This window comes from Phaseolus vulgaris, chromosome 8 (genome assembly GCF_051622355.1).
Source record: "Phaseolus vulgaris cultivar YP4 chromosome 8, ASM5162235v1, whole genome shotgun sequence".
Classification (NCBI taxonomy): domain Eukaryota; kingdom Viridiplantae; phylum Streptophyta; class Magnoliopsida; order Fabales; family Fabaceae; genus Phaseolus; species Phaseolus vulgaris.
This window is the reverse complement of record NC_143505.1, coordinates 19,067,783-19,139,871: the sequence shown is the minus strand read 5'-3', so window position 1 is coordinate 19,139,871 and position 72,089 is coordinate 19,067,783. Positions and strand designations below refer to the sequence as shown.

The window sequence follows — 72,089 nt, the reverse complement described above, 5'->3', positions numbered from 1 at the left end:
GCCCGAAAGCCTCGTGGAATTCGCACCAAGAGTCTTTACGAGGCCCTAACACCTTGTCGGTCTTCGTCAGTCGCCTCAGCCTCTCAGCTATGTTAGGCACGGCGATCAAATCCTTCAACTCAACCACGAAGTTGTACCTCGCCGGTCTCGCTCTTTCTCTGGCGGGGCGATCGCCTCCTCCTGGACCCCGGGGCTGGGGCTTTCTGGCCTCGTAGGGGCGTCTCGCCTCTGGCTTCTTTCTCCCCGTCGTGGTCTCATTGACCATGACGGGTTGAGCTCGCGCCGGTCCCCTCGGGCATGAGGGCACGGCGCTGGTGCGCTTCACACACACCTCCCCTTCAGAAGCAATATGCTCTACCGCCCTACGCCGTAGTTCAGCAAAAGTCCTAGGGCGGTTGCGGATAATAGATTCTCCAAAGGGGTCGGGGCATACGCCTTTCACAAATGCGTACACGATCATAGGCTCCTCTGTTGTACCAACCTTCACGACCTGGGCCCCGAAGCGATTGATATACTCCTTCAGGGTCTCCCCCTGATACTGCTTCACATCAAACAGATCGTAGGAGACCGGCGACGGGGCCTTGTTGGCTAAGTACTGTTCCCTGAACAATCTCGACAATTGGCGGAAAGACGTGATATGACCCTCTGGGAGGCTAATGAACCAATCCATAGCCATCCCGGTCAGGGTGCTCATGAAGAGCTTGCACTTGGCAGCATCAGAACCACCTATCAGGACCATCTGTGTGTGAAATGCAGCAAGGTGCGTCTCTGGGTCCTCCATCCCGGTGAAGATCGCCTTGGGTCCCACGAACGTGTTCGGGATCGCTGCGTCTAGGATCTCCTGTGAGAAAGGAGTGGAAAACTCCCTTGGTGGGGAATGATTCTCCATCTCGTCATGTCCAGGCCGCCTCCGATCATTTCTCAGGCCCTGGCGCAACTCCTCATTCACACGGTGGAGCTCTTCGTTCCGCTCACGCGAGGCATCGAGATCTGCCTGCATGCGTTCCTGTTCCAGTTTCGAATCCGCCATGTCCTGCTGCAGCCCCCTCATTATCTCCAAAACTTGCTGCATGGATAGTTCTGCTGGGGCTGCGCGTGCTGTGCTTCGTCTGGTGGGGGCCATTGTCACTCCAACCTCCTTCAACGTTACTGCAACTTGGTAGATTTTCTCGAACATGTGATGGGACTGATGTTTTATATCGGCCCCACGGTGGGCGCCAAATGTTCCGTCCAGTTGACCGGGACGTCTTCGTGCGCGACCTCAACCGTCAGCTAGGGACTCCTTCCCACTGGTTGCCTGTGGATTCCTGCAAAAAAGAGGACACAGTGGCGCCCTAGCGGCCGTGTGCACTCCGACGCTCAAGTCAGCCAGCAAGAAACACCAAAATTGTCCACCCACGTCTCTGAGCACCGCGTATGGCACTCTGAAGGTGGTAAAAAGAACTGTGTATGTGTGTGTGTTGTCTCCTTCAGGCAAAAATATTCCCCAGTCACTTGTACGTAACCTTGAAGCACGAGCAAGCAACTAGAGAGTTCTCTGGTAAATTTGCCGAAAGTTCCAACCCTTTTTCCAACATTCTCCGCGCTATTTAAACTACCCGAGCATTTAAAGCGCCTTAAAGCGCTTTTAATCACAAACGTAACACACTCATTAAAGCGTTTAATTAGAAAACGTAGCGCATTTAAGACGTTGAAACGCTTGGGAGCCATTATAGTACCTGAATGCTCGAAAGGGAAATTGTATTGAATGACTTTTAATTACCTGGCACCTGACTAAAGGGTGTTTCCATTCTGACATGGCTGTCGTACACGTGGAGGGCCTCACGACGCCGTGACCCCATCTGGGGGCGTTTCTGCCCATCTGGGGACGTTTCTACGTGTGAGTCCTCCTGCTTGGGAGTGCTACTGCGCTAGGGGTGACTTTTTGGGTGCCAACTCATGCCCCCAAGTATCTAGTCACTTACTTTGAGAGCGTATCTGCCTTCCTTTTGTACCCTGCACCCGGTTGCCCTGGGTGTGACTTTCCTCCTGAGTCGTATCTGCCCACAGGCGTCTCTGGGGCGGGAGGAGCACTTCACGAGTCAGGCTGCCCTACACTGGTACTATTACTATGGCCTTGAAGCCACCTTTTCCTTCTCTTCATCACTGCCCCGGGTTATCAGGACCTGAGGCCTTCCCACGGCGTCGCTCCCTTCATGGTCTTTCCTACCCATGGGTATCGGGGAACCACACCGTGATTGCCTTGCTTTAGCACTGTTTGATCTGGCGACGCCCTGGTTGGGCGACGCCTTTACCTAGGCGACGCCTTGCCTTGGCGACGCTTCCTCTTGGCGTCTCTCCACCTAGGCGACGCCTTGCGTTGACTTTGACTCTCCATCCGTTGACTTTGACTTTGACTTAGTCAACGCCCGGATATGGGACGGTACAGGTAGTCTATCAGCCATTTTAAAAGATTTTAGGATCAACTTGAATGACTTACAAGAACCAAGCTCTGAATGCCAATTGTTACAAAAGATGGCTTTAAAAAAGAGGGGGGATGAATTGTTTAAAAGGGTTTTCGCAAACTTTTCAAAGCTAGAATGAATTTATTTCAGAAACCAATTGATTCAGCAATTCAGTTAGTCAAAACAGCAAGCAAAAACTATAATACTAGAAAAAAAACAATCGGTTGTTTATACCAGCAAACAACAAACAAACTGAAATTAAAGAGTTAGGGATAGAGAGATTGTACACAGTTGTTTATACTGGTTCACTCCAAACTAGAGCTACATCCAGTCTTCTCAGAAACCCTGAGGATATCCACTGAGCAACCATACCTTGATCACTTACACAACAACCAAGAGAATGACCTTCAAAACCTCAAGAAACACACTCTCCTTGGCCAACACTAAGATTGTTGATCTTGAACACCTCAAGAACACACAACCAATCTCAGCAAAACACACAAACGAATTGTTCAGCAGTTTACAAAGGTTACACTTGTTACAGATGAATATCTGAAATCAATACAAGTAGAATCCTATTCCAGCACCTTGATCAATTTTTCAACTCTTAAGCAATCTCAGAACTCTTTGAAAAACTCTTAGTTAAAAACTTTGTCTCAAGATTCTTAATCCTTAAAAACAGTTTTTCAGAATATATTCAAGGATGTAGTTTGTTATCAAATCTTAACAAACTCTTAATTGCATTTAAAATAGATTGGTCAAAGCATTTAATGACTGGAGCATATTCAGTTAAAGCATTTAAGGCTTAGTCAAAGAAAACAGTTTTTCTGTTATGGTTTCAAAACAAACAATCGATTGTTTCCTCGAATCAATCGGTTGTTTTGTTACTTAACAGATTTCACCATTCAAAAACAGTTTTCAAACTTTCTCAAAACACCTAAGTATAAACAATCGGTTGTTTCGACAAAACAATCGGTTGTTTCAACTTAGTTTGAAAAACAGTTTACTTTGATAAAGATTGAGATGTTAATTGCTTGAGATTTAATCTAAGGGTGGATTACAATATTAAACTACCCCAGAACAAAGCTTAAACCAGCACAGCAACACCAAGCAAAGCAGAGACTTCAACATCCTTCAAAGGATTTGGATTCTTCAAAATATTGAACACCACTTGGTTCAACACTGTCAAGGGCCAGGTATATGTGATTTTGTGGTAGAGCTATCCTCAGAAGCCACCCAAGTAGACGACAGTGATTTTCAGAGTGTCCTCCCGGTAAATGGATCTTTCAACCAGCAAGGTAGCGGTGTTGTGATCATTCTAGAGGGACCTAACAGATATTGATCGAGCAAGCCCTGAGAATTGCCTTCAAGGCCAACAATGACCAGGCTGAGTACGAAGCCTTGGTAGCTTGAATGTTGTTGGCCAAAGAAATGGTCGTTTGAAGCCTATTGGTTAAAAATGACTCGTTGTTGGTGGCCGGGCAAGTCACAGGTGAGTACCAGGCCAAAGATCCGTAAATGGCCTCGTACTTGAGGTATGTTACACTTTTGAGGGAAGCTTTCCCCACGTTCGAGTTGGTGCATATCCCAACCTAGACCTACTTGATGAGGTGTGAGAACAAGCATGTATCAAAGCTTAGGGTGAAGCTGAAGCAAAAGTCCAAGCTCAAACCTTGGTTGTTTCGGGTTGCCGACTTAGTAATGCGAAAGGCTCATCCTTACCAGCTGGAGAATAAGTTGTCTCCCAAGTGGAATGGCTCATTCCGCATGGTGGAGGTGCTTGGGAATGGAGCCTACAGGCTCGAAACTCTGCAGGGTGGAGCTATACCTCGGACGTGGAATGGGGCAAACCTCAAGTTTTGTTTCAGTTGAAATATTTTGTCAATGTTTTATAAACAATTCGAATAAGTAAGGGGACACTATTTTTTCCTCGCAAGGGTTTTTTAATGGGGTCGTCCAATGAAAAACTGTTCTTGAAAGATGAATCATCAGAATTATTTGTTGGCACACGATAAGGCGACTTGGCCGGTGAATTATCCGAGTAAGCGCCATGTGTGTATAATTAGTCATGAAATTGTTAAACGAGGCAACAAATCTCCCTGGTAAGATTCCAGGCTCGGGTGTCTCGAAGTTCGTACAATTCAGATGGGGAAACCTCTTCTTAGTAAGACTCTGAGTCTAGGCACCCAGAATTGGCTTAAGACTGTTTGACGGCTGAGGGTAGGTAAGTCGACCTACCTCAGCATCGAAGAGTTGACTTGGTGATGTGATTCCAATAGCCATATAGAGAAAGGTTCTTGACCTTCTTAGGAATCACCTTGAGTTGGACATTATAGAGGCACTTTTCTTAGAGTTGGATCATTGTTCTAAGACAAGAACTCACCAAAAACTAGTACCAAATCCCAAACTCATTTGGATGAACCAATTTTAGTCAAATTGAACCGAACAAAAGAGTAAGAAAAGCAAAGGAACAAGATGAATGGACTGAAATATAAAACTGCCGAACCAAAACTCATAAAAAACAGCAAGAACACCAAACCAAAACTCAAGAACACAAGCTAACAAAAACAATAGAAAGAGAAGAAATGAAGGAGAAGAGAGTGCTCATGAAGATGGAAGAATGTTGGATGATCTCGCCACTAGAAGTGTGGAATGCTCCTAGATGAGAGTGATGCCGCCACTTGAGGACTCCAATGATCCATCAAGATAAGACTAGAGAAGAAGGCTCAAAGCTCTCCAAAGTTCACTCAAAATTTGAGTAGAGTTTTCTTAGATTAATTCCAATCTGAATTTTACAAAGGAAGCACCTCTATTTATAGCCTAAGGTGCTGAAAAATAGGTGGGAAATTTCAAATAAACTCATTTGAAATTCCCACCAAAAACAAGTCACATGGGAGGTGTGACCTTTTTCTACTATGACACCTCCCAAAAACTACACCTACACCACTCTCCTAAGTCACATGGGTAATGTGACTTTATTTTACATTTTCACACTCCTTTATTTAATAACCACACCTCCTAAAACTATACAAGAGTATTTCAAAGCTTGGCCTTGCCCCTCATGGGATTGACTTGGGCTCTTTGGGCTTTGGCCTTCTTGGGCTTGGGCTTGGGCTTTGGGCTAGGGCCTCATCTTTATTTTATGTCTTCTTTTAATTTTGAGAAGACTAGAAGGAAGAACTTCAAATGTGAGGGTGGATGTCCTCTTCCTCCATTAATAAAAGCCTCCTTTATTTGATTCTCATCACTTGGTGTGTAAGCCAAACCCAAGTCAGATACTCTAAGGGGAGGGGTTGACTTGGTAAGATTCCAAATCTAGGCGCCCTGAAGTTGTGATTGTTTGAGGTCAAGTAAAGCGACCTGTCTTAGTGGGATACCCGAGCAGGCATTATGTACAGTGTGTTCTTTAATAAAGCGACCTTTTCTTGGTAAGATTCCAAGTCTAGGTGTTCAGAAGTTTATGGTGACTCATAGGGGACGAGTCTTTCTTGGTAAGATTCCGAGTTCAGGTGCCCTGAACCATGTTTAGGTGTAGCTAAGATTGTTTGGCTAAAGACAAATAAGACAACCCACCTCGGTGTCGATGAAACCACCTGAGCTCGGGCGCTTTGCAAATGAATGTTGAGATTAGCCCTGTGGAGTTGTAAGCCAACACCCAGGTTAAATATTCTAAGTACAAGAAATTGTTGAAGAGTTGACCTGATGTGTAAGCCAACACCCAAGTCAGATACTCTAAGCAAAAGAAGATTAGAGAATAGTAGACTTGATGTGGGAACCAATACCAAAGTCAGATACTCAAGCTATCCATGATGGTAGGAAATACCAATATTGGAAAGCAAGTGATCTGCTAAGCGTGTTGTCCTTGCTTAGCAAGGTCACAAGACTTGATACCTGCTTGAGTAATCAGGTAGCGCTCAAGCGAGTTAAGGCACCTCATGTGGCTAGGGGGTATGAGTCATCCACATGTTAGCTCTACCAGAGCATTATGATTTCCCATACTTGGTTGGCGCATTGCTTGTATTGTTATTTTAGAAATTGGTTATATTATTGATCGGTGGTGAGTCTTTACTAGTTAAATTTCTTCAAAAACAAGCAATGAGATATGCATTGTTAACATACTAGTCGAAGTTTGGCAAAGCTAAAGGAGTTAAATAAGTAAATCAACATGCTAATACATATGATTCATTAAAATGTTTAAGATTGTTCAAAGTGTCGCGAAGGGCGGCGGGTTACAAAGGAACGCTACTCATCCATGAGTTGCCCGCCCACCACCGTCTTGCCTAAGCCAAGTTGAGAGAAGTCCACCCCAGGATAGATTCGTGAGGCCTAGGCAACAGGTTCTTCAAAGCCCGCCATGTACGAGTTAGCAGCGTCGTCGGTGAGGGCTTCCCTTTCCTTAACCAACTCCTCATTCTTTTGAGCCAGCTCCTCCTTAAGCCTTTCCACCTCAACTTGGAGCCTCAAATTCTTTTCAGATAATTCTAAGGCTTCCTTGAACTTCTCAGTCAGAAGAGTCTTAACTTCTTGTTGCGATTGTTGGAGTTCCTCATGAAGCTTTGTCGTTTCTTTTTTTAGGCTTCCAACCTGCTGCAGGAGCTTGGTGACCCCGTGGGACTTTTTCTCAATCGACCCCTTCCACTCTCTCAACTTGGAGATAGCTAGGCAACTTGTTGCTAGAGCCTACCCTAGCTGCCTCATAGCTTGCCCCACCAAGCGATCCTCCTCGATGTCGGTCATCTTCTCCTTGGTCTTGGTGGGCAAAAGGACTTTCTCGAGGAAGGAAGGAGCATCCAAGTTAGGATCCCACAGTCCCTCTTCTTGGAAGATTGTGCCCTTACCTTCTTGCACCACTACCATGTCACGAGGTAGGGGTGGGCTTGGTGGAGGGGCTTGTTGCGAAGGAGCACCCCCGTCTGAGAGAGAAAGCTTAGAGTGTTCAGTGGTGTTCTTTTGTCTCCTTTGAAGACTAGTCTAGAGTGTTGAATCAAGTGGTGTTCAAGCTTTGAAGAATCCAAATCCTTTGAAGGATGTTGAAGCCTAGGTTGTGCTTGTTGTAGCTGAGTTGTCTTAGTTAGGATCTGGGGTAGATTGGTTATGTAATCCACTCTTGATTGAATCCAAAGCATAGGCATTCTCAATCTTTTAAAAGAAAATTTTTCTTCAAACTTAGTGAAAAACAACCGATTGTTTTGTCGAAACAATTGATTGTTTTATACTTAGGTGTTTTTAGAAAAGGTTGAAAACTATTTTTCAAATGGTTGAGTTGTTAAAACTAAAACAACCGATTGATTCGTGGAAACAACCGATTGTTTGTTTTGGTACCATAACAGAAAAACTGTTTTAGCTTTGACTGAGCTTTAAATGTTTTAACTGCTTACGCTCTAGTCTTTAATGCTTTGACCAATCTTTTAAATGCAATGAATAAGTTTGTTAAGGTTTGATAACAAACAATATCTTTGAATATATTCAGAAAAACAGATTTGAGTAATAAGATTTTAACACAAGTTTTTGAGTTTTTCAAAGAGTTGAGATTGCTTAGAGATTGAGATTGATCAAAGAGTGTGAGATAGGATTTCTGCTTGTATTGATTTCAGATTTTCTTCTGTAACAAGTGTAATCCTTGTATTCTGTTGAACAAGTTTATTTGTGTGTTTTGCTGAGAAGTGTTGTGTGTTCTTGAGGGGATCAAGATCAGCATTCTTAGTGTTCGTGTGTTGGCCAAGAGAAGTGTGTGTCTTGAGGGGATCAAGGTCACTTTCTTGGTTGTGTTGTAAGTGATCTAGGTTTGATTGCTTAGTGGAATTCCTCAGTGGTTTCTGATAAGACTGGATGTAGCTTTGGGTTTAGAGTGAACCAGTATAAACATTTGTGTGCATTCTCTCTATCCCTAACTCTTTAAATTCAGTTTTGATTTTGTAAACTTGTATAAACAACCGATTGTTTTACTGGTGATGTGCTTTTAGCTTTGTGTTTTGAAAAACTGATTTCTCAATCAAGGTATTCTCGAAGTAATTTCATTCAAGGCTTAAAAGTTTGCGAAAACCCTCTTTAAACAATTCACCCCCCCCCCCCCCTCTAGTTTAAAGCCATATATTCTAACAATTGGCATCAAGAGCTTGGTTATTGAAAGTTATTCAAGTTGATCCAAAAAATATTCTATGGCTGGAAAACAATCTTTTGAGGAAGGTGCTTCAATCTACAAACCTCCTTTATTCTGTGGATTGAATTACAAATATTGGGAAGCTAGAATGAAAATATTTGTGGAATCTATTGATCAAGGAATTTGGAATTCAATTGAGAATGGTCCTTACATTCCAAAGTTTAAAAAGAATGGTTCTTTAATTGCAAAACATTGGTCTCAATGGACCAATGATGAATGTAAAATGGCTAAGCTTGATTGTACTACTCAAAACATAATAGCTTCTGCACTAGATACTAATGAGTTTTTCAGGATATCAAAGTGCAAAACTGCTAAAGATATGTGGGACACACTCAAGGCTGCTCATGGAAACAATGAACCAAAGGAGGCAATGTCAAAGAGTCAAGCAAGAAGGAAAATAAGGCAAAATAAGAAGAGCCTCAACCTTTGCTTCATGGCCAGAAAGGAGGATGACTCAAGTAGTGTAAGTTCATCAAACTCCTCAAACTCTGAAAATTATGGTCAATTACTTCAAGCCTTTCAAGAAACACATGAAGAAGCCAACCGATTGGCCCTCTTGAACAATCGGTTAAAGGAAAAGAATAGCTGGCTTGAAAACAGAGTAAAAACACTGGAAGAGGAATTAGAAAATTCAAAAACAGATTTTGAAAACCTTGAAATCATCTACAAAAACTCCTCTTGCAAGTGTGTTACTCTTGTTTGTGAAAATTGCTAAAATCTTGAAAATAAGGTCCACTATCTTGTTAAAACTGTGGATAAGTTGTCTAAAGGTCAATCCAACTTTGAGAATGTCTTGGCATCTCAAAACTGTGTTTTTGAAAAAGCTGGATTACGTTTTAATCCACAAAACAAGCAAGATAGATTTTCAAAATCATTTTCAAAAATGCCAGAAAAACAATCGATTGGACCATCGAAACAACCGATTGTTACATGCTTTTACTGCATGAAAAGAGGTCGTTCAGTGAGGTTCTGTAAAATCAGAAAATATGTTGTTCCTAAGGGTTTTATGAAGTGGATACCTAAGTGTAATAAAGATTTAATTGATGAATGTAAACCAAATGGAACCACATTCATAAGGGGACCAAATCTTTGTACTTGAAAATTTTCTTTGTAGGAAATCTTGGAGGAGAGCAAGCAACAATGGTACTTGGACAGTGGATGTTCCAAGCACATGACAGGAGATAAATCAAAGTTCCTGAGCATCTCCTTTAAGCAAGAAGAACATGTCACCTATGGGGACAACAACAAAGGAAGGATTCTTGGGAGAGGATCCATAGGAGACAAAGACATCTTGGTCATCCATGATGTGCTTTATGTAGAAGGCCTAAAGCATAATCTGTTGAGCATTAGCCAACTATGTGACAAGGGATATCAAGTGATGTTCAAGTCAAACACATGTGAAATCTGTCTACCCAACACCAAAGAAGTAATGTTGGTAGGTAAGAGAGTCAATAATGTGTATCTTCTAGATATCTCTCCACCATGTTCAATTGGATGTCTTCTATCCAAGCAAGATGAATCTTGGCTTTGGCACAGAAGAATTGCTCATATTCACATGAATCACTTGAACAAGTTAATTTCAAGGGATCTTGTGATTGGGCTACCAAAGCTCAAGTTTGAGAGGGATCACATTTGTGAAGCATGCCAAAAAGGGAAACAATTGAAAAGTTCTTTCAAAATAAAAAACGTTGTTTCTTCTTTAAAACCTCTTGAACTTCTTCACATGGATCTCTTTGGACCCTCAAGAACTATGAGTCTTGGTGGAAATTATTATGCTCTTGTTATTGTTGATGATTTTTCTTGGTACACTTGGACTATTTTCTTGAAATCAAAGAGTGATGCCTTTTCTGCATTCAAGAAGCTAGCAAGAAGGTTGCAAAATACAAAGAACAGCAACATAGGCTCTATTAGAAGTGATCATGGAGGAGAATTCTAAAATGAGAAGTTCAACAAATTCTATGAGAAGATGGGGATTCTGCACAACTTCTCTACTCCAAGAACTCCACAACAGAATGGTGTGGTAGAGAGGAATAACAGGTCTCTTGAAGAGCTAGCAAGAACAATGCTTAGTGAATCATCTCTTCCTAAGTACTTTTGGGCGGATGCAGTAAGCACTTCCTGTTATGTGATGAATAGAGTGCTTATAAGACCTATTATGAAGAAGACTCCTTATGAACTCTTCAATGGAAGGAAGCCTAACATCAGTCATATCAGAGTTTTTGGCTGCAGCTGTTTTGTTCTCAACAATGGAAAGGAAAATCTAGGGAAGTTTGATGAGAACGCGGATCTTGGCATCTTCATAGGCTATTCTCTCACAATCATGCATACAGAATCTACAACAAGAGGTTGATGACTGTAGAAGAATCAGTTCAGGTTGTCTTTGATGAGGTAGATTGTAGAAACAATCAAATCCCAAAGACCAGTGCTGAAGAAGATGAAAAGAGCATCAGTTTGGAGAAGCTGGAAATCTGTGCAGAAAAACAACCGGTTGATTCGCAGAAACAACCGATTGAAATTTTGCAACAGAGTAAGCTACCCAAAGAGTGGAGGATTCCTAGAGATCTGTCAGTGGAAAACATCATAGGGCAAATAAAGGAAGGTGTCTCCACATGTAGCTCCATCTCAAACTTCTGCAGGCACACAACTTTCGTCTCTCAAATTGAGCCAAAGTCAATTGATGAAGCTCTCAAGGATGAGAAATGGGTTGAAGCTATGCATGAGGAGTTGAATCAGTTTGCAAGGAATGAGGTACGGTTTCTTGTCCCTAGAACTGATGAAATGAACATTATTGGTTCGAAATGGGTTTTCAGAAACAAGTTAGATGAAGATGGTGTGATCACAAGGAACAAAGCAAGGCTAGTTGCCAAGGGCTACAATCAAGAGGAGGGCATAGATTATGGTGAAACCTTTGCTCCTGTTGCTAGATTGGAGGCTGTAAGGCTGCTGCTGGCATTTGCTTGTATGAGTGGTTTCAAACTCTTCCAAATGGATGTCAAGAGTGCCTTCTTGAATGGCTACATCAATGAGGAAGTTTATGTAGATCAACCACTAGGCTTTGAAGATTATAAATATCCCAACCATGTCTTCAAGTTGAAGAAAGCTTTGTATGGAATAAAGCAAGCTCCAAGACAGTGGTATGAGAGGCTTAGCAACTTTCTGCTATCTCATGGTTAAGAAAGGGGAATGGTAGACAAGACTCTCTTCATCAAAAAGTTAAATGCAGAAATAATTCTTGTGCAAATCTATGTTGATGACATCATCTTTGGTGCTACACAAGATAGTTTGTGTGAAGAATTTGTGGCTGCAATGAAAGGTGAGTTTGAAATGTCTATGATGGAAGAACTGTCTTTCTTTCTTGGATTGCAAGTTAAGCAAACAAAGGATGGGATCTTTCTATGTCAATCAAAGTATTGCAAGGAGATTCTCAAGAAATTTGAAAAGAAGAGTTGCAAAGAAGCAAGCACTCCAATGCCATCAAGCTGTTACATGGATGCTGATGCTGCTGGAAATAATGTAGATCAAACAAAATACAGAGGATTGATTGGCTCTTTGCTTTATCTAATAGCTAGTAGGTCGGACATCATGTTTGCGGTATGTCTATGTGCAAGATATCAAGCAAATCCTAAAGAGTCACACTTCAAAGATGCAAAAAGAATTCTGAAATATCTCAAAGGAACATCATCTGTTGGGTTATGGTATCCTTTTCACTCTCCAATTTATTTAATTGGTTATTCAGATTCTGACTTTGCAGGTTGCAAGCTAGATAGAAAGAGCACAAGTGGCACTTGCCACCTTCTTGGCTCAAGCCTAATCTCATGGCATAGCAAGAAGCAAGCATGTGTTGCTCTCTCTACTGCTGAGGCTGAGTATATTGCTGCTGGAAGCTGTTGTGCACAGATTTTGTGGCTCAAACAACAACTTGCAGACTTTGGATTAAAAATCAGCAAGGTTCCTTTGATGTGTGATAACACAAGTGCCATCAATCTTACCAAAAATCAGATTCAGCACTCAAGGACCAAACATATTGAGATAAGGCATTATTTCATCAGGGATCATGTAAACAATGGGAACTGTGAAGTGAAGTTTGTGGAGACCAAACTGCAGTTAGCTGACATCTTCACGAAACCTTTACCAAAAGAGAAGTTTTTCTTCCTAAGAAATGAGTTAGGTATCCTTGATCTTAATAATCTCTCCTAAATCTGTTTTGATACATGCTAAAAGTCTGTTCCTGAAGACAAATAGGGGGAGAATTAATTGGTTCTTGTATATCTTTATCTGAAACTGTGTAACCTGTTAAAATCTCTAATATAAAACTGTTTTCTACTGCTGCTGATAGAAACAACCGATTATTTCAAGTAAACAACCGATTGTTTTTCAGGTTTTATACTTTAATTGTGTGAAAATCTAACCTGTTGTTGTAAGAAGCATTAGACTGTATATATGCTAGTTTTGCAGGTACTGCTTCAGATTTAATCAGATCAAACACAAGCACCAGGGATTTGTCTTCATCAAATAGGGGAGATTGTTTAACCAAGTGGTGTTCAAGCTTTGAAGAATCCAAATCCTTTGAAGGATGTTGAAGGCTAGGTTGTGCTTGTTGTTGCTGAGTTGTCTTAGTTAGGATTTGGGGTAGATTGGTTATGTAATCCACTCTTGATTGAATCCAAAGCATAGGCATTCTCTATCTTTTAAAAGAAAAGTGTTTTTCAAACTAAGTGAAAAACAACCGATTGTTTTGTCGAAACAACCGATTGTTTTATACTTAGGTGTTTTTAGAAAAGGTTGAAAACTGTTTTTCAAATGGTTGAGCTGTTAAAACTAAAACAACCGATTGATTCGTGGAAACAACCGATTGTTTGTTTTGGTACCATAACAGAAAAATTGTTTTAGCTTTGACTGAGCTTTAAATGTTTTAACTGTTTACGCTCCAGTCTTTAATGCTTTGACCAATCTTTTAAATGCAATGAATAAGTTTGTTAAGATTTGATAACAAACAATATCTTTGAATATATTCAGAAAAACAGATTTGAGTAATAAGATTTTAACACAAGTTTTTGAGTTTTTCAAAGACTTGAGATTGCTTAGAGATTGAGATTGATCAAAGAGTGTTAGATAGGATTTCTGCTTGTATTGATTTCAGATTTGCTTCTGTAACAAGTGTAATCCTTGTATTCTGTTGAACAAGTTTATTTGTGTGTTTTGTTGAGAAGTGTTGTGTGTTCTTGAGGGGATCAAGATCAGCATTCTTAGTGTTGGTGTGATGGCCAAGAGAAGTGTGTGTCTTGAGGGGATCAAGGTCACTTTCTTGGTTGTGTTGTAAGTGATCTAGGTTTGATTGCATAGTGGAATTCCTCAGTGGTTTCTGCGAAGACTGGATGTAGCTCTAGGTATAGAGTGAACCAATATAAACATTTGTGTGCATTCTCTCTATCCCTAACTCTTTAAATTCAGTTTTGATTTTGTAAACTGGTATAAACAACCGATTGTTTTACTTGTGCTGTGCTTTTAACTTTGTGTTTTGAAAAACTGATTTCTCAATCAAGGTATTCTCGAAGTAATTTCATTCAAGGCTTAAAAGTTTGCGAAAACCCTCTTTAAACAATTCACCCCCCCCCCTTTAGTTTAAAGCCATATATTCTAACATAGAGTAGGTCTCCTCCTCGTCAGTAGGGGCGGGGGCTGTGTCGACAAAGACTTTAAGCTTAAGGTCCTGAGTGGGTAACACTTGGGCAATCGCCTTCATCTTCTTGGCCCTTGCTGCCAAATCCTTCTTGTTAAGCCGACCCAACATACTATCTGTAAGAAAAGAAAAGGAAGTTCAACAATAATAAAGCAAGTCAGCATCAGTAAGAGTAAAAGAAGAAAAGATACCAATGTACACTTTTAGTCCCCCTGGGAGAACTCTTGGCTTATGAGGGAGGCCGTATCAAAAATCACCTTCAGGCTGGAGAAGGAATGGCACACTTCTTAGTCCCGCTGCGACATGCTCTCCAGGAACCAAGCACCCTAGAAGGTTGGTTTTTAGGTCCAGTATAAGGGAAACCCATCTAGAAGAGTTAGGTCTCTTTTGTTGCAGCGTACCTTCAGAAACTTGCCTTTGAAACCTTTATAAGATTGCTAGAAGAGTGGTAGCAATGCTCTCCCAGCCACTCCATTAAATGAAACCCACAATTGGCGGCCTAAATGCTTGGCCTCAAAGAAATACAAGAACACTTCCACATATGACAAAATGCCAAAATGTGTACAAAGGATGGAGAAACCTCGAACAAATGCCCAGCTATTGGGATGTAGCTAGGCTAGGGCGACATTGATTTCGGTAAGAAGCTCTTTTTCAAAGTTAAACAAAGGTAAGCGAAGGAGAACTTTTTTAAATAAAGTAGTATAGAAATAACAAAAGGGACCATTAGGGTTCGAGGACTCATACAACAAACTGGCTTGTCCTCTCTACATGGAACTAACTTAAGGGCTCTATCGTTTTTCCTACCAAAAATACACTTCTTGGGGCGTTCGTTTTTCCTATAAATCACTATTTGTTCATGAGAGGTATATATAGAGGTTTCCTCTAAAAGGTTCTCGGGTGCCTAGGGGTACATAGCTTGGTAATCCATCAAACTAAGTATCTATAACAGAAAATAACAAGCAAATGCAGACACACATTCAAGCATACATCCAGGAAAAGAAAATCACACTTAAAGTTGCATTTCAGATTCAAGCATAGCTATTAGTAAAGTTAACGACGAGCATATGCAGAGAAAGATAAATCCAAAAAACATGTTGAGACCTTTTTGAAATTATATGTTTTTCCAACTAAGTGAAAAACAACATGCTGTTTTGTCGAATCAACCAGTTGTTTTGCTCCTAGAGGTTTTGATAAAGGTTGAAAGTTGTTTGACTTGGTTGACTTAATTGTCAAACCAAATCAATCGGTTGTTTCGTGGTTTCAATCGATTGTTTCTTTGAAAATCCTAACAAAATTCAGTTATTAATGGTGAATTTGTTTTAAATGATTTCTAACTAATACGCTCTTTCACTAAATGTTTTAACCAATCTTTGGAAAATATAAAAAGTTTGTTATATGTTTCTGAAGTGTAAGAAACAGTTTTGAGAAATTCAGTTTGACATATTTGATCTCAAATTTTCAAGATTCACATCAAGCTTTGGATTTTCAAGTGAGAGTGGAATAGGGTTGCAATTGTATTCTTTTCAGTTGTACTTTGATCAAGTGTAATCCTTTCTCAATCTTTTGTATTTCTGTTGTTGTATTTTCAAGGAGTGTTGTGTGTTCTTGAGGTGTTCAAGGTCACTACTTTGGTGTGTGGTGTTTGTAATCTGGTTTGATTGCTTAGTGGATTACCAGTGGTTTTTGGAAACTGGATGTAACTCTTGTTGTAAGAGTGAACCAGTATAAACTGCTTGTGTGCATTTCTCTTTCTCTGAAATCCTTTAAATTCTATTTTTAAGTTGTTTAAGTTTTAGCTGGTATAAACAACCGATTGTTTCGAAGAAACAACCGATTGTTTTTCTATGTTTCACTTTAAAAAAGATTGTGTTCTTGACTAACTTGATTCCTCTTCTGGATTTCTTCACTAAGTTTCATTAAACCTTCAAAAGTTTTTGAAAATCTCTTATAAACAATTCAGCCCCCTCTTGTTTAAGGTCATATATTCTAACAAAACAGACCCAACTCAGGCAGTAAGATCACAACAGGTATTCCAAGTAGGTTATCATGCGAACAACAAGGTAATGGTTCGGGTAAGAAAAAATACCTGGGTTCGGGGAGCAATTGAGGGTGAGGAGGTTTCCCAGGTTGAGGAATGAGGTGGAAAGAGTTTGAGAGGAGAGTGAAAGCTTCCTGAGAGTGAAAGAAATGAAACAGTAAGAGGCAAGGGTTTTTGAACGATAACTTATGCAAATGAAGGAAAAGCAAACGACAACGCCATTCCACCATCGATGAAAAGGCCACGTGTACGCTCCCAGTTAAGTATGGTGAAATGTCATCTCAGAAACGCTTCGTGCGTTGTGCCACGTCTGCCCATTGTGAGATTGACACGTAAGCCACCAATGCATACGAATAGCCTTTTCGCTGAAGCAAGCTCAACTTGAACCTGGAGGGCTTGTATGCTGAACCAGAACACTCAAAACTCAACATTCAGTGGTCAGATCTCGGTGCATGGCAGAGGCAGGTTAGCTCAGATTACGTTTAAAAAAATATATATAATCAATTATATATATAATCAATTTTATGTTAAGTTTAAAAACATCAATTATATATATATATATATATATATATATATATATATCGATTATATACAGTATTGTAATATATAATTAATTATATAATATAATATAATAAAATAATATTAATAATTAATAATATAAAAATATAATATAACAATTTTATTTTATAAATATATTTATATATTAAATTAATTTTAATAATTTCTTTATAATATTATTATTATATATAATATAATTTATTATATAATATAATATAATTACAATAAATAATATTATTTAAAGAATAATAATAAAAATATAAAATATTACATACATTTATTTTAAAAAACTATTTTATAATATTATTAATAAAAATAAATAATAATAATCAAACAAAATTATAATATAAAAAATGTATAGTTATTTATAATAAAAATTATATAATAATAATAATTATAATAATAATAATACTATTTAAATTAACTACAAAATTATTTTCTAATTATATTTTATAGGTATAATTACCTTATTCGTCCCTACTTTATGGGCCAATAGTCAATTTAGTATAGTGATTTTTAAAAAAATCAATTTTGTCCCTATGTTTGTTTAAATGTATGCAAAATAATCCTTTCTGTTAAGTCGCAGCAAACGACATCAACTTGAGCTTAGGATGTAGAGAGAAGAGGTTATGGGTTTAGGGTGAGATGTGAGTTGTCAAGTGACGTGGATGGTTGGATTAATTTAGTTAAAATTGAATTCGGGGTTAGGGTTTGTCTTTCTATTTCAACCCTGCCTTCAAGCCACTATATCTCTCCCCAATACTCGTGCGGTCGCGCCACCACCACAGCCTCCACCATTGTCGGGTGCCTGTACAAAATCGATTCCACCTCCACACTGCTCAGGTTCTCACCGTTGTCGTCAATCTCCATCATGCCCACCGTCCTCACTCTCTGCCTCGCCTTCAGCCGCTCCCGCTCCGCCACCGGCCGCCGGTTCCACTTCTCCTTCCACGTGCATGAAACCATTGTACAATGTGTTAGAATATATGGCCTTAAACGAGAGGGGTTGAATTGTTTAAGAGGGGTTTTTGAAAACTTTTTCAGCTAGAACAAAATCCTTTGTATGAAACTCAATCAAAAATTCAGTTAGCCAAGATATTGAGCACAAAACAGAAAAGCACCAGAAAACACAATCGGTTGTTTCTTCGAAACAATCGGTTGTTTATACCAGCAAAGTAATAACAACTGAATTTAAAGGAGTTTAAGAGAAGAAAGAGATACACAAACAGTTTATACTGGTTCACTCTTAAACCAAGAGCTACATCCACTCCCCAAAAGCCATTGGGCAATCCACTAAGCAATCAATACAGATTACACACAAACCACCAAAGAAGTGACCTTGAACCCTTCAAGAAACACACTCTCTTTTGGCACAACACACACCAAGAATGTTGATCTTGACAACCTCAAGAGCACAAAACACTCCTTGGCAACAACACCAAAATTTACAAAATATTCAGAACGAATTACACTTGTTTACAGAACAATCTGAAATCAATACAGATGTAATCCTATTCCACTCTCTCTTGAGAAAACTCGAAGCTTGATGTGAATGTTCAAAACTTGAAAGCAATCTTTCACAACTGAAAAACTCAAATCTGTTTTTCTTGTTTATTATAAAACATAAACAAACTATTTATATCTTTTAAAGATTGGTCAAAGCATTTAATAGAGGAGCGTATTCAATTGGAAGTCATTTAAATCACACTCAACTAACAAAACATAATTTTGTTAGGATTTTGAAAGAAACAATCGATTGTTTTGATTTGACAACAAGTCAACCAACCAAAACAGTTTTCAACATTTTCCAAAAACTCCTAAGAGTAAAACAATCGGCTGTTTCGACAAAACAACAGGTTGTTTTTCACTTAGTTTGAAAAACACTTTAAACTCAAAAAGGTTTTAAAACACATTAGCTTTAGATTCAACAAAGAGTGGATTGCACATTTAAACTACCTAGATCCTATCTTAAACACAGCAGCAACTCCAGCCTTGCATCAAACATTTGGATTTGAATTCTTCAAAGCCTTTGATCACTCTTGATCAACACAATGTCCATCGACTATTCCCCGCCCTCACTGCCCTCCCTCCAATCCATTCGTCGCTCCCTCTCCAATATCTCCTCCTTGTAGCCCGACCACCACCCCTTTGACATCCCCGTTGCTTCGCCGCTTTTGCCCACTGCCTCTCCCAACAATGATATGTTGAACTTGTAATATTAGCATTTGATGATATTTACTCCACTGGAAAACCATTATTGTTAGGCCTAACTTTTCAGGAATTTCCCCTCTCTTTTTGTTGGTGGAAATTCATCCATAGTGTCTTGGGTGCTAAATTTTTTATTGGTTTTCTCGGCATCGAAAGCAGAGGTGGATGAAGGAGAAGAAGAAGCAAAAGTAGACATGAAGGAATTGGAGGTTGTGATTGTGGTTGTGGCAGCAGTGGAACGCGAGTGCCAGCGTCCCCAAACTTTCGTCGAACGGCTCCTCATCGTCGTCGTCACCGCTGAAGAAACTAGATGCATCCAAAAACAGAACCCAAGTAGTATTAATTGATAAATGTATTTTGCATTTAAAACTCATTTTTAATTTAAATTGCTTTAGTTTTCCTTATTCCTGTATGCATCCTTATACCTAATATTAATTATATTCCTTACTTCATTGCAAACCCTAAGCATCCAATCTGACGTGTCGTTTAACTCAAAATCCACATAACCTCTTCTCTCTACCACATAAGTAGCAGTTGACACCGTTTGGTGCGATTTAACAAAAATGACCATTTTGCATACATTCAAAAAAATAATGGGACTAAATTGATTTTTTTTAAACACACTATACTGAATTGACTATTGACCCAAAATGTAGGGACGAATAAGGTAATTATACATATTTTATGACATTATAAATATTTAAATTTTTTATTTATATATGATAATATTTAAATTTTACACATATTAATTCAACCATTCCAGAAATAATTTACAAAATTTTCATTAACTCAAATCTACACAAAAATACCTCATATTTTACTATTTAATTTTATTTTTAAAGACAAGGGTGTGTGTTTGAATTAAGGATAGGATTTGATAGAGTGGATTTGAGAGGAAATTGTGAAGAAGATAAGGTTGTTTGGATTAAGGCACGTGGAGTGGATTTCAGAAGAGGACTGATTAAAGTTTGTGAGTGATGTGATGGTTGTGATAGAATTTTAATTTCTTTACAAAATATTTAAAATGTAAGTTTACAAATTTACCCCTACCTTTGAAAATTTTGAATAATAAAATATGAGGTATTTTTTGTGTAGATTTGAGTTAATTAAAATTTTATAAATTATTTTCAACATAGTTGAATAATTATTTTAAAAAAAATATAAACAACTTATCATTGTTGAAATATATAATAATTTTCACTATAAATTAAACAATAATATTAAAAATTATAAAAATTATTTAAAAAATAATTTTATTTAATAAATATAATTAATTAGTTTTTTAATTAATGAAAATATAATAATATAATAAATTAAAAAAATTACTTAGTTACATATAAAATCTATTTTAAAATATTATTAATCAAATATTTCATTTAAAAAAATATAAATTATTTAATTATAAAATTATTAAAAATTATTAAATTTTATATTTATTTTTTAATAATTAATACTATTATTATATAAATTATCTTTTATTTTGAATAATTATATTTATTATTATTATTTTACCATTATAATTTTATTATTATAATTAATTATTATTATTAATGTTATTAAATATTTTTATAATATAATTTATTTAATATTTTATTTTTTAATGTTATTTTTATTTTTATTATTATATATAATTATATATTATATTATAAATCGATTATATTATATATAACCGATTTTACGTTATTATGTTATATATATAATTGATTATACGTTTATAATATAACGCATAACGATTATATTATATATATAATCAATTATGTGTTATAATATAATATATAATTGATTATATATATAATATAATTAATTATGTTATTTTTTTAGTTTTGATTTTCTTATGTGAATTATTTAAAAAAAAGAAAGAATAATATGGTTAATTAGTATAATTTATGTATTTTTTTCGAAAATCTTTGAATAGATATGAAGATGGAGAAAATTTATTTTAATGCATTTTCATATTTATAAATTCATAAATATTAGTGGATACAAACAATCATAATTTGTGCTTTTCATTTTTCGTGTACGATAACTAATAAGAAATAAACACAACATAATTGTAAAAGAAGTATTAAAATTAACATAAACATTTTTTTATACTTGTTTACTCTTATTTTGAAAATTAGGTTTAGTTTTTTACAATCAATTATTGATAGAATGATTCAACTAATTGTATTACATGTAAATTTTGATAAACTCGATATCAATGACACTCTCAAACGTTATTAGAGATATATAGATACAAACGTTATTAAACTTTTTTACATATTTTGTGATTATAATATGAATAAAAATGAGTTATTTCTAAATTTGTGTTAATTTCAAGATTTTAGAGGAAAATGGAGATGACAGGACTAAATGAGAATAAATAAGATGAAAAGGGAAAGTTGGAACACTCAAAACTCAACCAAGCAAGATCACTCTATAGAAGTTGAGTTTTTTTTACGTCCAACTCGCCCAAGCAAGTTATAGCTTGCTTAGGCGAGAAGTCATTTAGCTGAAGCCCAATTAGGTTAAATATGAGGCGTAAGGCATAACCCTAAACATCATTGAGAGAATAAAAGGTGATAGAAAATCCTAGAGGAGGCAACCGTCAAGGAGAAACATCCTTGATCTACTTTTCTTGTTTTCCATACTTGTAATGTCGAACATGAGTGACAAATTTTACCCTTTGAGATTGAGAATAATATGTTCAAACTCTTATGTATTGAGATGATATTTAAATATAATTGTACTGGTATGGTCGACCGACACATATGACGTGGCTCGGTCTCCCTGACCGAGTTGACCAAGACACGCTGACGTGGCTCGGTCTACCTGGACAAGTTGGTCGACCGACACACATAACCATTAATGCTCAAACTAATGTCAATGAAGCTAAACTACCATTAAGAATCCAGTAATGCAACCATAAGTGTGATCCATTCCACTAATCAGACACAATGAGGTAATATGCCATTAAAATAATATAAATAGCACACATTCCAAGGAGCAAGGTACATCATTATTACTGTGCACCTACCCGAATACCGAACACCCTTTACTAACTTGAGCGTCGGAGTGTCTTCTGCAGGTACCTCCCCCATTTGGCATTCACCCGAGACCGAGAGCCGAAGGAGTAGCACGAAGGCGAGAAGGATCCCAGTGAAGCCCTAGCAACCTGCCCGACCGAAGGAAGAAGAGAAGACTTCAATAGTTCTCTAGGTCCCATCTTCCTAGCAGGAACAATTGGCGCCCACCGTGGGGTCGAGAGAAACTAGCTGAAGAGAGAAAGTAGATGGTCTCAACCAGAAGCATGGAAATGATGACTGATGTCGACCAGGTAACACTACTACTGTCTCTGCAGAGAGATATGGCTGAGATGAAGAGGAGGACAGAGGAAGTTGTCCAGAAAAATGAGAGACCTAGAGCCGAAGGAGTAGCACGAAGGCGAGAAGGATCCCAGTGAAGCCCTAGCAACCTGCCCGACCGAAGGAAGAAGAGAAGACTTCAATAGTTCTCTAGGTCCCATCTTCCTAGCAGGAACAATTGGCGCCCACCGTGGGGTCGAGAGAAACTAGCTGAAGAGAGAAAGTAGATGGTCTCAACCAGAAGCATGGAAATGATGACTGATGTCGACCAGGTAACACTACTACTGTCTCTGCAGAGAGATATGGCTGAGATGAAGAGGAGGACAGAGGAAGTTGTCCAGAAAAATGAGCAAGAGATGCAGGCTCTCCGAAGGGAGAATGACGAGATGAAGAAGAAGCAGATGGAGGGAGGACCGTCCACTAGACCAACCAATGTGGTCGGCAGGTCCTTCGCCTCTCCTCCCAACCCGAGACCGGTGGAGGAGACAAGAGACAAGATTCTCACCCACGAGATGGAGGGAGAATCCTTTCTGAACAGGTCGACCAAGACGACCATCACCACGGACTCAACCCCCCGACACCCGTTCACCAACACTATCATCGAAGTCCCACTACCAGACAAGTGGAAGGGTTTCAACTGAGACCGATATGACGGGTCTACTGACCCGGACGAGCATATTGATGCATACACCACCCATATGAGTCTCACCTCGGACGACGCAGTGTTGTGTCGAGTGTTTCCTACATTACTGAAGGGGGTAGCCCTCAACTGGTTTACCAAGTTGTCACCCAACTCCATTGATAGCTTTGCCACACTCGTGACAAAGTTCGAGACTAATTTGCCACCAGCAGGCCACATCACATGACCTCCATCGCCTTGGTAGGCATCTGCCAAGAAAAGGGAGAGTCGTTTTTCGGCAAAGTGGCAACGAGCATCCGGAACCTCAGCCTGGACGTTGCCATGCATCACATGCTGATGGCCCTACGCCTAGGACTTTTTGCCGATAACTTGTGCATGCAGCCGGCCGACAGCCTGGACGAGCTGAGGAAGAGAGCTGCTAAGTATATGCAGCTGGAGGAACTCCTGTAACCAAGCCCGAGCCGAGGCTACTAAAGAGAAGAACAAGGAAGAGAAGGACCGCCAAGGCTGGTCAGTCCAGCGGGGCGACGGGCACTGAGATAATAGAGATCGACCAATTCGATTCTCGAGATACACACCCCTGACGGCAGAGAAGGGAAGAATTCTGGACGAGGCACTCAACGCCGAGTTGATCCCTCCTCCCAGAAAGGTGGCCAACCCAAACAATGTCGATCGAAGGAAGAAGTGTCGATATCACCAATACAGCGGACACTCCACTGAGGAATGGCAGACTTTGAAGGACAAGTTTCTCACATCCAGGGCAAACACTTGCACCGATTCGTTAAGAATGATTGAGACACAAGACGCTCACCTCACAGAGAAAAGCCCTCCAAGAGAACAAGATCACCTCCACGAGGTCGAGAGGACCGAGACCGTAGGGACGATCGCCAGTTTAGGAGAGACGACCCCCCCCCCCCCCCTCGCAGGAACGATTTTCCTAGGAAGGCCGAAAGAGGAGGTAACCGAGAGGTTATCAACACCATATCCGGCGGCTTCGCCGGAGGAGGGAGCACCAACACCACCCGAAAGAAACACCTTCGGGTGGTGCACCAGGTGAATGCAGTGACATTTCGATCGAGGATGCCACCCATCACCTTCACAGATGAAGACTTCAAGGGTGTGGATTACCGCCAGGACGACCCCATGGTGATATCGGTCGATATAAACCGATTCACCATCAGGAAGACCCTTGGGACCAAGGGAGTTCAGTAGACATCCTATACTGGAAAACTTTTAAAGCCATGAGGATACCCGATGTCGAGATGGTGCCTTACGACGACCATGTAGTCGGGTTCTCAGGTGAGAGTGTGGGTACCAAGGGCTACATTGAGCTCTACACCACCTTCGCCCAGAAGAAGAACAACAAGACCATAAGGATCTGGTATCTGGTCATCGATGCCAACACATCCTACAACATCCTCCTCGGCCGACCATCCATCAACCGGTTGATGGGACTTCTCACCTGGCAATGAAGTTCCCTTCGAAGACGCGGGATATTCTTACGGTCCACGTGGACCAGAAGGAGGCATGAGAGTGCTATGACGAAAGCCTTCGGGTGGAGCCTTTAAGGAACGACATCACTCTCAAGAGAAAATCCTCCCGGAAGGACCGCTCACCCCGGGAAGCCCGACCGATGTCAGTCGAGCCAATAGTTGCGTTGGTAGACCTAGATCCCCGGGCGACTAAGGACATACTAGAAGCGTGAGAATAGCTAAGGCGAGTACCGCTCCTGGATGAAGAACACAATATTGCAATGGGGACGACCATGGCAGTGGCCGAGGTCGAGATAATGCACGTCGCGCTAAAGAAGAACGTCGACATGCCAAGAGTGAACCCGGACATCATCACTCATAAGTTGTCAATATTTAAAGAAGTCCGACCGATCTCTCAGAAGAAGAGGGATCTAGCCGACAAAAAACGCCTAGCGGAAGGTAAAGACCGAGAAGCTTCTGTCGGTCGGGTTCATACGGGAGGCCTGGTACACGACTTGGCTGGCCAACGTCGTCATGGTCACCAAGTCGAACGACAACTGGAGGAAGTGCGTCGACTACAGAAACCTCAACAGCGCATGTCTGAAAGACTCCTACCCCCTACCCAACATCGACCGCCTGGTGGAGGGGGCGGCCGACCATAAAATCTTGAGCTTCCTGGACATTTATTCTGGCTATAACCAGATAAGTATGCACCCCAAAGATAAGGAGAAGACGGTCTTCATTACAGCCGACACCAACTACTACTATGAGGTCATGCTGTTCAGCCTCAAGAACACAAGGGCGACCTACCAGCGCCTCGTGGACAAGTTCTTTAGAGGGTTGATCGGCCGGTGTGTAGAGGTATATGTGGACGACATAGTGGTGAAGTCTGACTTTTTCGAATAGCACGTGAAGGACCTCCATGAGGTGTTCAAGGCCCTTAGAGGGGCCAACACGAAGCTCAATCCCAAGAAGTGCGTATTCGAGATCGAGGGAGGGAAGTTCCCAGGCTTCATGCTCACTCATATGGGGATAGAGGCCAACCTCGAAAAATGTCAGACCATAGTCGACATGAGAAGTCCCCAAAACATGAAGGAGGTACAACAACTCCTAGGGCGCCTGACCGCCCTCTCAAGATTCGTCTCCCGACTGGCCGAGAGGACAAGACCGATGGTCCAGATACTTCGGAAGGCCTCCAAGTTCAGCTGGGACGACAGATGCGAGGAAATCTTCAAGCAGTTGAAGGATTTCCTAACTTGTCCATCAATCATACAGAAGTCGAGACCCGACCAACCCATCCTGGTCTACCTAGCGGTCTTAGAGGAAGCCATCAGCGTTGCATTAGTGCAGGAGGACGAGGGTGAGGAACGACCAATATACTTCGTCAGCTGGACGCTCCACGCGGCCAAGACGAGATACCAGATGATCGAGAAGGTGGCGCTCTCCCTGGTCTTCACGGCGAGGTGGATGCGCCCCTATTTCCAAAACCACTCAATCATTGTAAGGATCGACTACCCAATCTTTAAAATTTTGTGTAAATAGGACCTTGTAGGGAGGATGATAGGATGATTGGTCGAGTTGTCCGAGTTCGACATTCGTTATCAGCCACGGGGGGCTATCAAGTCCCAGTGCCTGACCGACTTCTCAGCCGAGCTGACACCACTACCCACCATGTCGCTCGGGACTCTATGTGGATGGCTCATCCAACAAAACAACCTATGGAGCAGGAGTCGTCCTGGAAGGGTCGGGCGACCTCCTCCTAGAGCAAGCACTCCAGTTCGGATTTAGGGCGACCAACAACTAGGCCGAGTACAAGGCCTTGCTCACTAGGCTAAACCTAGCCTATGACATGGGAGCACGCGAGGTCGTGTGCAAAATCGACTCCCAGGTTATGGTCAGCCAAGTCAAGGGAGACTTCGAGGTGAAGGAGCCTTTACTACAACATTTCTATCATGTTGCCCGAAACAACATTGCCCAATTCAACAAAGCACCATTGGAGCACATACCGAGGGAGGAAACCAAAAAGGGCCAACGCCTTGTCCAGGCTGTCGGTCACCAAGAAGAAGAGCCACTAGAGATGAGTCATACAGATATGGTTGAGGCACCCTAGTGTGTCCGAGACCGAATGCCTTGCAATAGTCGAGGCCGAAACTGATAAATGGATGACACCCATCATCCAGTACCTAGAGGATGGCACATGCAAGCCAGAACGAGAAAAAACCATGAAGAAACAATGTGCCCCGTACACCATGATCAACGATGATTTATACTGAAGAGGATACTCGGCCCTCCTGCTGAAGTGTATCACCAACAAGCAAGCTGAGTACATCCTGACCGAGATCCATGAAGGTGTCTGCGGAAACCACTCAGTGGCACGGACGATGGCCTCAAAGGTCCTGAGGGCAGGCTACTACTGGTCGACCGTCCAGGGTGACTGTGCCGAGTATGTGAAGAAATGTGCCAAGTGCCAAGAGTTCGACCCTCTCCACCATGCTAAGCCAGAAGAGCTGCATAGCCTCATCTCCCCATGGTCGTTCGCCATCTGAGGGATGGACATTATAGGTCCTTTCGCACCGGGAAAAGGGCAAACCGAATTCCTCTTAGTCCCAGTCGACTACTTTACCAAATGGATCGAGGCCGAGCCACTTGCATCCATCTCGGCCAAAAATGTTCAGAATTTTGTCTGGAGAAGCATTGTTTGTCGATTCGGCGTGCCGAATACAATCATAACTGACAATGGTCGACAATTCATTGACCGAGGTCTCCAGTCTTTTTATGACGACCTGGGCAAGCCAAAAGGTCGATGGACCGAGGAACTAATAGAAGTACTTTGGCGTACAGGTGCACCCCCAGACAACCATGTAGGAAACGTCATACAACCTAACGTACGGGACCGAGGCAATGATCCCGGTTGAAGTAGGCGAGCCACCATACGATGGCAAATGTTCGACCTCACCCTAAATGAGGAAAGCCTAGTGGTTAACCTCGATTTGGTAAGTGAGCTTCGAGACAAGAGCAAGATTTGGGAGACCGCGTGCAAGCTTCGGCGTCAAGACGGTACAACACAAAAGTTCGACCGAGGAGCTTCCAGAAGGGAGACCTCGTATAGAGAATGCGCAACGACGCGAGAAAAAGTGAAGGGAAGTTCTCGTCCAACTGGGAGAGACCTTTCCGAGTCCGAGAAGTCGCAAAGGGGCCAACTTATCACTTATAATGGCTTTCAGACAAAAATGTACCAAGGACGTGGAATGCCACGCACCTTAAATTTTATTACAGCTGAATAAATAAAGTCACATACTCTTTCCTCACCGCACCAGGGAAGTTTTGACGAGGCGTTCTTCTCAAAGTACTAGCATCGTTCTCCTGCAAATACTCGGCTCAGTCTGGATGAAGCCTTAACCGGCATACCCTGCCGAGGCCGGTCAACTAGGTTTGGTCTGGATGAAGCCTTAAATGGCATACCCTGCCAACACCTCTCACTCGGCTCGTTCTGGATGTAGCCTTAACCGACATACTCTGCCGAGACCAATCAATTAGGTTTGGTCTAGATGAAGCCTTAACCGGCATACCCTGCCAACACCTCTCACTTGGCTTGGTCTGGATGTAGCCTTAACCGTCATACCCTGCCGAGACCGATCAACTAGGTTTGGTCTGGATGAAGCCTTAACTGACATACCCTGCCAACACCTCTCACTCGACTCGGTCTGGATGCTAGGAATAAATTTGAAATGTTAATTGCTATCAACTTCTGCTTGTAACAATAAGGAGTTTTTATAAATATGCAAGAAATCGATATTTAGGAGACTATCTTAATAATTTTATATATTAGGAATCAATATAAGTGAATTTTATATGGGCATCAATGTCAATCAAAGATAGAATATTATTATGCTTTTCAAAAATACAAAAGAGTAAGAAGGGTGAACCCCTATCCCAATTTTTTTTTCCAATTAAATCAACAACTCTTTACTTTGCTTTCTTTATATTCTTTCAATCTCATACACAACAAACATCCAACAAACTTTAACTTATTTTTTTCTATTTAATGAATCTTATAATTGAGATTTCAATTGTTTCTTGTGATTCAATATTCGTCCTTAAAAACAAATTATTACTTTCGTCCTTAGAGACAAATTATTACTTTTAACATGTTATATTTATCATAAAATAGTCATCAATAAATTTAACTTAAAAGAGAAATAATTATGTCTAATCTCTTGACATTGACTCATGAAATGACCAAGGTGTTCCATCGTTGATTTGTCATTTTTGCTTGAAGCAAAGTATGGAATTTATAACCTCATAACGAATGAACGACTTGTTTACTCATTCAGGATATGACTTCTAATAGATTTACTTGTCTATTAGTTTATTTGGAACTCAATTTTTTTTATATAGCTTATAGTATCATATAATATATATATATATACCACAATTGACAATAATCTACTAGAGTTGTATATGACAAGCTGAATCCCTCCAATTGTTATTTGCTCATATTCATATGCCAGTCTTATATCAACTTCATGATTTAAGTTTTGGTCCCCATAATTAACAAAAAGTTAGTTTGATAACTATGTAGCAGTTGGTGGTCATATATATAATATATATATATATATATATATATATTGTGCCATATTAGAATTAAAAGGATTTGGTAGCCTCCCTTATGCTTTGGGCAATGGTTGCTATGCTTGCTTAACGATTCCCTTACATAGAAGAAGATAATTTTTTTGGGGTTGCATTTGTTGGTACTCTTCTGTTATTGCTCTTTGAACATCATTATTTACTATGAGCTTCTTAATGTCCTAAAGTTATTTGGAAATCTAAGTACATGACATCATGCACTCTTCATTTTGCTTATAAATGTACAAGGGAGTCATTATGGCATCATACTCCCTTTCACCACCAAGCTCATTGATGAGGATAAAGTTTGGTGAAGGTGGAGAAACCAATGTTTTAATGGGAGTGCCAAAAGTAAAATTGTTAATATGCTTTAATCACTTGTCAAAGTTGGGATGAGTTGAAAAAACAATAACTTCTTTGTACTATAGGTCAAATTTGATGTATCATCCGGGTGGAACCATGAATTGGGTAGCTAGTATTTTTTTTTTTAAAGAAAATTAAGACTTCTTTTATGAACTCATGAAAAATTAAGATAAGTAGCATGTAAATCTAGGTAGAAGATGTTAATCTCTTTTATTATGTATCTAAAGATATAAAATTTACTTATCTGAATATTTTCTTTTAATTGTAAATGTTAGAAATTAATTCAATATTGAGAAAATCACAATTGTACTAAGATTTTTTAACCCATCTCAGTAATTGAACTTGATCTTTGACCTTATCATTAAGTAACACTATTATTCAATGAAGTAATATGCGTATAAATTGTTGTAAACTCTAACGCATATTCAAAGCTTCTCCATAAATGCAAGCTGGTGAAATAATAATATAAAGAATATAACATGTTTACGTTTTACAGTAATATTTGACAGCAGAGTAAAAAGTCAGATTATGAGCAAAATTAGTATATCCGTTGTAAGAAAAAAACTGAAAAAGTTTAGAGAAAAAAAAGGAAAATAAGAAACGAGTAAGAAAAGGGAAGAAATAGAGGAGAAATAGCAATGAATGAGGGTGACATGTGATGGTAGAAACCAAAAAAATAGGAATGGGGTAAGGAAAGTTAGAGAAAAAAACAATTGTAACCGCTAGAGTGGCCACTGGAAGTATTAAGTGTGCAGTGCAAAGTGCCAATTCTTATTCAGAAAACAACAATACTAGACAATAGCTGCTTCGCTTGTTCCAATTAACCCCACCATCACGACCCATGGTGGAATCCTCCCAACCACCGTCCAAGCAACGGTCGCTACCCGGCGGGGACGACAGAATTAGTCAGCTCCCCGACGTCCTCCTTCTCCAAATCCTCTCCCTCCTTTCAACCAAACAGGCAGTGGTCACTGGCATTCTCGCGAAGCGGTGGCGCCCACTGTGGCCTGCCGTGTCGGTCCTCGACCTCGACGACGAGTCCTCTCCGGATTCCCGCCACGGTTCCGCGGGCTTTGCGGAGTTCGTGTACTCGGTGCTCCTCCTGCACGACGCGCCGGCAATCGAGCGGTTCCGGCTCCGGTGTGCGAACCCGAACTCCTCCGCGTGCGACATCGCCACGTGGCTATGTCACGTGGCGAGGCGGAGGGTGGAGTGCGTGGAGCTGTCGCTGTCGCTCTCGCGCTATGTGGCGCTTCCGCGGCGCCTCTTCAACTGCGACACGGTTTCGGCCATGAAGCTCAACGGCGTGTTCCTCAACGCGCTCGCCTCGTTCTCCGTGCGCTTGCCTCTGCTGAGGGCTTTGCACGTGGGGGATAGGGTTCTGTTCGGGTGCCACGATTACCTGGTGAAGCTTCTCTCTGGATGCCCTGCGCTGGAAGACTTGGTGCTGGAATCCACCTACAACGATGCCTGCGGAGGTGTCGTTTGTGCCGAGGGCAATTTCGAGCTTAGTTTGAAACACTTGTCGCGTGCCAAAATTGGGTTTTCTTGGAAGGAGAGGTGCCTCAAGTCCATGCTTCTCATTTTCCAAGTGCTCTCTCACGTTAGGTGCCTCTCCCTTTCTCCCTGTACAGTGGCGGTACGACGCTTCTCCACCCTACCCTTAGTTAAATACTATACATCATGTGTATATTTGTTTGTTTTTGGTTCAATTTGTTTCTTGAACTCACGGTTCATTCTGAGTTTAATTGTTTCTTGCATAAGAGAACATGATGTTGCATTGAATTTGGTGTTTATATGGGATGTATTGTGGAGATTATGAACGAGTTATTGCTACTCTGAGAAAATAGATATAGGTGGCAATTAGCGTTGTTTTTTTCAATATTTGTTGCCCAAAATAACATGGTGTTGCACTGAATTGGTATATTGTTTTGGATGTGGTAGTGGAATGGGATTTTCGTAGTGGTTAATAGTGGAAATAAAAAGGACTTACGTTAGACAAGCAAAACACATGAACTGGGAGGGAGAAAGATCCCAAGGAGGGGGATATGTGCACAGACAATTGTTTTGAAGAGCTGCAGGTGACTGCGACGCCTCATCAATAGAAGGATAAGATGTATAGGTTAAAAAGCGACTGAGTTGTATGTAATACGGATTCTGGGGTTGAAAATGAAACAGAGCTAGGGCAAACACGGGTTGAAGTTAGGTAAAACAGTGTTACAGACCTAATGTTAGTTTCAATGAAGCAACTGTTTTCATGTGGCGCTCCTTCTAATTCTTAAATTAGTTTTAGGGTACCTAACTTAAGTCCCAAAGTAGGTGCTGTTGAAGAAAAAGTTGGGTTTCAATATTATTACAACAGGAAATTTGGCTCCCTATACAATCATTGGATATAGCCTGCTATTGAGGTGCTCTGTGTCTCAATAGTGAAGTCGAAAAGAACCTTGGGAGAACCACACCTCAAAAGGTAACTAATGCAGTTGTTGAGTGTCATAAGTCTACCCCACACCAGAATCCCATACTTCTGATGTGAGACTCAAGTCCCGTGCATGTATTACAATTGGATCCAAACTACAAATCAATCGTAACAAATGTTCTCTACCAATTGTGGAGTTGCTAATAGTGCCTTCCCTTCTTTGTGATGCAACCGGGGCCACCATACAAAAATACTGAACTTCATTAATGTATTTGTTTTGTATGAGGCAGTTATTATAGAATAATTTGTTATTTGGTATGAGTGAAGGTTTTAGAGTAATCTAGTATTATAATTGTTAAGTTTGCTAGACCAGTTAGCTTGTTAGGAAGGTTGTTGCTTCTTATATCATACAGGCATACAGCTAAGCTTGTGCTGCAAGCATTCTGCTTTTATAAATACTGTGCAGCACTTATTCAATCAAGTGGAATACATTTCATTTAGAAAAAGATATTGCAGATTACCCTCTCTTTCAGTTTTCTCACACTAAATCCTAACATGGTATCTGTTAAATGTATTTTCAATATATGGGCGTAGGCCCATCTCTATGTAATATACTGTACAATCTACACATAATATGTTCATTGGTTGTGCTCAAACACAAGGATTCATTTTATGGTTGTGCTCAAGCACAAGGATTCATCCTTATGAATATTCATCTTATGTTCTTGCATGGTATCTAGAGCCTAGTGAATCCTTGCCCTCTTGGTGGACCCCTTGTGTTTCTATCTAATTTCCGGCCTTCTCCTCACCGTGCCTCTCTTTCCCGAGATTTTGGCCATTGTCTTTACCGTCCGTGACTGCCTCTCTGACTGGTGGTCTCATTGCTTGAGTCGCCTTGCCCAGGCGACCACAACGTCGTTGGAGTCATAGTCATCGTAGCTCTGACGTGTTTGCACATGCACACGTGTTTGCACAACTTCTCTCTCTATCAACCACCAACAGTCATTCATGGCAATGTGTTTGTCCACCTTTTTGGTGGTTCGTACCAACGCCAAACTTGCCCTAACCTCCTCTCTTTGATTTGGTACCGCATTCTTGGTTGAATTGTTTGAAGGTTCCCCTCTCTTTGGGGGTGGTTTTTTTCTCTCTTGTAGGAACTTCTCTCTCTCCTACCATTGTTTTCACTCTCTTTCACAAGCCCATGACTTCTACTAGTTCTAGGTTTGATTCCTCAATCTTCACTTACTATGTCAATGTCCCACTCTCCATTGACAAGTTAGATGACACGAGTTATGAGACTTGGGCCTTTGATATCAAGCTAGGCTTGAGGGACAAGATTTTATTGATCATCTCACCTAGACAACAACCTCAATTGATTCAAAAGATCATCCTCGATGGTCCAAAGTTGATGTCCAAGTCTGTTGTGTTCTTAAGTCAACTATTCATCCTTCCCCCTAGGGTTTGGGAGCAAGCCTGGTTACTGTGCACAAATGATACTTAATACCTCTATGTGTGTTTGCCATAATCTTCTAACTATCATCGCCCTAGATGCCTTGATAGCCCCATGACTGAATACTTGGGAAAGGTTCATGGTCTTCTACACGACATCAATGAATTATTGCCTCTTGCTGCCACTCCTACCTAGGAAATCGAGCAATGCCAAACCATTGTTATGTTGATGGCGTTGTATGGGATTCCTAAAGAGTATTCTTCAATTCATGATTAGATTTTGGAGTCTTTGACTGTGTGCACATTGAACTTTGCAAGGGCCACCTTGTTGTGTGTATCATGCAAGTTATCACTTAACATTCCTACTTCTGTCGTGATTCCTCTGCCTTAGTATCTTAGTGTGATGGCCACAATTTCTCTTGCAAACCAGGTAGAGGTTTTCCCTGGTGTGATCATTGTCACAAACTTGGTCACACCATCGACCAATGTTATGCCTTATATGGTTTCCCTGTTCGGTTGGTTACTATTGCTCAAGCTGCCCTTGTTCAACCTAATTCTGGTGCCCCTTCATCTAATAGTTTTGAACCTTCGACTTTCTTACATGACTTCTTAAAATGTTATGAGAAATGTTAGGCCTTGAGTTCCACTACTTCTGTTGTGTACACAAACACCTCATTTGCTGGTGTCACTCACTCTACCTCTCGGTCCTTTAGTCCTTGACTTTGGTGCCACCAATCATATATCTGGTAATATGTCTCTTTTCTTGTCTCTTTCCACTTCTTGTCTTTTACCCTCTGTCATTATGGTCAATGGCTCTTGTGCCCTCTATTGTGGTGTTGGTATTGTCCATCTTCTTCCTTTTCTCTCCCTTGACAATCTCCTCTATGTCCTTGGATGTTCATTTAATTTATTATCCCTTAATCATCTCACTCAATTGTCTTCTTTCTTTTACAAAGATTTTGTTTTCTTACAAGGCCAAAGTTCAAGATGGAGGATTGACACCACATGTGAGTCTCATGATCATGGCCTTTATATACTACGAACATATGCTCATGCTGGCTTGATGGTAGATTCACTTTCTGTCATCCTTGCAAAATTGGGTCATCCTGGCCTTATCAAACTTTAACACCTTGTACCACGTCTGTGGAATTGTTTACTTTGTTGTGAGTCATGTCAATTCAGAAAACATAGTCGTAGTTCATTTCCTAAAGGTGTGATATGAGTTGGATAGACACTTAACAAGAAACAACACTTTAAGGAGGCTTAAGGACAAATCAATGGAGGACAATGCCATCCAAATGAAGAGCCAAACTCATATACATCATGAGTGCCATGTCCTTATCACAAACACTTGGCGGAATTGAAAGGAAAGCAAGAACACAAATAGAAGCACAATTGAAATGTGTAAACTGACAAACTGGACAGAATTGAATCAAGAAATGAATCTACCGATTGAAATCATCAAAGGAACAAGATAAACTGAATAGAAACTTAAAACAGCACCTAGAACAAGAATAAACGGTAGAAATTGAAGAACAAGCTAAACTACCGATTGGAAATGAAAATGGAGATGAAAGAAGATGAAACTTAAGTGATTGAAGACCGCTGGAATGGAATTTGGAGTTGCTCACGCCACTTGGTGATGGAGTTCCAAGATGAGTGAAGGAAGCCGCCACTTGAAGCTCTCCAAAAGCTCACAAGATGAGACTAAGCTAAGAGATCAAAATCTCACACAATTCTCTCTCCAAAAGAGTAGAGTTTCTCTATATCAATTATCCAATCTGAATTTACAAGAGCCCAACCTCTCTATTTATAATAGAAGAGGGCTGAAATGAAACACAAATGAAACTCAAAGTTCCCTCCAAATTCAAATGCAAATTGGTGCCACCTAGTCATGAAGTAAGTGTGACCCACTTCTTATTTTCAGCACCTCCTAAAATGCGTCTACACCCCCCTTAACTATTCACACCTCCTACAACTATACAAAATTAATTCAAATGATGCTCTTTTATTTAATGCGTGGCCTTGGACTTCTTGGGCTTTGGCCTTCTTGGGCTTGGGCTTTGGGCTTGGGCCTCATCTTTTGAAAAGACTAATAAGAAGAACTTTAAATGATTTGACCCTTGTCCATTCTTTGCTTTAGTTCACTTAGATATTTGTGGACCGATTCCTGATAGGTCTACTTTAAGATTGCAATATTTTGTAATCAATTAATGATTATTCTCGATGAAGTTGATTATTTTCAATGAAAAATTGTTTTGAGTTGTTTCCAATATTTCAATCTTTTTATAATAGTTAAAAATCATTTTGGTGTTTCTAATTGTACTTTTTGCAATGATAATGCTCGTGAGTACCTTTTCCATCCCTTTCAGACTTTCATGTCCTCCCATGGTATTCTTCACCTGACATTCCTATGCATATACCTCTCAACAAAATGGGGTGGCAAACTATAACAATCATCACTTTATTCTAACAACTCAAACTCTTTTACTTCACGATCATGTTCCTCAACACTTTTGGGGTGATGTTGTTCTCACCTCTTGTTATCTCATCAATTACATGCATTCTTCTGTCCTTAACAACCAATTTCCTCTTGCTATTTTGTTCCCTCATCAACCTCTCCTCCCATTAACTCCTGAGTCTTGGGATCTACCTATTTTTTTCATAATCTTAGTCTTGGACTTGATAAACTGCCATATGGGTCTCACAAGTGTGTCTTCTTAGGTTACCCTAGATCTCAAAAAGGGTATTAATGTTTCTCAACCCCCTTTTATGCTATTTGATCTTCGTTGATATCACCTTCTTTGAGTCTTCTCTTTACTTTGAGTTTAAGTCTATACCTTCTAGAAGGCTATCTTAGGCCCTACAATCATGCCTTGTCTTTGATACCATCGACATCTTTGATTACTCTTGATGCCACCACCTGTGCCACCTTTTCAGGTTTGTCATTGCTGACAACATTTATGTCTTCCATTGTGCCAACTTCTAAATGTACTCTGATGCCACCTCTTTCATCCCTTCTTGCCCCGCCTCTTATGTATGACTTCCCTATTGCACTTCATAAATGTACACATTCCACTTGTAATCATTCCTCTTACATTTCATGCTTGATGTTGTTTGTTCTTCAGAATAGTGGTACTTAGGATCTTGTTCCTTTGCCTGTTAGGAAATATGTTGTTGGTTGTCGATGGGTCTTTATAGTCAAGTTGACACTGATAACAATATTGATCAACTTAAAGGTCATTGGTTGCCAAAGGTTATACTTAAATCTTTGGGATAGATTATGGTGACACCTTTACTCTAGTCACTGAGATGACCTTTGTCAAATTAGTTTTAGTTGTGACTGGTCTTAAACATTGGCCCTTCTATTAGTTGGATGTCAAAATGACTTCCACCATGGTGATTTGATGGAGAAAATTTATGTGTAGCAACCTCCTAGCTTTGTTGCTTAGGGGGAATATTCCCGCTTGATATAAAAAAGTTTCCCAAGGCATGGTTTGATAGATTCAGTGTAGTAGTTTAATAGTTTGGTATGAGATGGAATGAGGTTGACCATTCTTGTGTTTTTGTCATTTTGGGGTTTGGGTTATCCATTTGGTTGTGTGGATGGCACTATTCTGATAATAAGTAGCAATTATCATGGCATTTTACGGATAAAACAACACCTTTGTCATAATTTTTCAGGCTAAAGACTTTAGTAAACTTCGATACTTATTGGGAATTGAGGTAGCACAATGGAATTATGATTTCTTGGAAGAAGTATGTTTTGGATATTTTAGGGGAGATTGGGTTAATGAATTCCAAGCCCCTTGACACACCTATGGTTCCTAGTGTTAAACTTCTACCAAGACAAGGGGAGCGACTTTCAAATCTCGAGAGATATATGAGATTGGTTGGAAAATCGAATTATCTCATAGTCACTTGCCCTTACATCTCTTTTGCCTTTAGTGTGGTATTCAGTTTCTAAATTCTCCATGTGTAAGACAATGGAAAGCTGTTCGCATTCTAAAGTACATGAAAGTAGCTACTGTAAAATGTTTGTTATATGGACATAATAATCATACTTGGGTTGTAGGATACTTAGATGTAGATTGGGCTGACTCTAACTTGTAGGAGATTCACTTTTAGATATTATGTCTTTATTGGTGACATCTTGATATCTTAGAAAAAAAAAACAAAAAGTAGTGGCAAGATTTAGTGAAGAAGCAAAGCATAGAGATATGACTTCTACCACTTGTGAACTTATTTGGCTCAAACAACTTCTTAAAGAACTGTTATTTGGAGAGGTTACACAAATGTCTCTCATTTGTGATAATAAAGCTGCTTTTCATATTGCCTCAAATCTAGTATTTCACAAGAGGGTCAAATGTATTGAGATAGATTGTCACTTTTTTCGTGAAAAGATTGTATCTAGAGACATTACTATTCAGTTTGTTAATTCCAATGGTAAGTTGGTAAATGTCTTCACCAAATCATTGCGGAATCCTAGAATTGATTACATTTGTAAGAAACTTGGTGCATATGATTTATATGCACCAATTTGAGTGGGAGTGTTAAATGTATTTTCAATATATGGCCTAGGCCCATCTCTATATAATATATTGTACAGTATAATGTGTTCGTTGGTTATGTTCAAACACACAAGGATTCAATCATACGAATATCCATCTTATCTTCTTACAATGTCATAGAGCTTCTTTCAATCCTCACCAATCATCATGGATTATACAAAATTAATTCCCTTCTCTTTATCTCACCATATGATTCTCTGCAAAATTTCAATCTCTGCAACCTCACTAATTACCTTCTCTCACCACACTATTCCTGTCATTTTCCACTGGAAAAACATCTTGTAGTGACTACAACAAATTGACCCAGTAATTAGAGGGCATGAACTTCAACTTTCTAATTCAATCTTAGCTTGCATTGCTGGAAATTTTCACTCCTACCAGGCTTGTTTGGAATGAAATTCATAGCCATTTTCATGTGCTCATGCATGCAAATTCCACTCAGTTCTACTTAAGAGATTCAAATGATTAAGTAATGAGCAAGTTTGTCTAAGAATTCTTGTGCACAAACCCCTGGTAGGACTCATTGTTGGCCATTTGCAATAATTTTGAGGCTATTTCAGTTGGCCTCTCTCAACCCTCTCAATGACTGAAATGGAGTGACTTCTCTTTGTGCTAGACCCATGATTTAAAATGAACATTTGGATGGTTAATGTTGCACATTTTGATGTTCAACCTTCATCCTTTGTTCAGCCATGTTTTTACCCTGCACCATCTCATTCTGGTGTTCAGCTGTTAGTGGCTAACCTGTCAACAAATGCCTATCACCTCCCTCTGGTTGATCCTAATAATAGTAGTTAATTTTGAGGAGTGGTGGTGGTAACTTGTAATGGAAGAGCTCGTGGCTGAGGTGGATGACACTTTGGTGGTTGTAGCTCAATCCAATGTCAGATGTGCCACAAAGCAGGTCACGGTGCTACTATGTTTTCACTGGCTTTACCTTTCTAAATGTTATGATGAGCTCAACACATGTGCTGGTAGTATGTTCAACCGCTGCCTCCTTTGCTACTCTCATGGCGTCATCAATTTATGCCAATATTCCTCATTGCGAAGCTGCCACATCAAATCATATTCATCCTTGTGCCAACACACAGGCTCCTATGGTTAAATCCATCCCTTCCTCTTCTGCACAGATGCCTCATGCCTTACTTACTGATTTTGTGACAAATTCCTCTTGGCCTGGCACTTGAACTTGGGTCCCATGCACCATGTTATTTTAGATCCATGGAGCCTTCTGCACAATACCTCTGAGTGACACATTAAATTCTGTTGGGAAAGGTTTTCCCTTTTTACCAATTGATTCGACATCATTCCAATCTTCCCTACAATCCTACACTTCACTCTCTAAAAAAGTAACATTTGGTTCCTAACATAACTAAAAGTCTGATCATCGTCACAAAATTTGCTCAAGATGGTCATGTATTCCTTTGAGTTTCTCCCTTTCACTGCCTACTTAAATTTTGAGGATGAACTGCATGAATTCTGAAATCTTGTCCTTTGAAGAGCTGTTGCCCCCAGTCCCTATTTGCCATTCTCTCCTTATCATTTTTTGCTATATAATAATACAGCTTCCCCTATTTGTTCTAGCTGTCAGTCAGTTGTCCTTGCACTCACTACACCGGACATCACTAGCTCATTAGTAAACACTGTACCTGTACCATATGCCATTGCAGATATCCTCATCATGAGTTCTTTGAAAAATCTTCAACCGTGTAAAATTTCATTACCAAATAAAAGTGACGGATCTCTGTACATGTTTAGGTTAAGCTCTTTGCATTCCCTCTTTATGGAAGATATGGTCATTGATGTTTGGGGACCAGCCGTAGTTGAATCATCAGTGATTCTTGTTACTTCTTGACCATTGTTGGTTCTCATACAAGGTTCACATGGTTGTATCCTATATGGCTATACATCAGATGCACTTTTCGAACAGTTTAAGTTTATGGCAGAGCTGCAAAATGGGAAATCTCTGAAGTCAGTTCAAATTGATCAGGGGCAAGTGGAGAGTTCAGAAACTTCACCTCTTGGCTTTCTCGGCTGGGTATCTCCTGTAGACTTGTCTCCATACCCATCATCAGAATGGTCAATTGAAACAGATTTCACACTTTTAATGCCCAACTACCACGTATGTTTTAGGATTATGCTGTCCCAGCTGTCACCTTCTTATCAAACAACTTCTTGCAGCATCTTGGACAATCAAATTCCATAGAATGCTCAAAGCTTAGATTCCAGATTTCAAGTCACTAGTGCTTGTTATCCTTTCTTCTCGTCTTTTCAACTCCTTCAAATTTGAATTCATATGAAAGGAATGCATATTTATTAGCTACTTCTTGGTTCATAAAGGCTACAAGTACACGTGTATTGACCATGAAGGAAGGATTTTATTTTCCCAAGATTGTTGTTGTTTGTCAAGGATTTGCCTGAGATATTACTGCTAGCATAGGAATCTTCTTGCCTAAAAATGTGTAATTTTTTCCAATTTATATTGTAGAAATACAAAATGACAGGAAATCTGGAATCTGCCTATTAATTGTATTAATAAGGATTCTAGTATAGAGTCAAATTAGGACATAGGAATTAGAATAATACCTTTGTTATTTTTGTTGTAAATGGTAAATCTTCCCATCCGTAGAGAATTTTGTACTATTTATTGAGATGAATAGAATCAGGAATGCACAACCGATTCGCTCAAATATTATTCTGATATGGTATTAGAGTCTCCTTTTGGCATAAATGAGTTCTCAATTTCTTTGTTCTTGGCCATGCTATTTTCTGTGTATTTTAGTCATCTTTGAGCTCTTGGACCTCAGTTCTTCATCCTTCGAGGTTCTTTTTTTGTTCTCTGTAAAGGTTATTTGATTTCCCATTTTTTTTCTGTGGCAATTAATAATTTGATTGTTCATTTTAAAGGGAAAACTGTGCTTCTTGAGAGTTATAGTTTAAAGTTGTTTGTGAAAGGGAATGAATGTGGGGTCATTGATGGGCGGTATGAATTGGTAAGCGAATAATTTTGGTGTTCATATCGCACTATGAATTGCATGAATCAGATTATTGCAAGAATCATGATTTGGGGAAGAATTGCACAATTTTTTGTTCTTCTCTTGGCTGTGTAGGCATCTAGTGGGTCAGAAAAAATAGATGTTCCAAATTACAACCAGAATTGGCCTAACCCTAAATTACAACTTACTGTATTTCTTTTAAAACTTTAGCATGTTAGGGTGATTAGGGGTTCAACTTGAAGCATTTGATCTTGCTAGCTCAAATCAAATTGCCACTAACTTGATTCCAAGGAAGCACCACCTGAAATTGGATCTAGAAATGGTAGGTATGGAAAGAATTTGGTGTATGAAAAGATGGTTAAATGTCATCCCTGAACTGATACATATCCAAGAGGCCAATCCAACTCTCGTACATTGGATCAGATGAAAAATTCTAATATTCCAGGTTATGATTTTTCAGCCTCTCAAAATGAAACAGTAATCCCAGTAGTTAAGGATAATCATGACCTCTCTATTGAATAAATCAAGGTATTGGAGAAGAATAAATCATGTTTGTCAATTATTTGAAGAAAAAACTCTCTTCGTTCTGAATGGGTTTATTCAGTAAAATATAAAGTAAATTTGTCAATTTAGAGGTATAGTGCAAGTCCGGTTGCTAAGGTTTTGCATAAACTAATGGTATCTATTGTAAACTTGTGAGTAGTCCTATAGGTTGGAGCTATAACTTGGGTAATGTAGATGATGGTGCAATGACAGATAATAAGATGTATTAGCATTTGTTGCAGATTAGTTTGCCTAATACTAAATTGGACATTGCATTTGTAAGTTTGGTTACTCAGTTTATGCATAACCTAAGAGGTGATCATTTATAGGCAGCTCAAAGAATTTTGCAGTATTTCAAGGGAACTCCTGCAAGAGTAATTTTATTTAAAAGGAATGGTAATGCAACTCTTAAAGCTTATACTGATGCTTATTATGTAGGTTCAGCCATTAACTTGAGAACCAGTACATCATGGTACTGTACTTTCTTGAATGACACCTTGTAATTTGGAGTAGTAAAAGGTGTAATATAGTGGCTTGTTCTATTGTTTAAGATATGGCACAAGGTATTTGTTCTTTGGCTTGTGACTATTTTTGAAGATTTGAAGTTTAAATAGGATTGATTTATGAATCTCTACTCTGATAATAAGTCAGCAATTAGCATTACCTAGATTCCAGTTCAACATATGAAGAAACTAATCTCATTGAGGTGGTTAGACATTTTATCGAAGAATAATATCTAAGCTAGGAATGTAGAATGCCTATTCGTGGGCTTGAGGGGGTAGTGTTGGAAATTGAATTATTAATATTCAATTAGAATATGTTTAGTGTATATAGGATATGGGGTTATCTAATTTGTCCGTAAATTGTAATGTATTGATTATAATGTAATCCTGATACTTATAATTTGGAGCATACTGTTGGGTGAAACTCGTAATAGGAATGACTTTTAGAAGGACAGGGTTTATAGAACTCAACCCACCAACCTAGAACCAGTCCAAAATGAGTTTATAATGGGTCGGGGCTGATCAGCCCATAGGGCATTTTCGGTTGGAAAACCCAAAATAGTAGAAAATATGTTTATTTTGTATAGAAATATTTATAAGATTCTATGTAACTATTATGTGCTACAAGTTGTGAAGGTAATAAACGAGACTTGGAAGTAGCAATAACAAACAAGATTGTTGTTTTTTGGCTTAATTACCTTTTTAGTCCCTATACTAGGGCCAATAGTCAATTAAGTCCCAAGAATTTTGAAAAGTTCAATATGGTCCCAATTTTTTTAAAGCAATTCAATCTTGTTCCATCGGTTAGATTGCCCTCATTAAAACAGATTTACCTCAGTGATTGTGCTACTTCACATTGAATTACATGTATTGTTACCACATTGAATTGTTTTAAAAAAGTTAGGATCACCACATTGAATTGTTTTAAAAAAATTAGGATCACACTTAACTTTTTCAAAAACGTTGGGACCAAAATAAAATTTAAAAAAGAAATTGGGACGACATTGAAGTTTTTAAAATCTGAGGGATGAAATTGATTTTTGGCCCTTAATATAAGGACTAAAAGGGTAAGCCTTGTTTTTTTTATTTTTTTATTTAGAAGTTTTCTATTCTTGTCCCATTCTCTTATGTTATTTTGGTGACCATGGCGGACTGATGATGGGACAAGTTGGCCTGTATTGTCACCTGGTAATCTCACTCTGGGCAATTTCAGAAAAATTCTCATACTTTCTTATTGTTCAAAATGGTGCTAAATATTTGTTGACTTTGAGATTGAGATTGAAATTGAAGTAGAAGTTATGCTTTGGTTAGTAAGACAATTCTCTACAAGCCAAAGAAACATAGGAAGACCTTTGCCTTCTATTATTTTCCTTGCTTTAGTTACTTGTCAGTTTAATTTTGGTTTTAATTTTCTGACTGAATGTAATGATTTCCTGGGTTGGTGTCAGTTTTTTTAAACTCCATTTATTTTTGTTTTTTAAATATTCTTTTCTCGTAACTTTTATATGCAGTGTTTGAAGCATGCTTCTGCCATTGATATTCCGGTGTTTGACAAGTTAATCCAGCTGGAAATTTCATTTGGAAGCTATTCATGGGATTTGTTAGCAAACTTGCTTCAACGTTCCCACAAGCTGGAAGTTCTTATGATTAACAAGGTTTGCTGAGTTGAAAAGTGAATTCTATTTTCTATTTTTTAACTTCTATTTGAGAACATTTGGTGTGTTATTGCAGGAATCACAAAAATATGCAAAGGGACAAGAGTCACGATGGAGCCATCCACTGCTTGTTCCTGAATGCCTTTTACATCTCAAAACGTTTTGCCTAAGAGAATATCAAGGATTGGAAACTGAGCTGGATTTTGTAGGGTATATTATGCAAAATGCTAGAGTGTTAGAGACAATGACTATCTTCTTATCAAGCTCCTTAGGTTCAGAGGAAAAACTCCAAATCCGCAGGCATTTATCTATACTTCAAAGGAACTTTGAAACCTGTCAAATTGTATTCCATTGAATCTTATTCTCAAAAGGTATGTTTTTGCTGGGCCTATATTGGGAAGCTTTGCTCAATTAATTTTCTCTTTTCTCTTAGTTGCTTTCTGTTTTAGTTCTTTGTTTAGGAGGTCCCTTATCCTCCTCCCCCTAGTATACCATAGTAGTATCACTTGAACTTATGTAAGGAAATAAAGAATTATATAATTGATAACAATCACACAACTTATATTCTCATCAGCTTTTTTTGTAACAATCAAACTCTCTAAAATAAGGAAATAAAAATATCTTGAAATGAAAGAAGATTCTAAAAATATTTTTCTTCCAATTACTATGGAGATATTGAGGATATTTTTATCCTAATAATCCTCTATTTACAAAACTCCTGTTCAAATTGGTAAATGAATATCAATCATTCTCAATTTGCCTACAAGATCCTGAAATTTGTCCCTCGGAAGAACCTTAGTGAAAGTGTCCGGTATCTAAAGTTTATCTTTGATGAAGCGCTTGCTAATTTCAACATGTTTGGTCTTGTCATGTACTTATTATCCCATTATAATTGCATAGAAATGTCAAAATTTATTTTAAGGTCATCAATTATGATTTTCATTCATAGTCCTTCATACACACCTTGAGCAAGGGTTCAAAATTCTGCTTCTGCATTAAAATGAGATGCTCTCTCTTGTTTTTTGGTTCTTAAGGTTCTACATCTTAGCTTACCTATTTGTTTGAGGAGATCAAATACATATTTTCTTTGGCAGATGAAAATTTCCTTTTTTTGAATAAACAACCTCTATTCCTAGAAAATACTTGAGTTTTCCCATATCTTTCATATCAAATTGGGCTGTCAATTTTTCCTTTAAAGCCAATTTCCCTATATCATCATCTCCTGCAATAATCATATTATCTTCATAGACTAGCAATATATTGAGTTTACTTGTAATGAAGTGTTTTATGAATGAAGTACGTTCTCCTTGGCTTTGCTTATATCCTAAATAAATCATTGCTTTCATAAGTCTTTCAAACCATGCTTTTGGAGACGGTTTAAGATCGTATAAGGCCTTTTTTAGGAGACATACCTTATTCCTTCAACTATGAGTTTCAAAACCTAGAGGAATCTTCATGTACACTTCTTCTAAAACATTCTTCACGTACAACTGGTGTATGTCCCAACTAAATTAGTTTTTAGAGAAATAACAACTTAAACTGTATTCATTTTTTTTATTAGATTTGTCTTTTCATAGTCTATTCTATAAGTTTGGGTGTATTTCATTGCTACCAATTTGGCTTCAAATTTGTCTATTGTCTCATCTGCTTTATATTTGACTATCAATATCCATTTGCACCCTACAACACTTGTCTCTTGGTTTTGTCAACAATCTCTTATGTTGAGTTTCTTTCTAATTCATTCATCTCTTGTCTCATGGCTCGAGTCCAATGTTCACTTTTCATAGCTTCTTGGACTAGGATATGTTGTTGCATCAATGATAGTAATAAAGCTTCGATGTTTGTTAGGGAGACTGTAAGCACAAACATATTAAGAAATAGGATACTTGAACAAATGAGTGGACTAAAAGACAATGTATTCAACCTACAGTGTTGTACTTTTATTGATGTATATGTAGGATACAAAGAAAAGGAAATTCACTTGTATAAAACCCTAACCCTAAATTTGGGTACACAAAAGAAAAATTAATTAAAAAAGAAAATAAAATTATATTTCAACATTCCCTCTCAAGCTGGAGCATATAGATCATATGCACCAAGCTTAGAACATATAAATTAAATCCTGAGTTGTTCATTAGAGCTAACAAACTCAGTGATTAGATCTTTGGACAACAAATTCTCTCTAACAAAATGACAGTCAATATCGATATGGTTAGTTCTCTCATGAAATGTCGGATTGGAAGCAATATGAAGAGCTGCCTAGTTGTCACAATACAACTTCATCCACTCATTTTCACAAAATTTCAACTCTTGAAGGAGTTGTTTATTCCACACAAGTTCACATGTCATCGATATTTAGCTTTTGCACTAGATCAAGCAATAGCATTTTGTTTTTTACTTTTCCAAAATACAAGGTTCCTTCCAAGGAATACATAGTATCTTGTGGTAGATCTCGTGTGAATGGGACAACCAACCCAATCTGCATCACAATATCCTAAGACTTAAGTACTTTCTTTGTTCTCGTACAATATTTCTTGTCTCGAGTCCCCTTTTCCATATCTAAGAATGTTAATCACAACATTCCAATGATCAATGTGGGAGTTTTGCATAAATTGACTCACAACTCCCACTAGATGACAAAGATGAGGTCTTGTTATAGTAAGATATATGAGTTTTCCAATCAACCTTCTCTATATAAAGTTCACCTTGGTTTCTCATTAACTTCTGATTGGAGTCCATATGACTATTAATGGGCTTGCAATTTTTCATGCCTGTTTCCTCAAAAATATCAAGCATATTTTTTTTTGCGAAATGATGACACCTTTTGTTTGTGCCACTTCAATATCAAGAAAATACTCTAGATAGCTCAAATCTTTGATATAAAAGTGATTAAATAAATACTTATTTAATTGAGTAATTTTAATTATATCATTTCCTGTAATAACAATATCATCAACATAAATCATAGGATAAACACACTTTCAAGAAATATGACAGTAAAACACTGAATGATCTGCCTCACTACTACGTGTCAATTCAAAAATCTGCACAATATGAGTAAATTTATCAATATCTTGGGAACCATAGAATGTCACGTCCAAGTCATGATTAGTGAATCTTCACTTAATTATCCCAAATTCCAAAATTAGAGTCATTTGACCTTGGTCCTCCACCATCGATGTGATTTAATCTTGACCGTCTCTTCAAAATCATCCAAAGTACTGGCTCCACTGCAGATAATTTTGGCAATCAAACTGTTAGACACCCACCACATTTGGAAAGATCATTAGGACCTAAAGATAGATTTCACCTCAAACAATTGGTCTTATGAGCCAAACGATGGGAGTTTGATCCTTGTTGGAGCTAGGAGTGTGGGTTCATGCGTCGATATTGATGGTTGTGCTTGACGACTTTGTTAGCTATGCGGATTGCCCGTGCACCTTTTTGGTCCACCATACTGCACTGGACAACGACGGTGACAACTGTTTACGTGACAGCAGAAATAGAACTTTCAAACTTAGGAGTTCAGATATTAATTTATTGAGGAAATAAATAATTATTTTATTGATAACAACCACCACACAAATTACATTCTCATCGCCTCTTTCTAATAATCAACCTCTTTAAAATAAGGAAATAAAAATATCCTAAAATGAATTGGAAAATTTAAAGATATTGTTTTCCTAACTAATATTGAGGATACTTTTATCCTGATAATCCAACATTATATAAATAGGACCCTTGTGTTAGTATTCGTATCACACCATTACACCTTATTGGTCTAGAATACTGTTGAAGTATTCTTTCTCCTTTTCTCTTCCACATGAACCTTTTAATTCCAACAAATAAACCTTTGTATGTGGAAATTTGCCAATTTATGAAATGAATATACAACAAAGCTGTTTAGAGCTGTAGTAGAAACACTGATTCTATTTAGGCTTGCCTCTGGGTAATACAGTTTGCTTTTCATTTTAATATATTTTAATTGTTAATTAAAATTAACTATCCTGTTCTTATGAATGTTTTTCAGAGCAGGAAAGTTCCAGCAGTTTCAAGTGCAGCAATTTGTAATCATTGAAGTTTGACGTAGCCTATTTTGATTAGAGAGCATTTTTGTTTCAGGGTCTTTCATTTTGTTGTTAGGGATGCTTTACAGTGTATTAGTGTTTTTTTGTTATTGTGAATACTTCTAATTGGTCTAATATGACTGAAAACTTTGCTGACTAAGGCTCGTTATGGGCTGTAACATGAATACCTGTCCCACCTGGGGAATTCATCCTGACATGTTGCTATGAGGGAAAAATCTATAACCGACTCTTCTTTTGCATATACTTCTAAGTTCGGAGCAGCTTTCTCTTGAGAAATTGTGACTGCTCTGCAAGATCTTGTGTAAGTCTATAACAACATTTGTAAGCTGTTTTGTGGTGTTCAGTTTCTGACATTTATTTAATATAGTAATGGCAATGAATATACCTGAATTTTGTTTTTGTTCAAAGTTATCTTCAAACGAATTGTATAAATATGGTAGCTTCCGGGAAACAGGTTCTGAGTCATAAAAGCAAGTAACTGCATTACGACAATGGCAGGTGTAACCCCGGCTTCTTCAGGGATTGAAAAGGAAAAGCCTTCTTTTAAATTGGAAATTGTTAAATACGTATATCCATTGGCATTAGTCCCTATTTATGTTAAACAATAGATTATGGGTTGCTTGTCGTCAAGAGGGTAAGGTCTAAACAGCCAGATGGACCAAATTAGAGTGACTTCGAATGGGTTGCCATAATGTACACTGCTGCTGGGTTTTTGCTTCCTATACTTCCATAATTTTTAAAATTATCATTCTGCTCTTTATTTCAGTGGTGTGCCCTTCATATGTAACTTTTCTTGCTATCGTTTTATTTCTTTAGTCTATTGTAAGTTTGTACTTTATTGCTACAAGTTTAAGGATTTTAGGAGTTTTCGTGATAATTTAAAGTTGGTTAACTTTTGATAGGTGCAAAAGGTTGAGTAACATAAACAAAGTTTTTTTTTCTTGTTAACAAGTTTTTGACTCATCCAATCCAGAAATGAACTTTTGAAACACACAACATGGAATATATGTATAAAAACATAAGCATTCTCGATTGGATTATTTGGAATAAGAATTTTGACTTTCAAATAAACCATTCCGGAACAGTAAGGTCATTTTTCTGGATGACAATATTTAGAACATATAATATATATTACACTATTTTAAAACACCTAATTCAGAATATATGATATGATTTGTAGATTTTCCATTATGTACTCTAAATTTGGCTATATTATTTGCTTTCTGGAATACTTAATTCAAAATGTGAAATATTAGATATTGTGAAAAGTAAATAATGTATGTAGGAATGTAATTCAAAATACATATTTTAATTTGGTTTTTCAAAAGATAAATAATATATATGATTATTTTCATATGATGAATTTATCAACGTATATAATGTTGTATTGTGTTGTTAATGTTTTTGTTATTTAGGATGACTTGTCACAATGGACAAGATGTGTTGTTTTTAATCTTTGATTTATGATTGTCATATTAAAGTAAAATATAATAAATGTGTTTTGAGGAAGGAAGACATATGTATTGACAAGTAGGAATTAGAAACAACTATTAGTGGAAGTAGGAAAAATTTGTGTCATTTTAGGTTACAAGAGAAATCCGTGAAAGATGGTGAATGATGAATTGTGAAATTAGTTTGTTCCTCTCATAATCACAACTTAACAAATACATTGCTAGGTCATTCATATGTTGGTAGATTAACACATAACAAGAAGTTAATGTTTTTTTATATGACAAAGAGTTTGGTCAAACTTAGAAATATTGTGTTAACATTAAATGTGACAACCATAAAACACGTGTATATGGTAAGGTATACATATTACTATAAGTGTCTAATTTTAGTAATATTTCATATTAAAATATAGACACTTATGAAGATTTATTGCTAATGTACATATAAAATAATTTCTAATTTATGAATTTATACCTTTTCATATATTTTATGAGCTTTATTTGAATAAGAGCATTTTATTCCAAATTTGGTGTTAATTGCAAATTTGTAGGGAGGATTGAAGATTTGGAGTAAAGGAGAAAAAATTGAGTTAAAAAGAGAAAGCAGGAAGGTTTCAGAATGGAAAAAGATGCAAAGAAATATTGGACATTTTTTTATGTTTTATCCCTTAGTCCATTAACACGGCACAAGAAGCGACCTAACCCTAGAAAACTAGGATAAATAGGGGGCTAGAGGCTCAAACCTAGCGTGTCAGATTAAGAGGAAAACACCATAAAGTGAATTGTAACCCAATTGGAAGAATGGAAGGTGCTAGAAGTATGCGTGATTAATTCTACCCTTTGGAACTGGGAGTAATCTGCTCAAACTCTTATGTATTGAGGTGATATCTTATATATTAATATTCAGTTCTTTATTGATTATTGGTATTGTGGTTTTACTTTTAATTTTCGTGACAAATTGAGAATCTTAAATTTGACTGAGAGGTATTTTTAGGGTTCAGACCTAAACAACAATACTTAGCATATTTGAGTGTTAGATATAGACTTGAAATGTTAATTGCCATTAACGTCTGAGTGTGATTATTCTAAGTTGTTTTTATAAGTATGCGAGAGATAGATATTTAGGAAATATTTAACATACTAATCAAAATACATGAGAGTGAGAGAGATGAAACTTAATCCCTATTTTTCCAATTGAAGTAACTAATTCTTGGTTTGTTTTCTTATTGATCAGTGCCAACATAACCAACTCAAAACTCTAAACTCTTTTTATTGTTTTATTGTTATATTTAGAGAATATTGTACTCGATAATTCATTGTTGTTCCTTGTGGGGTCGATATCCGTTCTTAGAGACAATTATTACTTCTGACAAACGCGTTGCACATGCCGTAAAAGTCATCAATTATAAAACAAATCAAAGCCATAGAATCAAAATACAATAACTAATAGTGTCACTTGAAAGACATGTATATGTGTAGGTTCAATGAGAGTACAAATATGTGGTGGTAGATATATCTTGCTCACACCTTGATGCAATGAAATTATTGAATTCTTTTAACATAGTATTTGATGAATAGTACATGCAAAACTAACAACTATAGGATGTCCTTATTTGAGATTGTTGGTGTAATCTCCACTAGATTACCTTCTTTGTTGCATTTGTTTTATTTGCATCTGAACATGAAAAGAAGTTAATGTGGGCTCTTGAAAAACTTAAAATTTTTCTTTTGAGAGTTGATTATCTCTCTTGTCATAATTAATAATAGAGATATTTCTTTAATGAATACAATAAAGATCATATTTCCAAAAGCCTCAAATCTCTTATGTTGATGTGAAAGCAAAGTGGAAACTGTTAATCTATTTAAAATATTTGGGATCAATACTTAGAAAACTGTTATGGATTGTGATGATGTAGAAGGCTTTGAACATTGTTTTGTTGCGTTTGAATTTTTTTGTTTTCCTATATTTGTTTAATATGTGAATGTTGTATGGTTAATTTTGCACAAATAAGTTTGTTAAGGCATAGATTGATAAGGTGATGCACTTAGGGAAGCCAACAAGTAATATGTATGAATATTTTTCACGTGTAATTTGTGTCATGTAGTGTAAAGCTTTATTCATCATTGTTTTGATATGCATGGTTCAGACTTCATATTGGAGTCTGAAAAGGATGTTTTAGACCTCTATGGGAGAGAATAAGTTTTTTAGATTACCTAACAAATTAAATATTTACATGATTGAATACTCAAAATTACATGACAAAAAATAAATAATAAAATATTAAAAAGAAAAATAAATGATCAAATATGTATCTTAAAAATGATTTAATTTGATAAGATCTACTTTTCCTAAAATGCAATACATCATTTGAAAAAAAAATTGTACAAAGAAAAAAAATGTGTAATTAAGATTGTGATGAGAAAGAAAGTACCTTAGGGATTTGAGTTAATTTGATTAAAAATGAATGAGTCAAATAATTGAGAGAGAATAAAAAATTGTGTAGCAAAAAAAATCCAGGTTATCCCATATCGCAAGCAATAGATGATCTTCATCAGATGTTGAATCATTTCGAGTCATAGTAACTACACAATATTTGCTTCTAGTCTCAAGGGAATTTTTCTTCTAATGACTTGGTTCTTCATAGTAATTGCAAATGTCCCTAAGATTAATTTTGATCCTACCTTTCTTCTTGTGTCTTTTCCTCTCTACAATATTAGATGTTATCAATCTAAATGATCCAACCTTGTCAATTTAACCATTTTCCTTGTACTAAATCTCATGGTCATAGAGGAAAGACTTTACCCTTGTGAAGAGTTGTAATCTTTACCAACATTAGAATAAATAAAAGTCTCAAATGAAGGAGGAAGACTGACTATAAGAATCACCACCAGTTTTTTATTTTTCATTTTTACATTTATGTCTTTCAATTCCAATAAAATTGAATTCATCTCATCAAAATGTTCCTTTAGCGATGAATAATCCTTCAAGTGAAGTTCAAACAAGCATTTCACGAGAAAAAACTTACTACATACAAACTTTTTCATAAATTTTTTTTTCAGCTTTAACCACAACTTAGAAGTTGTTTCTTCATTCACTGTCTCATAAAGAAATTGATTTGAGAGAGATGATTGTTGGAGATCCCACATCGACAAGAGATTAGAGCCTTTCATAGTATATAAGTGGATGCAAACCTCACCTCATTGATCCGGTTTTATGGAGTTGAGTTAGGCTTAAAGTCCACTTCTTAACATGGTATCAGAGTCATTTCAAGCCTATCCTAGCGAGTATTTGTTGGGTTTATCAGGCCACCCGCTATCGGGCCGTTATCGGATCACCCATAACATATATCTCCACATTAGGATATAATTCTTCTCCTTTTGAATTCTCTGAATCAAATCTTTCAACTCTACAGTTTTGCCGAATTGAGATGTTTAAACTCCCTGTTATTTCAACAATACATACTTCTTAATCCTTTAGAGGTTGAAATTTCACTTTTTGTAAACTTATCAATGTTCTTGAAGATTTTCTTCATGATAAAAAAAATATTAAAATGGAATGGTGTTGATTAATGATCAACCACTAATGGATACTAGATACCAATTTATTGGAATTAGATCAAGAAGTTCATACATAAAAATGCATATAAAGCACTTTATTAGAAATGATGATATATCTGTTAATTATTTTTTTATGAACACTATAAGAAATGAATGTAATGATTACCAAATATTACACTAAGATCACATGCTTAAATGGAAGAGTAAGTTATACATTACAAGAGACAAAAAGTTTCAAATTTTTTATAGTTAGATGACGACACTTTGTTTAAGCTAGTAACAATGTAATTAACACTATAATCACTACAAGAAAATCATTAAAAAAATAATTTTAGAAATAAAAAATAATTAGTTATTATATTGTAGGGATGACAAAACGGGTCGGGTCCAATGTGTCCGCCTTTTCTTATTTTTGGCACTTTTAAAGAGGATCTCATGCTTTAAGAATGAAATTTGGTGGTGATCAATATTTTATATAGAAGTTTATTTACATTAATTTTTTTATACAACATTTAATTCATTGAAATATTGTTAATATTTATTTTATTTTGTTAGATATTAATTATTATAATCAAGTAAAAAAATCTATAAAAAAAATATATATAAAAAAATTAAAAAGTGTCAGGCCAATTCGTCGACCCGCCATGAAGGGACGAATTACTATTTCCAACACGCACAACCTTGACAAGCCAACGACAGGTGATACAATTCTAGCTTTCATCTTCATTTGTAAATCTTCTTCTTCATTTTTTTTAATTTGAATATCTTCTACAGATGATGAACAATATTGCGGAAGCATGAAGAATTGTAGAAATTTGAAAAAAAAAAAAATTTGTGTCGGTGAATCTAAGTGAGAGTCTAAAAAATTGTCTAGCAAGAAGACAACTCTACAGAGAACTTTGAACAAGTAAAAGTGTCTCAAATTGGACACCATTTTATTACTCAATCAAAGTTAAAATGTACAAGAGACTCCTATTTATAGGATTTAGGATTTATAAAAGAAAGTATCTTAAAACCTCTCAAATGAGAGTGTGACAAGTGTCACTGCCTTATTGGTGCAAATCTTCTCCATTGGGAGAGTGACAAATGGCATGCCTTCATTGAAGTAAAATCCTCTCCATTGAGGGACATGTGGAGCCTCATGCCTTCTTTGCATACATTTCTCTCTACACCCCTATTTTACTATTTTACACTCTACTTTCTTTTCTATTTATACCCTTCTCTTTGGCCCAAAATACAAGGTCCAAAACTTTCTAACTACTCTATACAATTTTTACAAGACTAAGAATAAGAAAAATACTTTACAATCTCTTCATTAAGGCTTGATCTTCATCTATCTTTTTAGTCAAATATTTTGAGGTTGGATAGTTTTCATCAAGTTCGGCCAAAACAGGTTGAACTGATTAAAGTATAAACGATTTTATAGACTAAAAAATTATTGATGTATAAAATATTTTTTATTATTAATAAAACTTTATAATTTCCTTTTCGATCCCTGCATTTGGGGTCATATTCAATTTAATACAGTGATTTTAAAAATTCAAGTTGGTCCCTTTGTTTTTTAAAAAGTACTCAAATTGGTCCTTTCTGTTAACTTTCCCCAACGACGTCAAGTGTTGTTGTTGATGTGGCATAGATAACTATAGATGTGGATTGTGAGACACATGGGGTTGGGTGTTGTGTTAGGTGGTAGGTGGAGGGGTTGGTAGATTAATAAAATCAATAAAACAACAAAATGTCTTAACTAACTAACATAATATTAATAATAAAATAATAATAATAATAATAATAAAATGATAACGGTAACGATAAGGATAATTATAATGATAACAATAATGACAACGATAATAATAAAATAATAATAATAAAATAATAGTAACAATAGTAACGGTAACGATAACAATTTATTTCTATGCATATCAACTAATTATTGGGATTTTTACTAACTTCTCTATTTTTTTTTACGTAATTTATCAAAATAGTTTAACTTTTAAAATAACATATTGATTAAATATAATTAAATATTTAATATATTAAAGATTTGAAATATTTCAAGTCCTTAAAATTGGAAACAATAAATATTTAAAATATTTAATTTATTAAATATTTATTCGTATTTAGAAATTATACATTTTTTTACTGTCAAACTGTTTTGAGTAACTTTGTAAAGAAAAAAAAAAGATGAGAGCCCATCATGATAGCTTAGGAAGATATATAGGCCTAATTCAGCTCTAATGTTCAGGTTCCATTCCTACACCGCATCACTTTAAATTACACTTTATTATCTTCTAAATTTTCTAAAAATTACTCTCTATTTTGAATTTGAAATTTCGAAATAAAAAATACAATTCAAAAATCAAATTTCATTTCAGAAAAGAAAATTCAAAAATACAAAAAATACATTCTAAAATTGAAAATAGTACACAAAATCTGAAAATATATTTCGAAAGAGAATTTCCAAAATTTAGATATGTGTTTTGGAAATTCAAATCCAAAAATATATTTCAAAAAAGGAGTTCTAAAATCCTAAAGTATATTTTTTTTCTACACTCTCCTTTTATATAAAATCATTTTCGTTATTTCATGACATTTTTGTTATTTTAATGACAAATCGGATGCAATTGAAATTCATACAGTACAGAAATATTTTTTTTCTCTTTTCAAATTGGAAGAAAATGTTTTTTTCCCTTTTCTTCTCTATTACAAGCTCAAAAATATAGTTATGACAATTTTATTTTTTTTTGACAAAAATAAATTAGAAAAGAATAAGTAAATAAGTAAATAAAAGTCATGAATGACTTAAAAAAACACACTGTTAGATATAATGTTGAAAACAAATCCATCTATTTTGTTAAGAGAGAACACAAAGAACACCATGGAAAAAAATCAACATAAGAACATAAAATTATCATATGCTTCAATTTCTCTTGTTTATGTCTACCAAACATCTCAATATTTATTCACTGTCAAATCATATTTATAGTTTTCTCATAAAATTCTCCTTTGCAATTTAAGGAAGTGATCCCATTTATAGGTTCAATGACTTTTTTTCATCTTAGGAATCTTTATTTAATAAAACTTTCATGCCATGTTAAAGAAGAAACAAATCCTTAAAATAAAGATAATATAACATCAAATAATATGTTTTAATCTAAATAATGTATTTCATATCGGTGGTTTTAAAAACCACCATTATTTGTAATATCTTAAGTTTATCTTTTTCAAAAGTACTAAATTATTATAGTTATTATCACTATTTTTAATCCTTAATAGCAATTTAACACTGTTGTGAAAATATAAATACGTTATGTTTGCTAATGTCATTAATTTAATTTTGATACAAGGATAATATTGATTCTTTCTATTTAGAAAAAAACAAGAACAATAATATAACAATAACAATGATAAAAAAAAATAGGATACAAAATGGTTAGCATACTGAATTAAAAAACAAAAAGAATTTTTTGAGTAAACTTTACTTACTACTGGGACAAGATAATAACATACCAATATTTATTTTTGTTATTCTATATATATTTTCTAAAAATTTGACTAAATGTACTTATGCAATATTGTTTGAATTTGGTTTTACAATTTTATTATTTTATAAATAATTAACTAAAAAAATAAAACAATTTAATATATATATATATAATTTTGTAAGAGTAATATTAAAAATATTATATAATCATTATTTAAAAAAATAAATTATTAAATTATTTTAAAAAAAAGTTATTTAATTAGTTTTTATTTATTAAACGTAAAAATTATCTAATTAAAAGATATCATTATAAAAGAAGTTACAAAATGATATATCTCATGTAGTGTACAATTTATATATTTAGAAATACTCAATAATGAAGTTAGTTAATTATAATATAAGTAAGAGGTAATAATTTTCAATTCTTATAAATGTGAATATTTTTAATTGAGTATCCGTTAAACTTTTTGTTGATTGAGAATTCAAAATTTGTGTTTTTAATCAAATATTAGTTTATTCATCTTAGTTACTTGTTTTCTGGTATTAAAAAAAATAAAATTTTGTATAAAATATTATATATATTTTTAAAATAATAAAATAGTTTAATTAGAAAATTGTATAAATAGTATGTACCAAATATAAAATAAACATGTGTTAGGATCTGAACATCCTAGTTGGAGGAAGTAATATTTTATTAGTCAACCTATATTCTCTCCAACCCTTCCTTTCTTCTTTTCTTCCTTCTCTTTTCAACATTTTCATACTTTTGCATCTTTCTGCTTTCTCTCCATCAGGTACATTTTCCTTCTCAGTTTTTCCTTTTCGCCTCTCTCTCCGTTCCTTTTTTCTTCTAATTCGTTAATTCTATTTATTGTTTCCCGATTTCCATATTTAGGGTTTCCCCTCGTCTCCGAGCTCGTTTCGTTCTCGAACAATCGATCTGCGATAATGACTCATATCCTTTCTTATCTTCAAAATTTACTGCTAATTTTTTCCGAATTCTTGTTGATTTAGCGATGGGGTTGACTTTTAGTTAGGAAATCCGAGGAAAAAATAAAGCTCATTTCACGCTCCCAAACCCATTTTTGATGTTGATCGTTTAGGTTTTGTGGAATTAATAGTTTCATTCAGTTTGGATCCTTGGGAAGGAACAGTTTTTCTCGTAATTTTACGTATTTGTATAATTTTTAATGTGTTTCCTTTGCAACTATTCAAATGGGTATCTTCGGATTGGTTTTTGAAGCCTGGTTTGTGAGTTTTTTGTGTGTTATTGTTTACACTTAACATTGAGGCGCACGCGGTAATCAGAGGGATCGTGATCGTGAAAGGGCTCAGTCTAGAACCGGTGCTAAAGGCAAGCAGAAAGGGGATGGGTTGACCCCTGAACAGCGCAGGGAAAGGTTGGGTTGTTGATTTGATTTATCACAATACTTTGCAATTTATATCTAGGTTTTTGTTTTAGATTTTAAATGATTTGTTCTTAACTTTTTATTTCTGCGTGAAATCATTGTATTTCTTCATGGGCAGAGATGCGAAGGCGCTGCAGGAGAAGGCTGCAAAGAAAGCAGGACAGGATGCAGGAGGCAATAATGCAGGTGGAAGCAAAAAATAAGCCATAATTCAATGAGTGGTTTCAGATTTGATGCGTTGGTTGCAGGCATGGAATCTATGGAAATTTTATGTTGAATTATTTGTGGAGTATGATGTGTTTATTAATGTAATTTGATATAATGAACAAATAATCAGTGCTTTCAGAGGTGTTGACGCTGGGGGCTGAATCAATTCCTGGTTTCTTTGTTTGGAATAATATTATCTTGGCTATGATATTGTATTCACTCCTCTGTCTTATTGCATGAGTCGCTATTGCTACTTTTGTGATGACTCGCTGTGTGCCAAATGCAGTTCTCCGAATCAGCAATGTTTAATTTGTAAATGCAAAGCTCTTTGTATGAAATTTTTGTTGTTGGTGATTGTGGAGATGAGAATTATTTCACTGCATGTTCTGATAATGGTTTCTTGTTTAGTTATTAGTGTTGGGATAAAATGTTTTTACTATTGATTCAAATTTGTTGAAGATCATAAATTTTGGTGGTCTCTCTCACTACTGTAGTTTTGAATAAATTTTAACCAGTAGTTAAGTGTATATTAGAAAGATAATGTTGCAAACACACCTTTTGAATAGCCTGTTTGGGAGCAAATTTAGAAGTATGGTTAATTAAAGATCAGAATTGAAGGTTTATAAATAAGGATGTTTTTTATAGCTAAGGTGTAGAAATGGCGCATTAGCAAAACCCAAGAGCTTCATAGTAGTGGGAATCCAGGAGTGGTATTTGGCTTTGAAATGAATCCACTCCCAGGGTCTATTATAATGTTTAAACCTTTAAGAAGATTTTGGTGATGTTTTATTATTTCGTTAACCTATAGGATTATCAAATTTAGAGTTCGATCTCGGTAATTATCAAAGTGAAACTTTGAATATTGTTGAAGAACAACGTCTATATTACAGTAGGTGAGTTTTCTAAAAATTAGGCTAGTTCTAGATGAATTTTTGGAACTTTTACACTTGCATGAAAAAAACTTAGAAATTGTTTCAATAAGTTTTATTTGTTTTTCATCTTATTGTTCTTCTAAAGTGTCCTAGTATTGACTCCTTTGTAAGAGTCATTCATTGGTTGTTTTCACGAGGAACTTTTTTTAGTTGCCTCAATCCTGGTAGTAATGAGTTAAAAATCAGAAAATAGAGAAAAAGAAGTCTCTTTTTGTAGTTGCTCAATGGAAAAGGGAGAAAAACAGTTATAGTACTTTATATTTTACAAAATGTTTCTCTCTCTTTGTTAATAGACAAAAGAGACATGTAAATCTCCACAAAATAAGGATCACTAATATAAAGGATTATCATTAATTTCAACTTAACGAGATAGACCAATAAAAAATAATAAGAGTTATTAAAGTATCTTAAAAAGTCTTAATTTCTAACTAATCTTTTTGAGAATTTTCTTAAATACTCCCATCTTTGATCTCAACTTTCAAAATTTCTTGTTCTTCAAAAGTGACTTATAATGACATGATATTTTGCCTTGACGTGCTTATGTTTGCATTGTTGGACATGATTTTTTATTTATTTGAATGGTTGACATATTATCAATCCGTTTTTTGTTATTTGAATGGTTGACATATATTCAACCCGTATGATGATAATAGATTCATGACGTAATTGTCTCACATCATATAAAACTTTTTTAAGCCAAATTTTTACCTGTTATAACTGAAATATACTTGGCTTCAATTGTCAGACTGTTTCTTCCTGCACCTCCATACCTTCTTCTCTCACCTCCATAAGTTTTCAAATTTCCAAAACTGCCCCTTCCTAACCAATCACTATCTGCATATCCTTGAAGATGTTCACTTTCATCTTTTAAAAAACATGAACCATAATCAATTTTGTCTGTTATGTATCTCAATACTCGTTTTGGAGCATAATAATGAGCTTGACTAGGACGATGTATAGATTCAGACAACAAACTTGCAATAAACATTATGTCTATTTTATGGTCCAAGATATAATAATCTTCCAATTAAGCATCTATAAACAAAAGCTTCTACTTTACTACTAGCATCATTAAGTGATAACTCCTCGTGTTCACTGGTTTATAATTCTGCTTTCGAAACTTCTTCAATATTTTTAAAGCATATTTTCTTTTTCTTTCTGTAATGAAGATTCTTGCATCACATTGGTATATATCCATTTCAAGAAAATAATTCATTTCTCCTATATCAATAATTTCACATTGAGTTTCCATGTCATGCTTAAATTTGCTGATGGAATCTAAATTCGCCAACAATTAGAAAATCATTAACCTACAAGGACTCACTCCAACTATTATAAAAATAATTGTTATTTAATTTTAGATTGGGAGTAATTTATTTTGTAAAAAGATTTTCTCATAAACAACATTAATCATAACATAATCTCATAGATATAAATGTATGTGAATATTTTACATCTTTATGATTATTCATAATATATTACAAAAACATATAAGTTTTACACAATAGTTAGAGTTATACACTATAATAAAGACTTATTTATCTATTTTATACATACTAAAGATATTGAAACTAAGTTCTCCATGAGCCAACATTTTAGAGAAGATTTTCTGAAATGCAGGTTCTACTTCTACTCGTACATATGAAAGAAAGAAAGATACGAAAATAAGTAAGATCTTTGTAAGTCTATATATATAAATACACACACATATATATATATACACACACACACAATTTAACCTTGGTGATATTGAGCATGTATCAGATAATGGTAAATACTTTCCTAGATCACACCATGGTCCCTGTCTTTCATCCCGCAATGTATCAAACCGTGACTTCTTAAACACAAACACTCATACATTATCATGATCTCAACTCATTGCAACGAAATCTATTACTCTTGGTAAATACTTTCCTAGATCACACCATGGTCTCTGCTTTTCAGTGTATCAAATTGTGACTTCTTAAACATAAACACTCATACATTATCATGATCCCAACTCATTGCAACGAAATCTATTACTTTCTCAATTGGCATACTCTTTAACATTTTTAATGATCTCATAACATGATGACTATTCAGATACATTATATGTCTTATCCAATACACCATTCAAACATGGTTTATAAGGTGAGGTTTGTACCCACTTATATACTATGAAATGTCCTAATCTCAAGTCGATGTGAGATCTCTAACACACCTCCCTCACGCCGAGATCGTCAACTCATGTGTGAGACTATATATTTATGGGTGGTGTGATAGCAATTAGATAGTCGATGATCTGATAAGCCTAATAAACTTCGCTAGGATATACTTTAAATGACTCTAAAGTTATTTTAAGAAGTAAACTTTAAGCCTAAAAAAATAAAATAAAAATAATAATAGAGCATATATGTAAAATTCTTCAAATTATAAACAATGATGTATAAAATAAGAATAAAAACAATGAATTTAAATAAATAATTAGCAAATAAAATAATAAAAATATAAATTAATAAAGAGGATCAATGTCTAAGTGAATATAAGTTAAATGACAAATATAAATAAATAAATAGGACTAATACGTAACTATAGATAAATTAAATGAAAAAATATAAATAAATAAACATAATTAATACGTAACTTTACATAAATATAAATAAATAAATATGACCAGTGTGTATATATATGAAGATTAAATTAAATAATAATAAAAACAAAAATAATAATAAAAAATAATATATAGTTTAAAATAAATAAAAAGTTAAGATTAATTTAAAAAGAGCCTAACCTGACTCCCTTTACTTTTCATTGGATTCACACACTAGAACTAAAGTTACAAAATACTTTTAGAAGATTTAAAATATCTTAAAATCTCTTGCTTCAAATTCTTTCTCTCTCTCTTCTTCCTCTCCTTCACATTCTCTTTCATCCATCTATTTATAAGATAAAATTTAATTTTAAACTTTTTTTAAGTCATGATTACATTTATTAAATATACTCTTATCGCTTCTTATTTTTTTTCTAATATATTAAAAATTTATTTTAAATAATTAATTATATATAATAATTAATTATTTTTATTTTTATTATTTATTTTCATTTTATTTAGTCGCAATGTTTCTTTAAAATTACTTGATTTATTTTCTAATATTTAGAGTTTATCTAATTAAAATATAATTTAAAAAAAATATGAATTTAATTATAAAAGTTAAAGCATATTCCTAACTTTTATTTTCAAATTAATAATAAAATAAATAAGATACTAATTTAAAAGGAGAATTCTTACACTTTACACCCAACATCATTTTCAACTAGGCTTGAAATTTTGAAAAACAATAAACACTTCTAAATTTTGTTTAAAAAAAATATATTTAACTCATCCTTATAAATTCGTCTAAAATATAATTAACTCACACATGGAGAGATAAAATATAATGCATATCATATTTTCAAAATGCAAAGTATAATTTCTTTCAAGCCTTTGTTTCAAACTCAAAAAACTTTCACTTAGGCACAAATAAAACACCTTAAATGTATTTTGTACTTCAAGGAGTTTCAACAAAACCATTAGTTTGCCTTTAACATCAACACTTTCTCTAGCATCATGAGTCATATATGATGGGTGCACCAATTGTTTATGAGCCAAACTTCTTTAACTTTTTTGTACTACTTCCAGAATAACAAGCAACTAACTATTAAAGGATACCAATACCAAAGTTATAGAAGGATCTTAATATTAATTGAGTGTCTTTTCTAATTATCAGTTGTTTCTCTTTATAGAGGAGAATAATTGAGTTTCTTTTCTAATTATCAGTTGTTTCTCTTTATAGAGGTGAATAACCTTTATTTTTTCTTTGTATGTGTTATGATTCTAGTATTTAATTATTGATTCTTTTCCTCTTTAGTTAAACCTAGAATCAGTGTACTACTTGTATATATTCAGACCATTTGTTTTGATTTCAATAACAATAAAAGAGAGATATTCATTCTCATATCTTTTACCTTCCTTTTACTCTTTTGTTAATCTTTTGTTCTCTTTTATTCATCTCTGTTCTATTTTGTAATATGGTATCAAAGCTCTAATGGTTGCTACATTTATCTATGGGTGAAGTTGTTGATCTCTCACAAGATCTTTGTTCACCTTACAATGTTAGTTCATTAGATAATTCATCCTTGAATAGAGTTTACTCTCTCATTACACAACAAGAGAGGCAAGTTTTTGGTGATCAATCCAAGATAATGATTGCTACTAGCAAAGAAGGTTATAATAACAATGCTACGACCTATGACATGGGTGGTGGATATGGAAGAGGAAGCTATGGAGGAGGATATACTTCCAAAATTTGCAGTTATTGTGGAAAGACAGGGCATACCATTGATACATGCTATAAAAAGTGTGGTTTTCCACCTCATTTCAAATTTAAAAATCAGAACCATCATCAGAGTCATGCAGCCTTTCACAATACAAATTTTAACAATAATGAGCAGAATCATGAAGGTTCAAAGTCAGAAGTGGAGTCTCAACAAATTGGTTTTACTCCTGAGCATTATCAAACATTGTTAGCTCTTTTACAACAGGTCAAATCCAGTGACAATGTTTCCAGTCAAGTCTTTGTTATTCCTTCCAACATGACAACACAAACTGGTAATAACTTTATTTCTTCTTTTAGTTCTTGGATTATTGATAGTGGTGCTACTAATCACATTTTTTCATCCTTAACTTACTTCACTTCGTATCATCAAATTGATCCTATTTATGTCAAATTACCAAATGGAAATCAAGTCATTGCAAATTATTCTAGAAGTGTTTTTCTCAATCAAAATCATGTCATAAACAATGTTTTGTATATTCCTTGCTTCACTTTTAATCTTCTTTCAGTAACAAAATTGATTGATAGACTATCCTGTGTTCTTACCTTTGATTCTAATGGTTGTCACATTCAAGACAAAAACTCCTTGAAAATAATTGGTTCTGCTAAGATGCAAGATAAACTTTATATACTCAGGATCCCATCTTACTAGAAATTTCAAATTAAACCCCTTGAATCTACACACATCATCAATACTGTTAATGTCAGTGCTAGTGATCTAGAAACCCTTTGGCATTTTCGATTATGTCATATTTCAAATAAATGTATTGATGTTATCAATAATAAATTTCCTTATGTTAAATATAACAAATCTTTTGTTTGTGATGTTTGTCATTTTGCAAAGCAAAAAAGACTTTCTTTTCCTATTAGTACATCTAAATCCAAAAAATGTTTTGATTTGATTCATGTAGATATTTGGGGACCATACTCAATACCATCAATTTCATGGTCATAAATATTTCTTGACCATAGTTGATGACTATTCGAGGTACACATGGATTTTTCTTTTGAAACAAAAATCTGAAGTTGTTAAGGTTTTGGAACATTTTGTTATTTTTATTCAAACACAGTTTGAGACAATAATAAAAATAATAAGAAGTGATAATGGAACTGAGTTTGTCATGAATAATTTTTTTGTTAGTAAAGGAATAATACATCAAACATCATGTGTCAATACTCCACAACAAAATAGTATAGTTGAAAAGAAACATGGTCATTTATTAGATGTAGCAAGAGCTCTTATGATACAATCTCATTTACCCAAAATTTATTGGTCATATTCTGTGATACATGCTGCGCATATTATAAACATGCTTCTCACACCTGTTTTAAACTATTCTTCTCCTCATGAAATGCTTTTCAAAACTGATGCAGATTTTAATGGATTAAAGGTGTTTGGTTCTTTATGTTATGCTAGCACTTTGTCAACAAATAGAAGAAAATTTGATCTAAGAGCATCAAAATGTGTTTTTATTGGTTTTCAAAGGGGGACAAAAGGATATATTTTGTTGAACATTCAATCAAGAGAAATTTTTGTGTCTAGGGATGTTGTCTTTTATGAACATGTTTTTCCATACCAAAGGGTTCAGGATACTAGCAATGAAACTAACAGTTCTGACATTAATGATCAAATTTTGTTTGTTGAAGATCAATTTGTCTTAAGTTAGCCATCACAAGCCATTCTTGCACCTTGTTATAATACACCTTGTCATAATGTTGAAAATAGCAGTGATAATAATTGTGAGTCAGAAATTGAGGTTTCAGAAGAAGATTGTTTCCATATAGATTAAAACCTCAATGAAAATCATGATATAGAACAAAGTTCTGAATCAGATCCATCTGTCATAATGAGCACAAGAATAAAAAGGCCACCTGAGTATTTAAAGGATTATCATTGTAATCTTAATGTGTCCAATACATCTTCAAGAGTTAAATATCCTTTGAATTCTGTTTTGTCTTATAGCAATTTATCACCTTCTTACAAATCTTTTGTTATGTCTCTTTCTTCACATGTTGAGCCAAACACTTATTCTGAAGCTGTGAAACATGACTGTTGGAGAAAAGTTATACAATGTGAGATATCTGCTTTAGAGTCAAATCAAACTTGGAAGACTTCTCTTCTGCCTAAGAACAAAGCTGCCATAGGTTGCAAATGGGTATTCAAAATAAAATATAAGGCTGATGGGACAATTAAAAGGTATAAAGCAAGGTTAGTGGCAAAAGGATATACACAAACATAAGGCATTGACTACCTTGATACTCTTTCTCCAGTAGCAAAGATGACCACCATAAGGTTGCTTCTTTCTTTAGCTTCTATTTATAATTGGGAATTGAAACAATTAGACATAAACAATGCCTTTTTACATGGAGATTTGAAAGAAGATGTATACATGGTTGCTCCTCCTTGATTGACTTCTATTCCACCAGGAAAAGTTTGTAAACTAAAAAAGGCTTTTATATGGCCTTAAGCAAGCCAACAGAGAATGGTTTGCCAAACTGTCATCATTTTTGCTTTCTATGGGATATACTCAATCTATGAATGATCATTCCTTGTTCATTAATTCTTCTGAAGGATCTTTTACAGCTTTATTGGTATATGTGGATGATATAATATTGGCAGGAAATGATAAAGAAGAGATTGATCGAATCAAACAAGCCTTGAATCAGACATTCAAGATTAAAGATCTTGGGAATTTAAGATATTTTCTTGGTCTAGAAGTAGCAAGAAGTAAGACAGGAATAATGGTAAATCAAAGGAAATATGCATTGGAATTATTAACAGATGCAGGTCTTTTAGCCTGCAAACCTGCACCCACTCCTATTGATACTGGAAGTGTTCCTTTCACAGGTATTCAAGCCTACAGAAGATTGATTGGAAGACTTATGTATCTCACTAATACCCGACCTGATATAACATTTTCTGTACAACAACTTTCTCAGTTTCTTGCTAAGCCTACAATTGCTCACTATAATGCAACGATTAGAATTCTCAAATATATCAAAGGGGCTCCAAGTCTTGGTCTATTTTTCTCTTCCACTACATTTGTTCATCTGAAAGCCTTTTGTGATAGTGATTGGGGCACCTGTAGTGATTCAAGACAATCAGTGACTGGTTTTAGTGTGTATCTTGGGAATTCTCCCATCCTTGGAAATCAAAGAAGCAAGGAACAATATCAAAGAGTTCTTGTGAAGCTGAATACAGGGCAATGACCACTGTTACATGTGAAATTCAATGGCTAACTTATCTTCTTCAAGATTTCAAAGTTCCTTTTGAGCAACCATCTCTTTTATACTGTGACAATGACTCAACAAGATATTTATACCAAAGCTTTAAGTCCTCAATTTAAGAATATTTGTTCCAAGCTGGGTCTCAACAATATTTGCTCCCCAGCTTGTGGCGGGGTATTAAAGGATACAGATACCAAAGTTATAGAAGGATCCTAATATTAATTGGGTGTCTTTTCTAATTATCAGTTGTTTCTCTTTATAGAGGTGAATCTCCAACACACACCCCTCACGTCGAGAGTGACAACTTGTGCGTGGGATAACATATTATAGGTGGTCCGATAACGGCCCGATAGTGGGTGGCCTGATAAACCCACCAAACACTCGCTAGGATAGGCTTTAAATGGCTCTGATACCATATTACGAAGTGGACTTTAAGCCTAACTCAACCCCATAAAACCGACTCAAGAGGTTGAGGTTTGCACCCACTTATATACAATGAAATGTCCTAATCTCTAGTCGATGTGGGATCTCCAACACTAAAAACTTCTTCTCAATATATTCTTGGTGCTCAACCCATTGAGATTGTTGTCATCGCTTTTTGTCTTTTTTTTTTGTTTTTGCAAACTTTTCTACATGACCAAGCTGTTTGCAAGCCCTACATTTTGCTTTAGGCTTGAACCAACAATAATTTGTGTGTGCAGATTGTCATTTTATAATGAGGGCAAGGTGGAAACTTGTCTTCTCAAACTCCTCTTTTGTTGTTATCTTCTTTCATTTTTTCCTTTACCTTTCTTCCCACCAAATGGCTTTTCTTTATAGCTGTAACTTCCCTGAGGATTGCCTTTGGTGTTAGCCACCAAAGAACCTTCAATATTTTCTTCCATTCTTAGAGATCTTTTATGTTCAGTGGCTTCCAAAGAATGAACAAGTTCGCAAGGGAAATATGAGAAAAATCCTTATTTTCTTCAAGACATGAGATTTTGGACTCAAACTTCTTTAGAAGACACACCAAAATTTTCTCCAACACCCTTTGATCTTTAAGCTTTTCACCTAACAATCAAATTTGTGTAACCACTTTAGAAAGCCTGTTAGAGAACTCCTTCACTGTTTTAAACTCCTTCAATTTGATTGCTTCAAATTATCTTCTTATATTCTGTTAGAATTAAAGGCTTTAAACAAGAGGGGGTGAATTGTTTAATGAAAGATTTTCGAAAATACTGGAAAAGGATGAAGATTAATGAAGAATAAAAAAAGAAGCAATTAGATCAGCCAAGAAGCAAAACTGTTTTAAATTGATTCCAGAAAATCAATTGGTTGTTTATGTGAATCAACCGATTGTTTTTATCAGTAGTTTATAAAAACACAGTTCAAACAGTTTTAAGGAGTGAATGATAGATAGATTCACACACAATGTTTATACTGATTCACTCTTACACCAAGAGCTACATCTAGTCCCTAGAAACCCCTGGGTATTCCACTAAGTAATCAACCATAGATTGCAAAACACAAACACCAAAGAGGTGATCTTGAATCCTTCAAGAACACTCACCCTCTTTGATACACAAACACTACAAGTCAGAACACCCTCTGACTGTAGACACCAGTACCTTACAAGTTTTACAAATATGAAATTATTACAAGTAAGAACATGAAAGATCACACCTGATACAAAAGGATTACAACAGTTCCCTATTCCACTCTTAACCAAAGCAAAACCTTAAGCAATCTTGAAAAACTTTAATCTTTTTGGTAATATGATCTCTCTTAATTTCAGAGATATAAACACCAGTTTTATAGCCTAAAAAATATCCGTTTAAGACTTTTAATCAAGGCCTAAAACAGTTTAGAATGATGGAAAACAAATTTACCAGACTTAACCAATTCTGTTAAGATATTTAAAAAACAATCGATTGAAACCCTCTGACTGTAGACACCAGTACCTTGACTGTGAGATCAATCAATTTTAGCTTTTTCAAATCCTTTTCAAAACCACTCAGTGTAAAACAACCGATTGAAACGATAAATCAACAAGTTATTTTTCACTACTTTGAAAAACACTTTTGTTTTGAAAGAACTTGATTGATTCAGTTTTGGATTAAGCTAAGAGTGGATTGACAAATTCTAATCTACCCATAAACCATGCCTATAAGCAACAACCTAGTCTTCAAGTAATCTTCATGAATTCGGAGACATCAAAGCTTTAAGTTCAATATATTCAACACTAGGGATGACAAATTAACCCACCCTTGTGGGTATTGTCCAAATCAATCTAAATTTGACAGAGAATCTCGCATTAATTAGGTATGGATATAAGTAATACTCAATTTTTTAAATTTGATATGAGTCTGTAAGAAATAACAGAGGAGAGAGAGTGACATGCAGAAGGAAAAGAAGATGAGAGAGATAGCTGAAAACAAAGTATGTATTCTTATTAACAAGAAATGTAAATACAGTGTTTTATATAGTGCATGGAAACAAAAACATATTAACAAATAACAAAGTTTGTTGTTGTTAACTAATATCCCCCTTTAAACTCATGGTTGGAGCAACAATCAATGGCTTGATGAGAATATAAGCTATTTGAGTGGTTCCAGGAATATGAGTAAGATGAAGGTGCTTCTGCTGAATAGAGTCACATACAAAGTGAAGATCTAAATCAAAATGTTTTGTTTTGGAGTTCATGACAAGATTAACAACAAGGAGATCAACTCTAAGATTATCAGTGTATATGGATGGAGTATGAATGGGAACGCATAACTCATGAAGTAGATTGGTTGTCCACTTGATTTCTGCGAGGGTTGTTGCTATAATGCGGTATTAAACTTCAGTAGTGCTTCGTGAGACTACCTTTTGTTTGTTGGATGCTCAAGCTATAGGATTGAGACTAAGAAAAACTGTATACCCAGTGGTGGATTTTCTATCATTTAAGTATGAACCCCAATCAATATCAGCATAGACTTGAAGATGAAGGTGTGAAGACTTGCGAAGGAGAAGACCATGAGTCTGAGAGCCTGCAAGGTAGCGAAGAATTCACTTCACGACCTTCCAATGATGTTGTTGAGGATGGTGCATAAATTGGAAGACCTTATTGACACTGTAGAAGAGTTCAGGATGTGTGATAAGAATATATTGAAGGGAGCCAATGACAAAGCGATAGAGTGAGGCATTGCCAAACGCAATGGTGCCATCTCGAGATAAATGAGGAGAAGAGATCATGGGTGTGGGTTGAGATTCTGACAAAAGCATGTTGGATTTATGAAAGATATCTTTAATATATTTATTTTATGAAAGATGAAGAAAGCCATTAGCTGTCCACGAAGTTTCTACACTAAGAAAGTAATGAAGCTTGCCAAGATCCTTTATGCCAAAATGTTGTTGAAGGGAATGAATAAGAGATTGGATAGCAGTATACGAACTTCCTTTGATGATAATATCATCCACATAAATGAGGAAAATATAATGTAATGTTATTCTGATACTTGATGAAGAATGATGAGTCAGATTTAGTAGGTGAAAAACCAAAGGATGAAAGAACAACACTTAACTTTTGAAACCATGATTGTGTAAGGTGCCATCAAGATTCTAATTATTTTTAAAAATCCACTTGCAACCAACTGGTTGAATGCCAGGAGGTAAAGTAGTCAAGGTCCAGGTTTGGTTTGTGCATAAATCTTTGTATTCTTCATGCATGGCAACATACCAGTGGGGTTGGTGAAGAACATCGTTAACTGTTGTGGGAATAGAAAAAGAACTAATAGATGTATTGTATGTTCTGGATTTGAATACACCAGACTTCCCACATGTAATCATGGGATGATTATTTTCAATATGAGGAGAAGATGGTGAATCTGCATAAGAGGTTGGAGATGGAGATACAAATAAAGAATGAGTGATATTAGGAATGACAACAGAAGAAGAAATAGGAGTAGAAGATAGTATTAAGGCAAGAGTTGAAGGAGAAGAAGAGAGTATATATATCAGGTTCAAGAGGAGATATAGGAGAAAGATATGAGAGAAAAGGAAAAACATTTTCATCAAATATAACATAACGAATAATATAAATTTTACCAGTGGGTGATAAGCATAGGTAGCCTTTATGTGTAGGACTGTAACCAATAAACATGCAAATAGTGGAATGAAAAACAAGCTTATATTTGTTATATGGACAAAGTAAAGGATAACATACACAACAAATTCTTTTAAATACTATTGTTAGGTTGTTTGTTGAAAAGCTTATGATATGGATTCTCATAGTGAATGGTAGAAGAAGGTAAAAACATTGCTTATAGAGGTTAATATGGTGAAGGCTTCACCCCAGAATGTCATCGAAAGAGATGTAATGGCGAGCAGAGCAAGACCCACATCAATTATATGGCAGTGTTTTCTTTCAATAGAGTCATTTTGCTCATGGGTGTGAGCACATGTAAGGCGATGAAGAATGTCATGAATAGCAAGATAAGGTTTAAAATAGAGAAATTCTTTAGCATTGTCAGACTAAGTACATTTGAGTTAAAAACAAATTTGTTTTTCAACAAATTTGTGAAATGTTTGAAAAATGGTATATGTTTGAAATTTATGTTGAAGAAGATATATCCATATATATCTGGAATAAGCATCTAAAAAAGTAATGTAGTAGAAAGAATCATTAGAAGCAAGAACAGGTGCAGGACCCCAAATATCAAGATAAACAAGTTGAAAAGGTGCACTGAAAACAATAGTAGAATCAGAAAATGGTAGTTGATGCATTTTGCCAAGCACGCAGGAGTCACAAAAATTGTGATTAATATTGTGAGGAACATTACACTGTTTCAATATTCTATGAATGATATTCGCATGTGCATGACTGAAACGATGATTCCATAAAGTAAAAGTTTGTGGCAAAGATTGAACAGAGGAAGTGTTAGCAGAACACTGAGAAAGTGGAAAAAAGTCACCAAACACATATAAACCATCTTTAAGGCTTCCTTGAAGTAATATTTCCTTTGTTTCCTCTTTTTGACATAGCATACGTTAGAATGAAATTCAAGAAAGACATTATTGCCACGAGAAAATTTAAAAACGCTAGATTTTTTGTGATATGAGGAACATGTAAAATTTGATATAGAGAAAAAAATATTTGAAGAAGAGGAATCAGTATAGGTAGCGGAGCCAATGTGTTTGATAGGCAAGCCAACACCATTACCTATGGTTACAATATCAGAACTTGTGTATGGAGTCTTGTTTGTGAAGGATGATTCATCACGAGTGAGATGATAGGTTGCGCTACTGTTCGAATACCAAGAATGGAGGGTTCACTGTCATCACAAACTGAAGGAGCAAAGTGAGAGGTATTAGCACTTATTACAAATTGAGAGGACCTATCATACTTGTGCCAACAACTATCAGCAGAGTGGCCCAGTTTCTTGCATATATGGCACATGATTTTGGGAAAATTGGAATAAGTATAAGGAGACAACAGTATATTCTTGGAATGATATGAGTGTTGAGAAGAACATTGAGATGGTTTGGAAGAAGACGAACGAGACTGTCCACGACCTTGTTTATTGTAGGAACGAAAACGGGAGGAGACGTAGGTATTATAGGCTTGAATAAGATACTCAGTATGGGTGTGGCAAAGATATGAGGAGGAAAAACATGTGATGCAGTGTTTGTAATAGAGGTTGAAGAGATTGTAGTATTGGCAGCTGAGGTAGAAGAAACCATGAATGACTCTGATG

The 72,089-nt window shown here is 36.0% G+C and overlaps 2 protein-coding genes and 1 pseudogene across 2 annotated transcripts; 2 read left to right on the top strand and 1 right to left on the bottom strand.

Annotated features, from left to right (window-relative positions):
* The first annotated feature begins 30,114 nt into the window (after positions 1-30,114).
* LOC137824203 (putative FBD-associated F-box protein At5g56440) lies at positions 30,115-48,161 on the top strand. Its single transcript, XM_068629725.2, has 4 exons — positions 30,115-31,172; positions 43,523-43,666; positions 43,743-44,037; positions 47,697-48,161. Exons 1-3 carry the CDS (start codon positions 30,375-30,377, stop codon positions 44,019-44,021), a joined length of 1,221 nt encoding a protein of 406 aa, XP_068485826.2. The 5' UTR covers positions 30,115-30,374; the 3' UTR covers positions 44,022-44,037; positions 47,697-48,161.
* On the bottom strand, positions 45,734-46,435 carry LOC150025489 (secreted RxLR effector protein 161-like; annotated as a pseudogene).
* An 8,732-nt stretch (positions 48,162-56,893) lies between the features above and the next one.
* LOC137824052 (uncharacterized) lies at positions 56,894-58,079 on the top strand. Its single transcript, XM_090293708.1, has 4 exons — positions 56,894-57,038; positions 57,140-57,199; positions 57,542-57,644; positions 57,772-58,079. The coding sequence occupies exons 2-4, from the start codon at positions 57,193-57,195 to the stop codon at positions 57,854-57,856; spliced, it is 195 nt and encodes a 64-aa protein (XP_090149834.1). The 5' UTR covers positions 56,894-57,038; positions 57,140-57,192; the 3' UTR covers positions 57,857-58,079.
* The last annotated feature ends 14,010 nt before the right edge of the window (positions 58,080-72,089 follow it).

Bases quoted from the DNA above. Each gene is read 5' to 3' on its own strand.
- LOC137824203 (XM_068629725.2), top strand. From the start codon at position 30,375: ATGGTGGAATCCTCCCAACCACCGTCCAAGCAACGGTCGCTACCCGGC. The intron at 31,173-43,522 runs GTACGACGCTTC...TTTTATATGCAG, and splicing joins TTTCTCCCTGTACAGTGGCG to TGTTTGAAGCATGCTTCTGC. The intron at 43,667-43,742 runs GTTTGCTGAGTT...GTGTTATTGCAG, and splicing joins AAGTTCTTATGATTAACAAG to GAATCACAAAAATATGCAAA.
- LOC137824052 (XM_090293708.1), top strand. The intron at 57,645-57,771 runs GTTGGGTTGTTG...CTTCATGGGCAG, and splicing joins CCTGAACAGCGCAGGGAAAG to AGATGCGAAGGCGCTGCAGG.